This window comes from Diceros bicornis, chromosome X, assembly GCF_020826845.1.
Source record: "Diceros bicornis minor isolate mBicDic1 chromosome X, mDicBic1.mat.cur, whole genome shotgun sequence".
In the NCBI taxonomy this organism is placed as follows: domain Eukaryota; kingdom Metazoa; phylum Chordata; class Mammalia; order Perissodactyla; family Rhinocerotidae; genus Diceros; species Diceros bicornis.
In genome coordinates, this window is record NC_080781.1 from 49,978,426 (window position 1) to 50,050,514 (window position 72,089).

The 72,089-nt window shown below is 37.4% G+C and overlaps 1 protein-coding gene across 1 annotated transcript; it reads right to left on the minus strand.

Annotated features, from left to right (window-relative positions):
- Positions 1 to 37,281: 37,281 nt before the first annotated feature.
- Positions 37,282 to 44,729, minus strand: LOC131401051 (zinc finger X-linked protein ZXDB-like). Its single transcript, XM_058536000.1, has one exon. It carries the CDS (start codon positions 44,727 to 44,729, stop codon positions 41,979 to 41,981), a length of 2,751 nt encoding a protein of 916 aa, XP_058391983.1. The 3' UTR covers positions 37,282 to 41,978.
- Between the last annotated feature and the right edge of the window lie 27,360 nt (positions 44,730 to 72,089).

Here is a 72,089-nt window from a genome sequence, read left to right on the forward strand (position 1 = left end):
TTTGAGGCATATATTTTATAGTTCTTTCTTCTTGGTGAATTGATTGTTTGGCATTATATAAAGTCCTTCTTTATCTCTTCTAACAGTTTTATACTTAAAGACCATTTTGCCTGATATTAATGTAGCCAGTCCTACTTTCATTTGGTTACAATCTTCATGGAATATCTTTTGTAATCCTCTCATTTGCAACTTATGCGTATTCTTAGATCTAAAGTGAATCGCATGTATAATATATATATATTTGGATTCATTTAAAAATATGTTTATTTCAGTATATGTCTTTTGTTTGGGAATTTTAATCTATTTACATTTGAATAACTACTAAAAATAAAGTACGTACTATTGTCATTGTGTTATTTGTTTATGTATGTCATATAGCTTTTTGTCCCACGTGTCCACTCTTTATGCATTCCTTTGTGTTCAATTGAATTTTTGTAGTGACATATTTTAGTTTCTTTCTCACTTCCTCTTGTGTACATTCTAAAGATACTTTCTTTGTGTTTAATATGGGTATTATATATATAAGTTTCTAAGGTATAGCAGTCTATTTGTAAACTGTTAACAATTTAACGTTAATCACATACAAACTTTTACACTTTACAGCTGCTCCTCCACTTGATGTCCTTAATGTCACAAGTTACATGTTTATATATTGTGTACCCACTAACATAGATTTGTAATTATTTTATGTTTTTGCCTATTACATATTAAAAAATTAAAAAGTGGAGGTACAAATCAAAATTACAATAATATAGATATTTATATTTTTCCATATAGTCACCTTTACCATATGCCTTGAGCTACTGTCCAGCATCCTTTCATTTTAACTTGAAGGCCATCCTTTAATATTTCTTGTAGATCAGGTCTAGTGGTAATAAACTCCCTCAGCTTTTGTTTATCTGAGAGGGTCTTAATTTATCCTTCATTTTTGAAGAGCAGTTTCATTGGATATAGAAGTCTAATGTCACAAGTATTTTTTTTAAGCACTTTAAATATATTACCCCGTTACTTTCTGTCCTGCAATGTTTGTGCTGAGAAATCCATTGATATTTTTTAGAGAATCCCTTATACATCATGTTGCTTTTCTCTTGCTGCTTTGAGATTCTGTCTTTATCTTTGACTTTTGACAGTTTGATTATAATGTCTCAGTATGAATCATCTCTTTTTTTTTTGGTTTAGTATGAATCTCTTTGAGTTAATCTTCCTGGAGTTTGTTGAGCCTTTTTTATTTGTATATCTATGTGTTTCTTTTAATTAGAGAATTTTGGGGCCATTATTTCTGCAAATAAGCTATTTTCCCCCTTTTCTCTCTCTTTTCTTTCAAGGACTCCATAATGCATATATTGTTCTGTTTACTTGGGTCCCATAAGTCAATGTTGGGACCTTAAACTGCTCACTTTTCTTCATTTTTTTTTTTTTTGCATCTCATGCTTGATAAATTCAAATGACCTGTCTTCAAGTTTAGTGATTCTTTTTATTATTATCATCTTTTTGCTTTAATGTTATGCATCAATAGTAACTTAGACTTAACTATAGATTTTGCAGTTTATCTTGTTGTTGTTGTTGTTGCTGTTGTTCACCACTATTTCATGAATATCACAACAACCTAGATCTTTAATTCATTTTTCATTTTACTGGTGTACATGTTTAGGTAATTATATCAAGTAAGGCCTGAGAGTGGGTAAACTTTGGAACTATATCAATGTTCCCACTTTAACTAGAATGCTAATGTTTTCCTGGGTATAGGAAACTAAGTCCAACACAGTTTCTCTCTTAGTACTTTGATGATACTGCTTCACTGTCTTCTAAAAACCAATCTTACTGATGAGACTTGTGATGCCAGCCTAATTTTTCATATTTTGTGGATAGCCTGGTTTTCTGTTCTGAAAACTATTAAAGTTATCTATTTTTGTTTGGTGGGGCCTTTTTTTTCACTCACTTGTTCAGATACTACTCCGTCCTTCAATCCTCTGTTGTGGGATATTTTTTATTATTTATTTAATTATTTACTCTCTACCACTGTTCTCTGTTTCTTTGTTCTGAAACTCCAAGATGTGTGTTGAAATTTTTGGAGATTTCTTTTTTAAATTGAGATATAATTGACATATAACATTGTGTCAGTTTAAAGTTTACAACATAATGATTTCATAAATTTGTATATTCTAATGTGATTATCACTGCAGGGTTAACTAACACCTCTATCACATCACATTATTATTATTTCTTCTTTGCTGTAAGAAAATTTAAGATCTGGTCTCTTAGCGACCTTCAAATATATAATACAGTATTTCTGACTATAATTATTATACTGTGCATTAGATTTCCAGACTTTATTTATCTTCTAACTGCAAGTTTATATAGCATTTGTCCAATAGCACCCAAATTCTCCCATCCCCAAACACTGCTAACAACAATTTTACTCTGTTTCTACAAGTTCTGCTTTTTTAGATTCCACATATAAGTGATATCTTACAGCATTTGCCTTTTTCTGTTCAATTTATCTCATTTAGCATAATGCCCTCATGGTCCATCCACGTTGTTGCAAATGGCAAGTTTTCCTTCTTTATCATGAATGAATAAGATTCCATTGTATAAATACTCCACATATCTTTTTTTTAATAATTTTATTTATTTATTTTTCCCCCCAAAGCCCCAGTAGATAGTTGTATGTCATAGCGGCACATCCTTCTAGTTGCTATACGTGGGACACGACCTCAGCATGGCCAGAGAAGCAGTGCATCGGTGCATGCCCGGGATCCGAACCCAGGCCGCCAGCAGCAGAGCACGTGCACTTAACCGCTAAGCCACGAGGCCCGCCACATATCTTTATACATTCATCAATTTATGGACACTTAGATTGTTTCTGTATATTGGCTATCATGACTGATCAGTGCTGTAGAGGCAGCTTTGCACCACAGGGTACCATAGCCAGTTCTTGCCAGAGACCTGCTCCACCCAAAAGCAAGCTGACAACAGTCATGTGTCACACAGCTAGCCTCACTTGAAGCCGACACACCTACCAATGCAGAGGCAGCTGAGCACTACAGGGAGCTGCACTGGAGGCCTACAGCAATGGTGTGCCCACAGGCCTACCAACCAGCCACATTGGGGGCCTGACTCACTTGCCAGAAAAACTGCAGCAGTTGTGTGCTATCAGACCTCACAGCCAACCACGCCAGGGGGTTTCCCTGCCCAATAAAGTGCCTGTAGTACCACACACATCCAACCCTCATAACTAGCTGGCTAAGGGGCCAAGCCAGCCTAGCCTACTCCTGCACCTGCAGCAAGAGCAACCATGTTTCAAGAGAAGAGCACATGGGGACACAGGGGACACCTCTGGTGCATTTGGCATGAGTGGAAAGAGAGAAGCACACTGCTGGGCCCCATAAGGCATCTCTTACATAAGGCCAAATTTCCAAGATCACACAACATAGCCAATCTACCTAATACATAGAAGTAAGCACAGAAAAGTAGGCAAAATGAGGAGACAAAGGAATATATTCCAAATAAAGGAACAGGATAAATATTCAGAAAAAGAACTAAACAAAACAGAGATAAACAAACTGATAAAGAGTACAAATAGTCATAAGGATGCTCACTGATCTGGGAAGAATAATAGATAAACACAGTGAAAACTTCAACAAAGAATTAAAAAATATATAAAAGAACCATTCAGAGTTGAAGAACACAGTAACGAAAATGAAAAATTCACTAGAGGGAATCACCAGCAGAGTAGATGACACAGAAGAATGGATCAGCAATCTAGATGAAAGAGTAGGGGAAATCAACCAAGTGGAACAGAAAAAAGAAAAAAAATGAAGATGGTGTAAGGGAATTCTGGGACAACATCTAGCATACTAACATTTACATTATAGGTGTGCCAGAGGATAAGAGATAGACAAAAGGGCAGAGAATTTATCTGAAGAAATAATAGCTGAAAACTTCTCTAACCTGCAGAAGAAAGCAGACATGCAGGTACAGGAAGCACGGAGAGGACCAAACAAGATAAACCCAAAAAGGCCCACACCAAGACACATTATAATTGAAATGTCAAGAATTAAAAATAAAGAGAGAATCCTAAAATCTTCAAGAGAAAAGCAAAAAGCTGTATAAAAAAGAAACCCTCTAAGGCTACCAGCTGACTTTTCAGAAGAAAAGTTACAGGCTAGAAGGGAGTGCTATGATATACTCAAAGTGCTGAAAGGAAGAAACCTACACCAACAGTGCTCTAGTGCCAAGGTTATGATTCAGAATAGAAGGAGAGAGAGTTTTCCAAACAAGCAAAAACTAAAGCAGTTCATCACCACTAAACCTCTCTTACAAGAAATGTTAAAGGCACTTGTTAAAGTGGAAAAAAAAAGGTCAAAAATAGGAATAAGAAAATTATCAAAGAAAAATTATTACTGGTAAAGACAAATATACAGGAAGGTAGTGGACCAACCACCTGTAAAGCTAAGATGAAGGTGAAAAGACAAAAGTACTAAAATGATCTGCATCTATGATGATATGTTAAGGGAAACACAAAAATAAAAGAGGTAAAATATGATAGCAAAAACATAAACATGGGGGGAAGAGAGTAAAAGTGTAGGGCTTTTAATAAGAGGTCCAAGTTAAGAGACCATCAACTTAATATAGAATGCTATTAGCATAGGTTATTACATATGAACTTCATGGTAACCACAAACCAAAACCTATAATAAACACACAAAAATAAAAGAGAAAGGAACTGAAACATAACACTAAAGAAAGCCATCAAATTGCAAGGGAAGAAAGCAAGAGAAGAAATAGAAAAACACCCAGAAAAAAAGTAACAAAATGGCAATAAATACATACTTATCAATAGTTACTTTAAATGTCAATAGACTAAATGTTCCAATCAAAGAGACATAGCGTGGCTGAATGGATAAAAAGAAAAGACCCATATATATGATACATACAAGAGACACACTTCAGACCTAAAGACACTCAAAAACTGAAAGTTAAGGGATGGAAAACGTACTCCATGTAAATGGAAAGAAAAAGAAAGCTGGTGTAGCAATACTTATATCAGACAGAATAGATTTTAAACAAAACTGTAACAAGAAACAGAGAAAGGTATTACATAATGATGAAGGGGACAATCCAACAAGAGGATATTACACTTATAAATATCTATGCGCCTAACATATGGGCACCTAAATATGTAAAGAAAATATTAACAGACACAAAAGGAAAAATTTACAGTGACACAATAATACTATGGGACTTTAACACTCAACTTACATCAATGGATAGATTATACAGACAAAAGAACAATAAGGAAACATTGGCCTTACATGACACATTACAATAAATGAATTTAATAGATATATACAAATCATTCCATCCATATACTACAAAATAGACATTCTTTTCAAATGCACATGGAACATTATCCATGATAGATCACATATTAGGCCACAAAAAAGTCTCAATAAATTTATGAAGATTGAAATAATATCAAACATTTTTTTCCGACCACAATAGTATGAAACTAGAAAACAATAACAAGAAGAAAACTAGAAAACTCACAAATAGGTGGAGATTAAACAAAATGCTATTGAACAAAGATTGGGTCAATGAAGAAATCACAGGAGAAATCAAAATATACTTGGAGGCAAATAAAGATGAAAATGAGACACACCAAAATATATGGGATACAATAAAAGTGGTACTAAGAGGGAAGTTTATAGCAATACAGGCCTACCTTCAAAAACAAGGAAAATCTCAAGTAAACAATCTAACAATATACATAAAGAAACTAGAAAAAGAAGAACAAAGTCCAAAATCAGTACAAGTAAGGAAATAATAAAAATCAGAATGGAAATAAATTAGATATATACTAAAAAGAAAAGAGAAGAGATCAATGAAACTGAGAGCTGATTCTTTGAAAAGATAAACAAAATTGACAAAACTTGAGTTAGAATCACCAAGGAAAGAAAGAGAAGTCTCAAATAAATAAAATCAGAAATGAAAGTAGAAATTACAATGATACCACAGAAATACAAAAATTATAAGAGAATACTACAAAATGCTATGTGCCAACAAATTGGATAATCCAAAAGAAGTGGATAAATTCTTAGAATTATACACCTTCCAAAACTGAATCAAGAAGAAATAGAAAATATGAATAGACCAATAACTGGTAAGGAGTTAGAAACAGTAATCAAAAACCTCCCAAAAAACAAATATACAGAACCACATGGCCATCCCAGTGAATTCTGCCAAACATTTAATGAAGAATTAATGCTTATTTAATACCATCCTTCTCAAAATGTTCCAAAAAGTTGAAGAGGAGGTGATGCTTCCTTACTCATTCTATAAAGTCAACATTACCTTGATACCAAAGCTAGTCAAGGACAATATGCACAAAAAAATTACAGGCCAACATCACTGAAGAACATAGATTCAAAAATCCTCAACAAAATATTGGCAAACTGAACATAGCAATACATTAAACAGATCATACACCGTGATCAAGAGGGATTTATACCAGGGATGCAGGGATGATTTAACATCCACAAATCAATCAACACACCATTAACAGTGAATAATAAAAATCACATAATCATCTCAATAGATGCAGAAAATGCATTTGACATCTACTTATGATAAAAACTCTGAATAAATTGTGTATAGAAGGAAAGTACTTCAAGATAAGAAAGACCATATATGACAAACCCACAAGTAACATCACACTCAATGGTGAAAAACTGAAAGTTATCCCTCTAAGAAGAGGAACAAGACCAGGATGCCCACTTTCACCATTCTTATTTAACATAGTATTGCAAATCTTAGGCAGAGCAATTAGGCAAGAAAAAGAAACAAAAGGGATCAAAATTGGAAAGGAAGAAGTAAAATTGTCACTATTTGCAAAGCACATGATTATACATATAGAAAACACTAAAGAATCCACCAAAAAACTAGTTGAAATAAACAAACACAGTAAAGTTGCAGAGTACCAAATTAACATACGAAAATCAGTTGCATTTCTATACTGTAACAATGAAATAGCAGAAAGAGAAATCAACAATACAATCCTATTTACAATCACAACCAAAAGAATAAAATATCTAGGAATAAATTTAACCTGAGAGGTGAAAGACCTATACACTCAAAAATATAAAAAAATGTTGAAAGAAATCTAAGAAGACACAAAGAAATGGAAAGATATTCCATGCTCATGGATTGGAAGAATTGACATAGTTAAAATGTCCATACTTACTAAAGCAATCTACAGATCCAATGCAATTCCCATCAAAGTCCCAACAGCAGTTTTCATGGAAATAGAACAAATAATTCTAAAATTTAGGAGACCAGCTCGGTGGCGTAGTCGTTAAGTTTGTGTGTTCCGCTTCAGTGGCCTGGGGTTTGCCAGTTCGGATCCTGGGCACAGACCTACTTACTGCTCATCAAGCCATGCTGAGGTGGCATCCCATATAGAAGAGCTACAACTCTACAACTATGATATACAACTATGTACTGGGGCTTTGGGGAGAAAAAAAAAGAAAGAGAGGAAGATTGGCAACACACGTTAGCACAGGGCCAATCTTCCTCAAAAAAAAAAAAGAAGAAGCTCAAAGGAAGAAACTTATCTTGGAAAAAGAGAGTATCCTAAAATTTATAAGGAACAAGATGCCTGAGTAGCCAATGTAACCCTGAGAATAAAGAATAACCTGCAGATATTGCACCCCTTAATTTCAAAATATACTATAAACCTATAGTACTCCAAACACCATGGTACTGGCACAAAAACAGACACACAGGTCAACATAAGAGAATTGAGAGCCTAGAAATAAACCCATACATCTTGGAATAGCTAATTTTTGACACAGGAGCCGAGAACATACAACGGAGAAAGAAAAATCTCTTCAATAAGTGTGTTGGGAAAACTGGACAGCTACATACCAAAAAATGAAAGCAGACCATTGTCTTACAACATACACAAAAATTAACTCAAACTGGGATAAAGACTTGAATGTAGTAAGACTTGAAGCCATAAAACTCCTAGAAGAAAACATAGACTGCAAGCTCTTTGACATCAGTCGTAGCTTTATCTTTTTGACTATATCTCCTCAGCTAAAGGACACAAAATAAAAAAATAAGCAAATGAGACTAACTGAAAATCTTCTGCTGAATAAGGGAACCATCAACAAAACAAAAAGACAACCTACCATTTGGAAGAAGATATTTGCAAATCATATATCCGGTAGGGGGTTAATATAAAAATATCTAAAGAATTTATACAACTCAACAAGAAAAAAATAACCTGATTAAAAAACAATCAGAGGGGGGCCGGCCCGGTGGCGCAAGCGGTTAAGTGCGCGCGCTCCGCTGCGGCGGCCCGGGGTTCGCTGGTTCGGATCCCGGGCGCGCACCGACGCACTGCTTGGTAAGCCATGCTGTGGCGGTGTCCCATATAAAGTGGAGGAAGATAGGCACCGACGTTAGCCCAGGGCCGTCTTCCTCAGCGAAAAAAAGAGGAGGATTGGCGGATGTTAGCTCAGGGCTGATCTCCACACAAAAAAAAAAAAAAAAAAAAAAAATCAGAGGATCTAAATAGACATTTTTCTAAAGAAGATATACAGATGGCCAACAGGCACATGAAAAGATATTCAACATTACTAATTAGGGAATTGTAAGTTAAAACCAAAATGAGATATCACCTCACACCCATCAGAATGGCTATTATTAAAAGGGTAAGAAATAACAAGCATTGGAGAGGATGTGGAGAAAAGGGAACCCTTGTACACTGTCAATGGGAATGTAAATTGGTGCAGCCACTATGGAAAACAGTATGGAGATTCTTCAAAAAATTAAAAATAGAACTATCATATGATCTAGATATTGCACTTCTGGGTATTTATCCAAAGAACACAAAAGCACTAATTTTAAAAGATATATGCACCCTTATGTTCACTGCAGCATATTTACAACAGCCAAGACGTGGAAACAACCTAAGTGTCCACTGACAGATGAATGGCTAAAAAACATGTGGTATGTATATACGATGGAATACTCCTCACGTGTAAAAAAAGATGAAATCTTGCTATTTGCAACAACATGGATGGACCTCGAGGGTATCATGTTAAGCGAAATGTCAGATAGAGAAAAGCAAATACCATATGATTTCACTCATATGTGGAAGATTTAAAAAAAAAACAACAAACACATAGATACAGAAAACAGATTGGTGATTACCAGAGGGGAATGGAGTGGGGGAAATGTGAAAAGGAGTAAAGGGGAACATTTGTATGGTGACAGATAGAAACTAGAGTTTTAGTGTTGAAATCAATGTTGTATAGAGAAGTTTAAATATAATGATGTTGTTGGGGGAAGAGGGAGAATCTCCCTCTGCCCTTTTTCTTAAGGTTTTTATGGCTGGCCAAATAATTAACAAGACAGGTTAGCAGGAGAAAATAATATCAAGTTTAATAACATGTATACATGGGAGAAAGCAGGGACGCTGCGTTTTTCAACAGAATAGCAGAAATTTTCGTCTTAAATACCATGTTTAGCCAAAGACAAAGGAGGATGTTGGGGGTGGGGGGAGTCAGTTACAGGAGATTACCACTACAGTAAACAAGAGTAAGGTTATTATGCAGATTTAAGGCCTCACCTTCTACATTGATAAGTCTCTAGAAATGAGGCCATCCCCCCCTTCCCAAAACAGAGAGGGAGATACCTTTACAAATGGAGATTTCTCTTATAAATGTAAATGTTTGTCTGGCAACTCCTTGCAGGGCCATCCAGAGAATGTGGCCAGAGAGACATAAGATGGGCTTTTTGCTGCCTTTTCTATTGTAACATCTATTTTGCATTATATTACAGCCATCAGATAGAAGATCTGTTCTAGGAAGGAGCCACCATGTCAAATTCTTTAGGCAGTTAGTGGGGGAGCTCAAATGTCCCTCAGAGTAAACAATCAAGGTAAAGAGATATATTTTAGGATGGCCAAATCTTGATCTCCCACAATGTACACCCGAAATTTATATAATTTATAAACGAATGATACCTCAATAAAAAAAGGTAGTAGGATGACATATTTTAAGTGCTGAAAGAAAACGACTATCAAATAAGCCACTATCACTGTGAGGGGGAGAAAAAATAGTTGGGGCAAAAAGAATGACACCTACAAGGTCTGGTAGGAAAAGGTAGGGAGTAAGATTTTAGAGGGGGATAATTGGGCTTTGAAAACTTGCCATATATACGAGTGAAGTGGGAAAGTTGTGTGTACATTTAGCATATTAATCAGGGTTCCCCAGAGAAAGAGAACCAATAGAATGTGTGTGTGCAAATATATATATTTTTAAGGAATCCGCTCATGCAGTTCATGGAGTTAGGCAAGTCAAAATCTGCAGGATGAGTGCTATAGATTGAATGTTTGTGTCCCTCCACTGTGAAGGTATTTGTATGTGGAGCCTTTGGAAGGTGATTAGGTCATGAGGGTAGAGAGTTCATGAACAGGATTAGTGACCTTATAAAAGAGATCCCAGAGAGATCCTTGACCTTTCTATCATGTGAGGTCACAGTGAGAAGATAGCCATTTATGAACCTGGAAGCGGGCCCTCACCAGATACTGAATCTTCAGGCACTTTGATCTTAGACTTACCAGCCTCCAGAAGAGTGAGCAATACATTTCTGTTGTTTATAAGCCACCTAGTCTATGGTATTCTGTCATAGCATCCCAAATGAAGTAACAGAAATTGGTACCAAGAAGTAGGGTGCTGCTGTAAAAAAAATGCCTAAAAATGTGAAAGCGGTTTCAGAATGAGGTAATGGGTAGAGGCTGGAAGAGTTTTGAGATGTATGCTAGCAGAAGCCTACATTGCTGTGACTGGACCTTTAAAAGTGATTCTGGTGAGAGCTCAGAAAGAAAAGAGGAGAGCTGTAGCGGAAACTTCAATCTTCTTAGAGAATACTTAAGTAATCATGAACAGAATGTTGGTAGACATATGGATGGTAAAGGATATTCTGATAAGATCTCAGACAGAAATGAGGAACATGTTATTAGAAACTGAAGGAAAGGAGATCCTTGTTATAAAGTGGCAAAGAACCTGGCTGAATTGTGTTCACGTTCTTGTGTTTTATGGAAGGTAGAATTTGCAAGAGACTAAATTGAATATTTAGCTGAAGTGATTTCTAAGCAAAGTGTTGAAGGTGTGACTTAGCTCCTCCTGACTGCGTATAGCAAAATACAAAAGAGAAATGCCTTAAAGATGGAATTGTTAAGCAAAAAGAAGGAGAACTTGAAGATTTGGAAAATTCTCAGTCTATCCATATTTCGAAAAATGAGAGCACTAAGGATGTGGCCAAGCGAACATTTGATAAGATTAGGATGGACCTTGAGGTCATTATGCTAAAAGAAATTAGTCAGACAGGAAAGACAAATACTGTGTGATCTCACTTATATGTGAAATCTAAAAAAAAAAAAAAAAACCCATAGAAACAGAGAACAGATTGGTGTTTGCCAGAGGTGGGGGTTGGCAAAAATAGATGAAAGTGGTCAAAGTGTACAAATTTCCAGCTATCAGATGAATAAGTTCTGGGGGTGTAATGTACAGCATGGTGACTATAGTTAACTATACTATTGTATATTTGAATGTTGTTAAGAGAGTAGATTTTAAAAGTTCTCACCACACGCACCCAAAAATGTAACTATGACAGGTGATGACATATAAACTGTCGGGGGAAGAGGGAGACTCTCCCTCCACCCTTTTCCTTAAGATTCTTATGGCTGGCCAAATAATCAACAAGACAGGTTAGCAGGAGAAAATAATACCAAGTTTAATAACATGTATACATGGGAGAAACTCAGAAATGAGCAACTCGCCCCTCTGTCTAAGCTGCTTGCTTAAGTATTGCAGCTAAAGGCGAGGAACGTGTTGGGGGTGGGTAGTGGCCTGAGACTTCAGAGGGCAGGAGGACAATTCTTTTCAGGGTCATCTATAGATAATGTGGTCAGGGAGAGACAAAGTTTTTGATAAAAGAGGCCTGGTGCCTTTCCTATTATAACCTCTATCCTACATTATATTTACAGCCATCATGATAGAAGATCTGTTCCAGGAAGGAGCCACCATGTCAAATTCTTTAGGTAGTTAGTGGGGGAGGCCAAATGTCCCTCAGAGAAAACAATCAAGGCAAAGAGACATATATCAGGGTGGCCAAATCTTGATCTCCCACATAACTAACCTCATTTAACTAATATTAGTTAACTTTATGTGGTAATCATTTTGCAATATATACACATATAAAGTCATTATGTTGTACTTAAACTTACACAATGTTATATGTCAATTATATCTCACTAAAGCGAAAAAGACAAAATTAGCTTATAGAATAAATGGAATAACAGTACTTTTTCAACACACAAAGAAAAAGTGTAGCATTGTGTACTTTATGAAGTAAAAGATGTGCCTGGTTCATTATTATCTATGATGTCTGGAACTTAGAAGGGAATTAGTTGTTTTCTTAAGGTCTTGTATTATGGCTGTAGTATGTACAAAGACATGAGTGGCCTTGATTTATATTTTGTGTATCTATGAGATAAGAAATTCTCAGAGTTATTTACTCCAAAAAGGGAAACGTTGGATAAGGAATTCTTGTTGTCATTGGCTAGACTAGATAACCACTGGCTATGACCTAGGAGTCTAAAAATGTGCAAATGGAATTTATTGTCGGCCAGGTAATTCTCTAGTGCTAAGATGACTTCCTGACGTTCTGCCAGTTGTTTTTATGCTTTAGTTCTGCCCTTAATCAAGGAAATTCTGAAGACCAGGCTTCTGTCAACCCTGTGAGAATATATCCCAGGTCACTGCTGGTCCTACCATGATGAGAGAAAAAGAGGATCAGACCTAAAACTTTCCCACAGCCTAGAATCTAACCCAGCTAACCCACATTAAGTCCTCTTAAATAGACAATTACAAGTTTTATCCTATAAATATGTATGTAGAACACTGAAGTGAACATGTATGTCACAGGTATCAAATACATTATTTAAACATAAAAAGGTTTCAAACATTTGTGACTTCCTTCTTGTAAATCTCCAAATCAACTTCTCTTAATAAAACCAACATAAACTATATTCTTTTTCTACTCCTTTATGGGATATTCAAAGGGCAAATGTTACTTCTCTCAAAGATAAAGCTTCTATATGTCCAAAATGCTCACAAGGTGTTTCTTATCCATTTTGTTCAAATTATTTCTTTATCGTTTCTTTGCATGAGATGGCAGAGAACAGCCTTATACTTTCAAGATATGACATTTCAAGCATAAGGATGATTAGAGGCCACAATGCTTGCATCTGTGGGTGGTGGCATAAATTGAACATCACTCTTTATAAACAGTGGTTTGTGTTTTAATTTCATCTCATTTTATTGTTGCTAGTCTTGAGTCATGAGTTTATTGAAAATATTGCCAATTAAAAATATAGCTATGAGAATCTCCTTCCAGGGGGCTATGTTAAATATGTAAGAAATGAGTCTTGGCATTTCTACCAGCTGGTACACCATATTCTGATATAATTGAAAAACGTTAGTGATAGGAGTGAAACGTGATATATTAAGAGAATTCATTATTTTTTCTGGCCTATTATGTTCTTTCCAGCAAATGTAGAAGTCTTTAATATAACAGACTATTTATTTTTAATATTAAGGGTATTGTTTAATTCCAGATAATGCATGGAATTTGTAAGTAGACTGTTTGGAAGTAGACTTAAATCCTTGATTTAAGGATTTTTTATAACAGCTTTATTGAGATATAATTCACAAAATATGCAATTCAACCATTTAAAGTATAAGTTCAATGTTTTTTGATATATTCACATAGCTGTGCAACCATTATCACAAGCAATTTTAGAACATTTTCTTCACCTTAAAAAGGAACCCATACCCAATAGCATTCATTCTCCATTTCCACCAAACCCACTGAGCCCTAGCCAACCACTAATATACCTCCTGTCTCTCTGGATTTGCCTATTCTAGACATTTCATATAAAGGTAATCATACAATATTGTGGTCTTTTGTGGCTGGCTTCTTTCACTTAAGAAATCATTGCCTAATTCAAAGTCACAAAGATTTGCACCTGTGTTTTCTTCTAATGTTGCCAAGATTCATCCATGCCTTTTTATTGTTGTATAATATTCCATTGTATATTGGATATACCATATTTTGTTTATCCATTCATCAGTTGAGGGACATTTTGGTTATTTATACTTTTAGGCTATGATGACTAATGCTATGAACACTCACATATAACTTTTGGTATGGATATGTTTTCATTTTGCTTGGGTATATACCTAGGAGTATAATTGCTGGGTCATATGATAAGTCTATGATTAACATTCTGGAGAAATGCAATACTGTTTTCCAAAATGACTGCACCATTATATAATCCTACCAACAGTATATGAAGATTGTAATTTCTCCATACCCTTACCAATACGTGTTATTGACTGTACTTTTTATTTTAGCCATCCCAGTAGGTATGAAGTGGTATCTCATTATGGTTTTGATTTTCATTTTCCTGATGGCTAATGATGTTGAACATCTTTTCATGTGTCTATTGACTATGTATCTCTTTTGAAGAAATGTCTCTTCAGATCCTTTCTCCATTCTTAAGTTGGGTTATTTGTCTTTTTATTATTGAGGTGTAAGAGTTCTTAACATATTCAACATATGAATCCCTTATGAAATATATTATTTAGCAATGTTTTCTCCCATTTGTGGGTTGTCTTTTCACTTTATTGATGGTGTCCTTTGATACACAAAAGATTACATTTTTGATGAAGTATCATTTATTTTTTCTTTTGTTACTGTTTTATCATATGTAAGAAATCACTGCCTAATTCAAAGTCACAAAGATTTGCACCTGTGTTTTCTTCTAAAAATTTTATAGTTTTAACTCTGATATTTAGGTGTATGTTCCATTTTGAAATGTTTTTTGTGTGTTTGGTATGAGGAAATGATCCAACTTCATTATTTTGCATCTGGATATCCATTTATCTAAGCACCACTACTTAACAAAGACTATTTTTTCCCCATTAAGTTGTCTGTGCACCCTTGTCAAAAATGAATTGACTGTAAATGTAAAGGTTTATTTCTGAACCCTCAATTTTATTCCATTGATATATAGATGTCTATCTTGAGGCCAGTATCACACGGTCTTGCTTGCTGCAGCTTTGTGATAAGTTTTATAATCAGGAAGTCTGAGTTCTCCTATTTTCTTCTTTTTCAAGATTGCTTTTGCTCTTCTAAGTCCCTTGTATTTTTATATGAATTTTAGGATCATCTTGTCAATATACACAAAAATAGCAAGCTGGGGTTTTGATTTTTGTAGAAAGTACAAAAGCAACTCAATGGAGAAAGGATAGCCTTTTCAACAGATTGTGAACCTTGACCTAAACATGAAACTATAAAATGGTCAGGGGAAAAAAAATAAGTGGAAATATTCAGAATCTAGGCATAGGTGAGGCATTCTTTGACTTGACATCAAAAGCAAATACATAAAAGGAAAAATTGATAAATTAGACCTCATCAAAATCAAAAGCTTTTGCTATTTGAAAGACACTTTTAAGAGGGTGAAAAGACAAATCACAGATCGGGCAACAAACCACATATGTTTTAAAGAACTAATTATCCAGAATGTATACAAAATTCAACAGTAAATAAAACAAAATAATAATTAGAAAATGAGCAAAAGACACTAAGACACAGTTCAAAGAGGATGTACTGATGGCAAATATGCTCATGAAAATATTTTCCTTATCATCAGCCATTAGGGAAATACAAATACAAATACAAATTAAAATGGAATACCACTACACATCCATCAGAATGGCTAAAATAAAAAGTGACAACATCAAATGCTGACAGGGATGTAGAAAACTTGATCACGCATACATTGCTAATGGAGATGTAAAATGGTACAACCAATCTGGAAAACATTTTGGCAGTTTCTTATAAAACTAAGCAGGCAATTACAACACAACTCAGCAATTGAACTCTTGAGCATATATCCCAGAGAAATGAAAACTTATGTTCATACAAAAATTTGTAAATGAATGTGTATAGCAGTTTTATTCATAATAGCCAAAAACTGGAAACAACACATATGTCTTTCAGTGGGTGAAGGGTTAAACAAACTGTGGAGCGTCCATGTCCATGGAATACTACTTATCAATAACAAGGAATTATAGATTGTTACAAGCAACAAATTGGATCAATCTCTTGGAAACTATGCTGAGTGAAAAAAGACAATCCCAAAAATTTACATACTGTGTGTGGTTTAATTTATATAACATTCTTGAAATGACAAAATTATAGAAATGGAGGACAGATTAGTGGATTTTAGGGATTAAAGATCGGGGTGTGGGGAGCAATGGAGAATACTTATGGTGATGGAACTGTTCTGTATCTTAACTATGTTGGTTGATACATGGACCTACAAATCTCACAAGATTGCATAGAACTAAGTACACATACACACACTAATAAACTCATGTAAAACCAGGGAAATCTGAATAAGATTAGTGGATTGTATCAATGTCATATTGCAATATGTTGTCACTAGGGTAACTGATTGACAGTATATGGGAAATCTCTGTATTATTTCCTACAACTGTTTGTGAAATTGTAGCTTTGTGTATTTTGCAAAATTTGAGGTGTTTTCAGTTGTTATTTCTTCAAATACTCATTCAGCCTCACTCTCTTTCTTCCTCTGTCACTCTGACGATACGAACATTGGACCTTTTGTTATTGTTAGGCAGGTCCTTGAACTCTCTTCATGATTTTTTCATTATTTTCTCACTGGTATTCAGATAGTTATATTCTATTGATCTGTTCTCAAGTTAATTTATTCTATCCTCTGTTATCTCCACTATACCACTGAACCTATCCTGTGAGGTTTTTTAATTTATTTTATTTTTCAGTTATATAATTTACATTTGCTTCATTTTTTATAACTTCTATGTCTTTGTTGAGATTTCCATTTTCTCCATTTGTTTCAAGAGAATTAATAATTGCTCATTGAAGCATTTTTATGATTGCTGCTTTAAAATTTTTGTCAGATAATTCCAATATCTGATTCATCTAATTGTTTCTGTCACTTGATTGTCTTTTCTCATTCAAGCTGTAATTTTCTTTGTTTTGGGTATGATGGGTGATTTCAATGGTATTCTGGATATTTTGGCTGTTATGTTAGGAGTTTCTGAGTCTTATTTAAATGTTTTATTTGAGCAGGCAATCATTTTGTTTAGGTTTAACATGCAGTTCTTGGCATACTTTGTAGAGTGAGTTTTGAATAACAATTTAATAAGAACCTTTGGGGTGCTATTTTTGTCTTCTTGGTGTATCTGGTACCATTAGGGTTCCTACTAATCCCTCCTTGTACTTCTCGAGATGATGGAATGAGCTTCCCCAGTCTGGGCTGCCTTTTGCCTGTAGGCTTATGAAGGGCATCTCAGACTTATGGAACAATGATTCCATGTAGGCTGGGCCTAGCCACTTATTCTGTGGGAATGACCTCTGCTAGGGCTGCCTGGCCAGATGTCTCTATGTGGGGGAGGGGAGTCTCAGGTTTTGTGGAGGCAGAGAGAGCACTTCATGGGTAAGCTGCTTGTTGTGGAAGAATCCTCCTTACTCTTACAGTAAGGTCCCTGGGTGTCTCTAGGTAGGAAAAGTGGTTCTTTGGCCCATGGGGGCAAAGAGCTTTTCCAAGGTGGGTGTTTGTTATGTTGGATTCTCCTGTCCTGGTAGCACCCAGTATCTTTAGGTGGGGGAAGGAATTCTCAGGCCCAGTGGGGACAGAGAGTGCTAGTCACTTGTATTGGGATATCCTCTTGCTGGTACCTTCAGGCCACCCAGTGTGTCTGGGTGGGGGAAGGACTCAAGTTTATTTTTATAATTTTATATTATTTTTCTTTACCTACATATTTTTTAATTATACATTTGATCCTTCAGGGACTTTAGTTAGTGTTAGAAATTAGGTAATAATCTATTTTACAAATTTACAGATGCCTGTTCTTGAACATCACCATTTATTGAATACTTCTTTTCTCCATTAATCCAAACTGGCCAAGTATATTGTAAGCAAAATGTCAATAAATATTAAGTAGTATTTCTGGATGATGTCTTTCTTTTTTCAGTAATCTGGCTGTATATTTATGTTGCTGGTCCAAACTATTTAAAATACCATAGTTTTGTAACGTATGCTCATGTATATAATGATAACCACCTGCCTCACCCTGTTACGCTATGTTTTCAAGGTTTTCCTTTCTCATCTCTGTACTTCCTCAGTAAGGAACTGATGATAGCCTTTAACCACTCTGTGGTGGTTTTTGATCCTGAATACGACCTTCTGTTGGCTCCAAGATATACTTGTATGACATCTTCTAACATGGATGTTGGCAAGGACTTCCTCCTTGACCAAACTTTAGTAAGGCTCCTCTAAGACTTCTTTTCAACTAGGCCTCATTCTTGGCCCCGTTTCTTGGCCTGTTGAGCCCAGTTTTAGCAAAAATTCTGCTAAGCTGGTTTATTGAGACTCTCCTCACCCTTGATATCTAATAAAGTTCTTCTTAGTAATTTTCCATCCATCCCCTCACACTACACATTGGCTATAAATCCCCACTTGTCTCTGTTGTTGTGTTTGGAGTTGAGCTCAACTTCTCCCCCTACTGAAATAGTCGTGACTCTTCTTCCTTGCTGTTTTTAACAAGTGTCAGAAAAATTTATCTTCTACAATGTCAACATCTCACTTCAGAGAACTATTCCTTAACCATAGGTGACTTGGACTTAGTCTTTGTTTCTTAGGTTCAGAAACAGCTCTATGTTGCTTAAGCTCTTGTTTGCAGCCTTGTTTCCGTTTTCTATCAGGTTACAGCTCTTTCTGGGAGGGATCAGATTTATCTTTTGAAAAGAAGGAATAGGAGGGAAGATTTAATTGACATAGTAAAAACAATCACTTTCTGCATGAAGTCTGAACTGAAAATACATCACTGTTGCAAAGAAGCACAGATATCATGAACAGTCCTATGGTCCAGACTGGTCCACACCAGTCCATGACATTTTCAGATCCTTATTATGTGTGCCATTTTTGTCAATGAAAAATATTATCCTTGATTTTACTTAATGAAAACGGTGAATACAAATCCTGTTGAGTGTTTTTTTAACTAAATATAGTCTTATCACTGTTTTATTCTCTAAGCCTTGTAATTAATAAATTTTAAAATTTCTCCTAAATACTAAACTATAGACACTATTGAGTAAACCAATAAATTATGACTCTAAAACAATATTTTTATTTGAAATAAATCCATTTTTTCCTGAGTTTTAAGTAAAATTAACTCGATAAAGAGGCTCTAAATTTTGAACTTCAAGGAGAATTGTACCTGATTATGTTAAACCTATTTTATATTTTCTGACTCCTAGTATTTAAAAATGTAGAATATCAAAGGTACTTTACGAATTAAGCATAGCAGTAGAGTAGTAGCAGTCAACAGACATAGAAGAGATATTAAAACAATATATTGCACTCTACCAATGCAAATTGAATTTGGATTATTCTAATGCTTAATTGTTTCCAGATATGTCTGTTTTTGAAGATTTTATTAACTGATTAAGACCAGCAATTTATCATGCAGAATACTACAATGAAGGAATCAATGCAACCTTCAAATAACCCTAATTTATAAATAAGAGGTATAATCTTACTTCTTAGGACACTTTTTCAAATGCAGTCAGTAATCTAGTGCTTTATTTTCGCTAAAGCATCACCCTCCTCACACACCTCCCCCAACTCAGTTCATTCCTCAATCTCAGTTCTCCACCCTCAGTAATCTTTATTCTGTCTTCCTGTCAGTGCTGAAACAGCTTGAAATGGATAGGGATGTGGGCCTTTAGGGACTGATGGTCAGGGCAGAGAGTTTATAGAAAGGATTTTAATTAAAGTCACGGCCAAGCAACCCTGGTCATTGCAGTGTTTGTGATAATGTGACGCAGAGTCAGAGAATCATGAAACAATACAGCAATGAAGATCTCTAACGGTTGCTGGAGGTTGGAAGTTAGCAATAAGCAAAAGGCAAGGCAAGTACAGCTCTCAGCATCAAGAACCAGAAATGAAAAAGAGATGAGGTAGTAAAGTAGCATTCAGCAGAGGAATATGTCATCATCAAGGAGATTTAACCACTGTAGGAGTTTTCAGAAGATTCAAGCTTCTTGTCAGTTATATGATTATCGTGTGTCAGTGACTAATCACCACATGAATGCCTGGAACTGGGATTGGGAACCAGAATTAGACTGAGGTCTGAAGTTAATGGATAAGAGAGTAGCAGTAGCTCCTGATAGTTCAATTCTAATATTTTCCACAACAAACTCATCTTTTCAAAAGCTTCACCTTCCAGTTCTGTCTGGTTACCTCCATACCTCTCTGTAGTCATGATCAGTCACTCTGATCATCTGCATAACTAATTTATTTGGCTGCCCCAGTGTCATTTAAAATGTGACATGCCACAAACTGAATCTACCCTTCCCTTTCTAAATAAACTTCGTTCTCTTCAATACTTCTCTTGAAACTGGGATCCATTTTCAACACAACCTTCTTAAACAGTTCTTGTATCAATTAAGTCACCAAGTGAAGTCTTGCCAACATCAAAACTTCAGATCCTACTTCATATCCCTCTCTTTTTGTTAATTTCCATTGTCCCCTTCAAGGCTGTTGTGGCCTTATTAGAGGTTTTCAAATTCCAGTCTGAGGTCATGCTACCCTTGGAAGCTTTGCCGAAAATTCAGATTCTTAGGCCCCAACCCTGAACCTGACTCATAATTCCTAGGGAATAGGACCAAGAAATATATACTCTAAACCCCCTGGTTAATTCCAATGATCAGTCAGTCTTGCAATTACTGATCTCAATATCTGCTGATATTTACTATAAGGTGCAATTTCATGGTGGATAGAACTAGGAAAGAGGCAATTAGGATGGAACGGACTAGATAGAAGTATTTTTGGAGGAGAGGAAGATGAAGGAGCAAGGCGTGATGATCAGATTCCTGCTTTGATCAATTGGGTATATGATACCCAGATATCAACTGGGTACCATTCACTGAGACAGAAAATATAGAGAGAGTATAAGGGGTAGATATGTGGTATGAAATGATATTTTCACTTTTTGGATTTGAGTTTGAGATGCCTATGGCACCAATTAGTAGCCCCAATGCATGAAACAGGAAACATTGACGTTGACAGGAATGGGACTTAGTCTAATGTCAAATAATTTTGAAGAGTTGAAAATGTAATACTAACACCAGTCATTTTATTAAAACAGGAGTAAGTAGATAATGGTAAACATAACATTTGATTATAGTGGCGCCTAGAAGAAAAATATCTTAAGGCAATCGTAATGTCTTTCTTGACTTATTCGTTTATTTATTCAATAAGAATTTATCAAAATTCCCTCTCTTATTCCCTCAACAAATTTTGAAAGATTACTAATATAGTGTTTTCAGAATATACTTTGGAGAGCAAAAGTAGAAGCATGTGGTCAGTTCAAGGCAATTTATCATAATCCAGATAAGAGAGAAACGGCTCAGAGCAGTGGAGGTGGTAAAGGTGGTCAAATATTGGTTATAATTTCAATGTAGAAATAATAGGATTTTCTGATGGATCATATGTGAAAGACCAAGATAAGAGACAAGTGAAAGATGACTTCAAGGTTTTGGACCTTCATTTCTTGAAGTTTTGAGTTTTCATCAATTGAGATGGGGAAAGTCGAAGGTGGAGCAAGTTTGGGGGAAGAGGAGATTAGGTATTATGTTTAAAAAATGTTGAATTCAAGATGTTTAATAGACATCCAGATGACAATGTTAAGTAGGAAGTTAGATATATAAGATTGGGTTTCAAGGGATATATCTAGGTCTAGATATGAATTTGAAAGTCTTTTGCTGTGATTTAAAGCCATAAGACTGAATGTGGTCACTAAGTGAGTGTACAATAGTAAGGAAAAAGAGTCAAGGACATATCCCTGAAGCCATCTAACATTAAAGTTAATGCTGATGAGGAGGAAACAACAAAGGAAACAACAAAGGAGATAAGAGGTCAGGTGCCATTTATGATGAAGAGTAATAGGCCATAAAAATTATGATTTGTTAAAGCTTAACATTCCCCTATTTAAAGTAAACATATATATTCTTAATTTTAAATGATCTGTTAAGGCATTGGTTTCTGAAAGGTATTGTATAACCTTTTTAATAATTTTGAATTTCTATATATTTTGGAAGAAATATTCAGAATTTTCTGGAGTCTGTGTATTAGGGACAGGGCATTTTATGAGTATAGCATGTCTGTAAAGTCTAAGAAATATTTTCAGAATAATTATCTATATACAAACTTGAAATAAGCATACAAAGAGGATGAAATGTTCCTTAATCAATAAGTCAATTTGATGGCAATAATGCATTTTTGAAATTTAGAAATAAGATCAAGTTAGAGCTAACAGAGAAAGGCAGAAAAGTCACTTTTTTTGAAGTAGTCCGTCTGTAAAAATTATCTTAATCAGATGCTGCATACATATACACTGTGAACATTTGCATGTATGTTAGAGTGTTTGTTTACAACATTATCCAACATGTAATAGAATTATCAATTTAAATAAGAAAACATCCTGGTCAGAAGCGAATGGCGGTATGATGGACTGTATCTGGTGCCATAGTTTTCTTTTATTTTCATGAGATAATTTTGAGTCTTGAAAAAACTGATAAGTATACAAATTACTTCATGAAGTTATTTAGTTAGGAGTTAAGAAAAAATCATGGTATTGGTCATGAATCTAAAAATAGCATAGGGAATTAGAAAGGAAGTAATATCTGTATTAAATTTTAAAAAAGTTCACTCTGTGCTGATGAGTTTGAAAGGGACAGAGGTCTATTCAAAAACTGAACTTTCTGATGGGATAAAATAAATCTTCAAACTCAGGGATGGAACATGTATCCCTGAAAATGAAATTATGTTGTGAATTTTCCTTAAGAAGAGAGAAATTCTCCTTATGATTTGGGTTGTCTAAAAGTGAATGCACACCCCATGAGCTGGCTGGAAAGTCTAGAAGGAGAAGAAATTTAATCTTGTATTGGTTCTGTCCATCCACTATAGTGGGCTTCTGAGATGTTGTTTGACACTACTAATGATCAATCTGCTTTCTAGTATATTAATTATATTATATAATATATTATAAAAGTATTATAAATTACTTTGCGTGTTCTAGAATTTTATATAAATGAATCATATAGAATACTCTTTTTTCATGGCCTCTTTCATTCAGAATAATGATTTTGAGATTTATCCCTGTTGTTGCATATACCAATAGTTTATTCCTTAAAATAATGGAAAGGTATAGTGAAGTAAACTAAAGTAGAAGGAACTAATAAAAAAATATAAAATAAATAAAATTTAAAACATAAAACAGTAGAATTAATAATCTTATTATTAATCCATCATATAACAGGTAAGGATAAAAAGCTATAAAAAATTTAAGATCTCTACATTAAAATCTACAAGACAGGCAGATCAGTGGTTGCCTGGGAATGGGGGTGGAGGAAGGAATAGATTACAAAGAGGTACAAGAAAACTTTTTGGTCTGGAGGAAGTGATTGTTATACTGATTGTAGTGATGGTTTCAAAGGTGTATATCTATGTCAAAACAGATCAAATTGTACACATTAAATATGTGCAGCTTTGTGTCCTTCAATTATCCTCCAATAAGATTAAAACAAATAAATGTAAATATATATATATATATTGCTCTTCACTAGTCCTTAAGCTGATGGCTTTTCAGTCACTTACATTGTAAAGCTCATTCTCTAGTAAATTTTTCAATAAGTGATAATAGGAGCAAAATTCTGATATATTTTATGTTCATAATAATTGTTTACTGCCTTTATACTTGGGGATAAATTTAGGTACATATAAAATACATGGCTTAAACTTTGCTTCCTAGGTATCTTAAATATGTTACTTAACTGTTTTCTGACATAAAGTGTTGCTATTATAAAGGATAACACTAATCTGATTTTCTTTCCTTCATTAGTGACTTGGACTTTTTTACTAGATGCACAAAACATTTTTTTTTACTGTTCAAAATAAAATAATTTTACTAGAATATATATTAATATTGGCCTTTCTGATTCAATTCCCCAGATATGTGGTGTGACTACATAATATATGATTAAATTTTATTTTATTATATAAAGGCTTTTCTGAATAATAATTTTAGTGTTGGATTGAGAGAAATGTGTTAATGTCTCCTATTATAATTGTTTCTGCTTAGTGGCTCTATTATGTTGGCTTTTTTTCTGAAGCACTGTCTGTAGTTTTGAATTTGAATAGAAAATATCAGGATAAAATCAAGATGCTCTGAATTTTCCCAGCTATGTCCTCTGTAAAAGCTTAGAAATAATGACTAACCCAATAGTAGACCAGATGTGATCTCTAAATACCAATTCCCAACATAAAGAACCCAGTATTCTTGGAGAAATGACTGATTCTAGGACTAGGCAGGAAACATACAAGATGAGTTTGGGACATCTTGCCGTACAAGAAATTAAGGAAGTTATAAAAGAACACATAGTCTTGTAAAAAGAAGTAAAGAGCCAAATTAAAAGAGCACCCAGTGGACAAAGCTGTGTGATATTGGGCTGTGTGATATGAGATGTTATTAACATCTCATACCCTCAGTGTAAACATCTTCTACAGCAGTGTTTCTCAAACTGTACCTTTCATGAGAATCACCAGGGTGCTTGTTTAAAACATAGATTCTCAGGCTCTATCTCAGACATCATGAATTAGGAACTCTAGAGGTAGGGCCTTGGAATAATTATTTTTAGTAAGTGCCCCTGGGCAATTTAGATAATCAGCAAAGTTTTGGAAACACTGCCTTAGAGAAACAGAACTACTGTTTGAAAGAATTTGAGTTCAGGTGCATGGAATGAGCTAAGATGTTTTCTTTTGTTAAATAGTATTTTTTTTAGAGGAGTCTTAGGTTTACAGAAAAATTGAGTAGTAGAGAGAGAATCCATATATCCTGCAACCATTTTCCCTTATTGTTAACATCTTACATTAGTATGGTATATTTGTTACAATTAATGAACCAATACTGATATATTATTATTAGATAAGTCCATAGTTTATTCAGATTTCCTTAGTTTTTATTTTTATTTTTTTTTAATTTTTTGTTTATTGCAGTAACATTGGTTTATAACATTGTATAAATTTCAGGCCTGTTCCCATTTCAGGATCCCATTCTAGATAACACATTATATTTAGCAGTCATGTTTCCTTAGGCTGTTCTTGACTATGACAATTTCCCATATTTTTCTTGTTTTTGATGATGTTGACAGTTTTGAGGAGTACTGATCAGGTATTTTGTAGACTGTCCATCAATTGGGATTTCACATTTTTCTCATAATCATATTATGGGTTTGGGGGAGAAAGATAACAGAAGTAAAATGCCATTTTCAACACACCATATCAAAGGTGCATACTATCAACATGACTTAGGTCTGCGGTATCAATCTTCATCAGCTGGATGTGGAAGTGTTTGTTAGGCTTCTTCATTGTAAAGTTGCCCTTTTTTTTCTTCCCTTTTCCATATTCTTTGGAAGGAAGTCACTCTGCACAGCCCACACTAAAGGGTGAGAAGTTGTGTTCCCCCACCTTGAGGGCAGAGTATCTACATAAAATATTTGGAATTCTTCTGCACAAGATATTTGTCTTTTCTCCCACATTTATTTATTTATTCATTCATTAAATCACTTATTTCTATCACTATGGACTCATGGATATTTACTTTATACTTTTTATTTTGTTGCTCAAATTGTTCCAGGTTTTGGCCCTTAGGAGCTTTGTCATTTGGCTACACTGTCCCTTTGACATGCCTCGATCAATGTGGGATTTGTTGTTATTCTTGATGTTCACTCCCTTACTTTCTGAAATTATAAGATTCTCCAGGCTCGGCTTGTATATTTCCCATCTCAATCTTAGGATTAGTCATTTCTTCAAGGATTCCTAGCTCCATTTATTGAAGAATGGTATTAGAAACCAAGATCTGGGCAGTAGGTGCGTTCATTACTACTGGAGTGTTGTTGCTTTTAGGCCTGCTCAGCTGACATCATTTCTCCCTTAAACTTTTGGTTGAATTCTCCAGTGAAACCATCTGGTAGTAGTGCTTTCTATTTTTGAATGTTATTAATTATTGATTAAATTTCTTTAATAGATATAGGCCTATTCAGATTATCTATTTCTCTTTTTGTGAGTTTTGATAGTTTTGTCTTTCAAAGAATTGGTCTGTTTCATCTAAGTTATAAAATTTGTAGGCGTAGAGTTGTTTATAGTATTCCTTATTATCCTTTTCATGTCCCTGGAAACAGTAGTGATGACCCCTCCTTTATTTCTAATACTGGTAATTTATGCCTTCTCTATTTTTCTTGGTTAGCCTGGCTAATTTTTTATCAATTTTATTGATCTTTTCAAAGAATCAGTGTTCGGGTTCATTGATTTTTGCCTATTGCTTTCCAGTTTTCAATTTCATTGGTTCCTGCTCCAATTTCAATTATTTTCTTCTGCATGCATTAGGCTAAAATTGGTGTTGTTTGTCTAGTTTACTAAGGTAGAAGCTTAGATTATTGATTTTATATCATTCTTCTTTTCCAATATATGTATTTAATGTTATAAATTTCCCTCAATGCATTGCTTTCACTGCATCCCACGAATTTTTATAAGTTGTATTTTCATGTTCATTTTGTCTGAAATAATTTATAATTTATCTTGAAACTCTTTCTTTGACCCATGTGCTGCTTAATCTCCATATATTTGGGGATTTTTCTAGCTATCCTTCTGTTAATGATCTCTAGTTTCATTCCATTGTGATCTGAGAACATAGGTTGTATGATTTCTCTTCTTTTACATTTGCTAGTGTTTGACAGCTTAGAATGTCATCTATCTTGGTGAATATTCCATGTGAGCTTGAGAAGAATGTCTATTCTTCTATTGATGGATGCAATATTCTATAAATGTCAATTAGACGAAGTGGATTGATAATTTTGGTCGGGTCAACTTTATCCTTCAGACTATAATAGTGGATTTGTCTATTTCTCCTTTCAGTTTTACCTTCTTTTGCTCCATGTCATTTTTGATTTTTTTTTTCCCTGAGGAAGCTTCGTCCTGAGCTAACATCCATGACAATCTTCCTCTACTTTTTAGTATGTGGGCTGCCAGCACAGCATGGCTGCTAACAGAGTGGTGTAGGTCCATGCCGAGAACCAAACCCGGGCTGCCAAAGCGAAGTGCACTGAACTTAACCACTAGGCCACCGGGGCTGGCCCGAGCTTCATGTATTTTGATTCTGTTGTTAAGTACATATGCATTTAGGATTGTTATGTCTTAGATAATTGACCCCTTTATCATTAGGTAGTGCCTCTCTTTATCTCTGATAATTTTCCTTGCTCTGAAGTCTGCTTCATCTGAAATTAATACAGCTACCCTAGCTTTTTAAAAAATAATGTTAGCATGATGTATCTTTCTCCATTGCTTTACTTTAAACCTATCTGAATCTTTGTATTTAAAGTGGATTTCCTGTCAACAAATACTGTTGGGTCTGTTGTTTTATTTATTTTTTAATATATATCCATTAAAACAATCTAAGTCTTTTGTGTATTTAGACCATTCCCATATAGAGCAATTATTGTTATAGTTGGATTAACATCTTGCATGTTTGTTAACTGTTTTCTACGCTTTGCAATTGCTCTTCATTTCTTTATTTCTCCCCCTACATTTCTTTCTTTTCTAGTTTTATCTGACCATTTTTATGATTCTATTTTATCACTTCTCTTAGAATATCAATTATACCTCTTTTTAAAATTATTGGAGTCTGCTTCTGGTGCTTGCTTTTTATCTTCAAACTGTTTTTCTCTTGCCTTTTTGAATGATTTGTAATTTTTTGTTGAATGCGAGACATGATTTATCAGGTAATAGGAACTGAGGAAAACGTCTTTATTGTGAGGTTTTACATTAATCTGGCCTTGAGTTGGGCTGTGCTTAATGTCTGCTGTTGCTGTATGTGGCAAAGATTTCAAATTCCTCTAGCGTCCTTTTTTTTCTGTCTTTCCTGTTGACCTTTGGCTTCTCTAAGAACTTCTCCTTAGATAGAGTCTGCATCTTCAAGCTCTTTCAGCTGTAATCCTGTTTTTATACTGGAGCCCTATTGATATTGTAGGTAAGGTGTAAGGGAGATGAAGCCTTCTATAATCTTATAAATTTAGTGGGTCTTTTAGTGGGTGTGTGTCCCTGGACTATGACCTTTTCAAGTGTTTCTTAGCATCCCCCACCCTCAGGTGAGACAGGAAGCCTAGTGGGCATTAGAGTTGAGTAAATGTTTGCCCCTAGGTGAGATAAGTCTCTGAAAAAGTCTTTTCCCCTGGAAAGTAGGCCTTTCTTATAGAAAGGCTTCATGCATGTTTCAAAATGTTTCTTCTTCCCATTTCTCTACTATTTGCATAAGGGGAATTTTCTTGATTCTTCACTATGAGAACCTGGTGGGGTTTCTGGAGGTAAAATCCACAAATATATGAGAGCCTCAAAATACTGCGGTCCCCAGGAGTTTCTCACTCTCAAGCTAGTCCACGCTTAGCCTCCAGCAATTTGTCATATTACTAAGTCTCTCTACCAGTTTTTTGCTTCAACAGCTTCTGTTGCAGGTAAGCAGATCTTGGATGTGATTTTCTGTATTCACCTGCCTCTCCACATGTCAGGGAGGTAGTTTGCCCTATGAACTTAATTCTTTGATGGGTCCAAGGAAAGGAATTGATATTCAGGTTGTTCAGATTTTTCTTGTCATAAGGATGGGAGAGAGAATTTCAAATCTTTTTACGTGTTGGAGTTAAAACCAGAAGTCTACTATTTTCTTTTAAAGTTAGTGGATTTATTAACTTCTGGTTGATGAGAGATGGGGAATAAACAATTATTAAACAATGATCCTAGATACACACAGGCATTAACCTTTAGAATAAATGAAATTGAAACATTTCAAATATTGGTATTTCTTGTCTTTTCTTCAATATTTCCTATAGAATCTCTTCCAAATTATGCTGGTTTGTTCTAAATATGGCACACATCATTCACACACAAACATAAACACACACAGAACACACACAGACTTTCTTACATGTATTTCTTACCTTCTTAATCCTCTTATAAAAGTGCTAAGAAATTTAAAAAAAGAATTATATAGCATATATGACAAAGGCCAATTACAAATTTGATATATCTCTACATTTTATTTTACAGCATTATTTGAGAGATTTCAAAGCCTTCAAAGAGTTAGCTTTATTTTGTGAAAATCTTCATGTTCCTACTTAACACATTTTAATAAAATGTTGCAGAACGTTTTTATAGAGGAAATCCAATGTTTTACAAAAAGGTAGTTTTAATTTAGGAGAATTAAATAATCTATTCTGTTTTAAAAAGATTATTCTAATTGCCCAGGGAGTAGGTAGGGTACTAATATATTTCCTGTAGGTAATATTCATTCAATATTCAGACAGGAACTCTCTGAGGCAATGGGCTTATAGTTGTGAAGAAGACTAAAACAATCCTTCCTTTCAGGAAGCTTATGCTTTAGTGAATACTACAGACAATTCTATGACATAGTGTGATAAGAGCGATAGTATCATGGTATATTAGTCATGGAGATATATACATATATATCCAGAAGTAAAAGAAGTTCATTCCAAGAAATGAAAGAAGTTCAGTGTAGCAAGATTATATTCATAGGGCAAGAAGTAGAAGCTGGAGACATAAGAAATTTGTATCTTATTCCAAGACTAACAGGAAGAAACTGAAGGGGATTTGGAAAAGCAGTGACAAAAGCAGATTTATTCTTCAGAAAGATTCTAACCACTTTGTGAAAATATGAAAATAGTACATTGACTCAAGGATGTAGTATTAAGCATGAAGAGGTGGGGACACTTTTCAGGAATGGTTATGGCATTTAAGTGACAGAACATGGTGATAACTGACTGTGAGTATAGATGGAGAGGGATTCAGGCAATGGTGATGTCCAGATTTTTGGCTTGGTCAACTGGGAGACATAATGAAGATACCTTTCAATGAAAGAAATAATATTTGAATAGGACACATTCATTTTGCACATGCTGAGTTTGAGGTGTCTGTGGGGCATCTGAGCTTAGATAAATGACACTGGAAAGGCAAAACAAAATGTATTAATTCAAATAATGCAGGAAAATCAAGTTGATAAAAAGGGTTTAGAATTACAGAAAAATCTGGGAAAACTGTATACAGATATTCTCAATAAATATCATAGAATCATTCCATTATTTCAGTATTGCTACTTATTCAAGCTCATTTGAACAGAGCCTAGAAATCTTTTCAGTTAATCTGACAAATAAAGTTAAATATACTTCAGCTTTAAATTTTTATTCTTTTATTCTTTGTACGTTTGTACATACCATCATATTTGTTTTTGTAATATTCCAGGACACAAAGTAGAAACTATTGAGTTTAGTTACTCTCTGAAATTTGTATAGTACAGATGATAGAAATGGAGCCTATTCTAAAGAATTAATATATGTTACAATGCTAATGTTTGAAAAGTAGAAAATATTTAACAAATGCAATATATTTTTAACTGGTAAAGAGAATATATGCAAAATAATGCATTGGACATTAGTGGATAATAATTAAATAGATGGAAGTTTAGTACACATTGATCTTTCATTTAAATGAAATTTGGTTAATTCAGCAGGCATTTATTCTTGGCTAAAATCTAAGACACTAAGCATGTCTACTTAATTCATCTTTAACTAGGCCCCTGGGAAAGCACAGAATGCTACAATCTTCTAACACAAAAGAAATAGGTTAAATATTAATTTGAATACTTGAAAACAGGAAAACAGTTATGCTTCTTTTGTTTATTTCTAAAACAATCATCCTGAAATATTCCCTAAGACTAAAGTAGAACATAGAATATAGAAGAGCCAGGTGTCCTGGCCATACATTACAAGATTATACAGAGTAGGTAAAAATGGAGTTTTTACTGAACATGCTTTAGTTAATAATGTTTTACATAATAATTTTATTTGAATCTACCACTTGGAACACATTTGTAAAGAATGTTCTTCTTGTTGCATTTAAACAAGAAGCACTGCTATTTCCGGAAATTAAAAACATCACAATAAAAATCAGGTCTTCTCATTTTAAGGAATCTATGTATTGTTAGAGAGACAAAGAGAATGATTTTGCCAGAATCTTTCCTCATAACTTCAAGACCACATATTCCTTAAATGTAATGCAGCTTATAAAAATTTCAAGCAAAAAGGAACTTACATACATATTATTTAATATCATCTACAGGTTTAGAGAAGACTTACTTTATTAAACATAATGTTTAACATAAATTCCTTTCTATAAAGAAAGGAAAACAGAACTAGAAATATTCATAAAATGTATCAATAGTGTATCCAAATTATTTTCACAAAATATGAATTGGATATCTAAATACATTAGCAGTCAGATATATTCAGAAAAAAGGCAAAGTATCCATTGTTATTCAGCATTTAACCAAAACATTAGACATATTCTAATCAAAACACAAAATAAACACAATTTCACAAATGGTCTTGGAGATAAAGGATTTGAATTAAAGAAGAAAAACAAATTGTGAAAAAAGAGTTAATATTGATATGTGTCAAGAATAAATAGTACACTGTAATAGGATAAAAGAGGTTTTAGAGTTATTCATATTTGTACAAATCTCTACACAGAAAACTATATATCTATCTATACACACACACATACACACACACACATGCATATATATATATATCTCAAGGGAAATTAAAAAAACACTTAAATGGAAGGAATATACTATGTTCATGAATTAGAAGACTCAGTATTGAATCCCAAATAAAGTCCAAGCACTTTTGCTGTGAAAATTGGCAAGCTGATTCTAAGTGTATACGAAAAAGCAAAGGGCCTATAATGGTCAAGATAAACTTAAAGAAGAACAAAGCTGGGAAATTTACACTACCAAATATCAAGACTTATTATAAAACTAAAGTAGTACTGGTGCAAGGACAGACAGATGGAACCAAACAGCACAGAAACAGACTCAAACACATATGGACACTTGATACGTGACAAAATGAACACTGCAAAACAATGATGACAGGGTAGTGTCTTTAATCAATGGGGCATTTGCAAAAATTAATTCAAGGTAGATTGTGGATAGAAATGTGAAAGGAAAAACAAGTTTCTAGAAAGTAGTAACATAGTAGAATATCTTCATAATCTTGAGGTATGCAACAGTGATTTTTTTGTTGTTTGTTTTGTGAGGAAGATCAGCCCTGAGCTAATATCTGTGCTAATCCTCCTCTCTTTTGCTGAGGAAGACCGGCTCTGAGCTAACATCTATTGCCAATCCTCCTCCTTTTTTTTTTCCCCAAAGCCCCAGTAGATAGTTGTATGTTATAGTTGCACATCCTTCTAGTTGTTGTATGTGGGACGTGGCCTCAGCATGGCTGGAGAAGTGGTGTGTCGGTGTGTGCCCAGGATCCGAACCCAGGCCGCCAGTAGCGGAGCGCACGCACTCAACCACCAAGCCATGGAGCCGGCCCTGCAACAGTGTTTTTAAAGACAAAAAGCACAAACCAAAAGAGAAAACATTGAAAACTGGACCTGGTTAAAGTTAAAACTTTTATTCATCAAAAAACATTATTTATAAGAGGGAAAGGTGTGAGATAATATCTTTGTCATATATCTAACCAAAAAGTTTATTTATCCTGAATATATAAAGAACTCTTAAAAATCAATAAGAAAAAAAAGACAAAACTTTCACTCACTGAAATAAGCACAAGACCGAAATAGGCACATTCAAAAGAACATATCCAAATGTCCAATAAACATGAAAAGGTTTTCAAGCTCATTAGTCATCAGAGAAATGCAAATTTAAAACCACAATAAAGTACTACTAGACAACCAATCAGAATGGCTAAAATTAATAAAAGATGAAAATACCCATGGTTGGCAAGGACATGAAGCAAATAGAACTCTTACACACTACATTTATAAACCATTTCGGAAAACCAACAGTAACTAATTAATTCGAAACATATGCTATCATATGACTCTAGCATTCTACTCCTAGGTATTTAATCAACAGAAATCTATATGCAATCGCACTGAAATATATACACAAGAATAGCACTATTTGCAGTAGCCCAAATCTAGAAACAATGCAAATGGCCATCGACTTTTGAATGCATATCATGTGATTCCATATAGAAATTCAAATGAGTTAACTGCTACACTCAATAAAATGAATAAATCTTACAAACATAATGTTGAGGAAATGAAGCCAGTCATAAAATAATATTTACTATATAATTTTATATACATTTATAAAATCAGCAAAACTGATAACATTAGAAGTCAGGATAGTGGTTATCATTGCAGAAGAGTGGGGACTTTGAAAGGGAGAGGATACAAAAGGGGTAGCTAAGGAGCTGGTAGAGTTCTATTTCTTGGGCAAGGTGGTGGTTACACAGTTCTGTCTTTCATATTGGTGAAAATTCATCAAGGTATACACTCATATTTGTGTACTTTTTGCACGTATGTTGTACTTCAAAAAATATGTAAATATAAATTCTATAAATGAAAAAACTGTGAAATGCTATGTGGTTGCTTGAAACAAAATAAAAAAATAATTAAAACATAATATAGTTTCAAAAATGCTTACATATAAGCATTCATCTGACTGTGTATTAAAAAGAATAATCAACAAATCCCAAATAAGTAAAAACTTTAAATGTTAGTAATTTCAATGATCTGATTCAAATATCCGCTGTAAGTGGAAAAGAAAAACTCCTCTACAGAATATTTCTTGTGGAAAGCACCATCTACTCAGAGTGTCAAGTAAAATAATAAGCTCTAATTTGACTACATTTTGGCATTTCATATGGTGGCCTAAATTAAAGAAACTACTCTCTTCACTGGTTACTATGGATTCTGGGTGATTCTCTATGTAGCTAGTAGTAGAGAGACAATCATTAACTACTGTAATAATGTCTATTTGATAGCTTTATATTGCTAACTGTAACTGGAAAATACAGAAAATATTCAAAAAGTGCTACTGAAATTTCTATCCAGATGTGGTTGATCAAAGATTTTTAAGAAAGTAGAAAAACATGTGACCCTATCGTAAAAATGTTCCTTATTTTTTTAACCATAGTGCATTCTTTTTTCAACCTTTGGGAAGAATTTTCAATGCTCTTTACTACTGTCTTACTATGGATATATGAATGGAAAGTTAATTCAATATTAGCCACAAATCCACGTTACATTTTACATTTGTGAAATATTTTTGTTGTTGTTGCAGAAGAATCTATTATGAATCATAGTCAGAATCACCTCCCAAATAAAATATAATGAAATATTATTATATTTAAGGATAGTGTATATTTTATATTTGGGTTTCAAAGTTTAAGTTCTATAAAGTGACCTTTGTAAAAATAAAATATAATACCAGCTAGTCAACATTTTAAGGTCCCAATTAATGACAATGTTTTACATGGAGTTTTAAAAAATGGGCTTCTATATGTTCATACAATATGGAAGATCATATTCATTGGCAAACTTGATAAATATAAATGGATAATTTTAAATAATAGAATCAAATAGGATTTTTCCTATGAAATTGATCTTAGCACAGAATTTACTTAATATTTTACTCCTCAACTTTTTCGAAGAACTCTATCACTGATCTATGAATGGGGAGAAGCCTGCCTCACTTTCTCCATTTTCAAAGTAGCCGATATTCCAAGGCTATCATTCTAAATATTCCTTTTTGTGTGTGTGAGGAAGATTGGCCCTGGGCTAACCTCACTGCCCATCTTCCTCTACTTTATATGTGACACTGCCACAGCATAGCTGGACAAGTGGTGCATCAGTCCATGCCCGGGATCCGAACCTATGAACCCCGGGCTGCCAAAGCCAAGTGCATGACCTTAACTACTACACCACCAGGCAAGCCCCCTAAATATTTATCTTAAAAGAGCTCTAATTTTCGGGCCGGCCTGGTGGTGTAGTGTTTAAGTTCGCACGCTCCATTTCAGCGGCCCAGGGTTCGCAGGTTTGGATCCTAGGCACAGACCTACATGCTGCTCATCAAGCCATGCTGTGGCGGCGTCCCACATACAAAACAGAGGAAGATGGGCACAGATATTAGCTCAGGGCCAATCTTCCTCAGCAAAAAGAGGAAGATTGGCAATGGATGTTAGCTCATGGCCAATCTTTGTCACCAAAAAAAAATAAATAAATAAAGAGCTCTAAGTGTTATTGCTTCCAACATCCAAAGATTGAGACATACTCAAATAGATGTGGGAAAATATGCCCCCCTACACAAAAAAAACTTATTGAGTCAAAACAGTTTTTAAGTGGAGATAAGGTATTAAATGTTGACATTTGCTTTTTCACTATCATAAATCTGATTGAATTATTGTTAAAATTATAACAAAATAATTAATAATTAGCACGAGGAAGCTACAACATATGTGAATTTGAGGGAAAAATGCTAAATTTTGTTAGAAATAGCAAGTACTAAGGTTTGACTCTAGTAGGTGTTAACTTTCTGATGCAGGCACTTTTGACAGGAAAGGACTCACTGTGGCATCACTAAAGTTGGAACTAGCCTGGAATAAACTGCTGCTGCTCCATTTGCTGGAATTTCCACTAGGGTTCTCTATTCTGGCCAATTTCCAAGCACACATGTGGCCAGCTTCCCTCTGTCATGTGAGCTAAATCTCGCCCTGAAGTTATTTTCCCATTTTATATTGTAAACAGATGATGTAATCTATGTAGAAATAGAAGTATATTGATGTACACCTGAAATTTTTACAATGTTATAAACCAATGTTACTGCAATAAACAAAAAATTAAAAATAAATAAATAAATAAATAAAAAGAAGGAGATTAGTCTTGTTTAAAATAAATAGCATTCTTTTGCAATTATGCTATAAGGAGAATGTCTGAGATTTCAAAGTGTGTTTGTTTTTGTTACCTTTTGTGATTGTTTTGTATCTTGGACACTTAAAATTGCTTATCATTAAAGAAAGTTCTATTTTGCTATTCTAGAACAGACTGATAGTGTTAAGCTACCGTTCTTTTACCTAGAAATAAAAACACAAGCTTGTTTACCTGACCCCTCCCTGCCACAGAGCATTGGTGAACTTTTAGCTTCCTCCCGGTTAAAATCTAATTCTCAGCCTCAAATGTTACATGAAATTAATTACTGTCTCCTTCCTTCCAACTAGTTTGTCTACATGATGAAGTTACCTTCAAAATAACGTCCAGGGCGGCCCCGTGCCTTGGCGGTTAAGTGCGTGCACTCCGCTACTGGCGGCCTGGGTTCGGATCCCGGGCGCACACCGAGGCAATGCTTTTCCCGCCATGCTGAGGCTGCGTCCTACAAGTTTTCATGCTATCACTTGTCTCATGATTTTCTCTAGTGACAGAAGTGATTCTGGCTAAGGAGCCCCAAGTCAAACTCACACAGATCCAATACACAGAACCAGGGATACTGGATTTGACAATCTTATTCCTGCCTGCTCTAACTGAGACAAATGCAGGTAATACTCACTCCAATAAAGTTTTCACAAAGAACTGCTTAAATTAAAGGCAAAACTTCACCAAACGATGGCGAAGTCTTGTGATAACATATAGATTATTTTACCTTTAACATAATAAAATAGTCACTGAATCTTGAAAGCAGTAGTACAAAAGACACTCGATGAACAACAGAGACTGCACAGCTCATTTTGATGCAGAGTAGTGTGGAGAGGTAATGTAATATCCAGATTGGTGTTGTCCAATAGAAATATAACAAGAGCAATATGTGTAATTTTTAAGAATTTTTAATTGTGATAATATGTGTAATTTTAAATTTTCTATAGCCACATTAAAAAAGTAAAAAGAAACTGGTAAAATTAATTTTAATATTATATTTTAAGTAAATATATTTAAAAGAAAATGTTCTCACACACAAAAAAAGGATAAATATGTGAAGTGATGGATGTGTTAATTATCTAGATGGTGGGAATCCTTTCACAATTATATATTAAATCACTATGATGCACATTTTAAATATCTTACAGTTTTCTCAATTATACCTCAATAAGCTGAAAAAATATTCAAATATTATTCAGTGTGTAATCAATATAAAAATACTAATGAAATATTTAAAATTTTTGTACTAAGCCTTCAAAATCTGGTATTTTATGGGATACCTCAATTTGGATGGTAAATTTTGATTGGTTAAAGTGAAATTTAATCCTACTAAAACAATAAAGTGGTGTTTAACAGAAAAATATTTGTTTTAAATTTAAATGTAAATTAACCTAATTTAATTAAAAATTCAGTCTCTCAGTAATACTAGCCACATTTCAAGGGCCTCCATAGCCACATATGACTAGTAGTTACCATATTGGTCAGTGCAGATCTAGATCATTCAAGACAAGATGAGGAGGCCTCTAGCAATTCAAAGGGAAGTAAAAGAATTGTAACTGTAGGTAGTTCTGAGCATGCCTGAGGGAACCAAGAAAAAGGTAGTGTCCTTCAGTTCTCATCTAGAAAGTGGATAAACAAAAATATGGATAGCTTATGCAGGGATAACTATGATTTATCAATTATCATTTAACGAAACATCATCTTTACACAATCATTTCTGAAAAGGACTTTTCCTTACTTCTCTCATTCTGTTAGTAAAAATACTATTATTACAGTGGTCAAGGAAACCTGAATTATCATTCCTGATTTCTCTCTCAGTTTCTCTATGATGATATCGATCTATCTTCCTAATAAGGCACTAATACTCCTTCCTCAATTTGAAAACATCTTCAATATCTGATCCTTCCTTTTCTTTCCCATTGACACCATTCTAGTCCAGGCTTCATGCTTCATCATATCACACCTGAATTACTACAAAAGATTTCTAATTTTCCTATTCCATTCTCCCATCTAATCCACATTGTACACTTCCATTACATTAACCTTTCTAAGACATCATTTTCATCATCTGACTCCTCTGTTAATACATATTCACTGGGTCTCAACTGTGTCCAGAATAAACTCCTCATTATTCTTACTGTTTTTTCACCTCTCAGTCATTTTTGTACCAAATTAAACTTTTTCTGTTTTTGTTCTCCAATTGTTCAATATATGTTTTTCTATATCCTCCCATCAACTGTGCTCTCCTTAAAGGTCAGAGATGCATATTACTCTTCTCATAGAACCCTCAATATGTTATGTTGTAATTTGCACAATGATGCTTAATAAATATTTAATTTGAAATAAATACAGTGGAAAGTCCAGGTAACAAATTGCATTCTCATATATTCCTGGATAAGAACATAAAAAGTTTAGGTCACAGAGATAAATAAACTTAATCTATCCATGTTTCACTCCTGCTACTCAAGCATTGAGTTATATTAATTATACTAATTGGTAAAAATGCCAACGGCAATATATTTTTAACTTATGATCAACAGAGCCCCTAGAAACAGACTTATTTCAAAGCCCTCATGTTATTGTTTTCAACTGTCAAGATTTCTTAATAAACCAATGACTCAGGGGAAGCAGAAAGGAAATAGGATTAAGTTAAAACATGTACCATTATTTAAAAGGAGTGATGGCAACTTCATGCCACCACCAACAGAAATTAAACTTCTTACCTTGAAAGTATAAAAGGGTTCACCATTTTTCTAGAAAACGATGCTGAAATATAACTCATTTGAACATATTTGTCCAATGAAACTGTTGGCCCACGGACAAATAAAAGCTTTTATTTTTGAGAAAAGTGACATTTGTCCTTTGAACATTCCAACAGTGAGTAGGAAAAAATATATTTTATGATTTTGTATTGGGAGGAAGTTGATTTAAGGAATTAAAAAATGAAGTCACAGTATTAAATTCTTTTCATATTTAGATGATTTATTTGATGTTCGCTACTTGTGTGTTCATTTCAATCCTCGACACATGTATCTGCCAGACACTTTTTAAGATCTATTTAAGAGGTCTTAATGAATGACAATATTTTTGAAATGTGCTTTACGAATACAAATATTTTCAAAGCAAAGAAAGAAAACCGTTGAATGAGTAAACACAATGAAATGCTGAGCATTTCTCTGATTTACAAAAGTATGCCTACTTTTTGTTTTTCACTAAATGAATACAACCACTTTAAAAAATATGTGTGTGTGTATGCATGTGTGTATACCCACAAACAGTACAGAAACATTTCAAAGTGGCAAATTTTTAGTACACTGCCAAAGTGCTACAATTAACTGTCATCCATAGACATTCACACGCAAACACTACTGGACTAGTACACTAGAGCAAATAAGAGTATTAGCAGAACTCCTTGGCAAAAACTTTTAAAAAATGGAAATAATGAAACACATATCCACTTCTCATCTGAACAATATAGAAAATAATCTCTTTTATCATCTGAGTCATATATATACACAGCATTAGCTAAGCTCATAAAATAACTTCTTACTGTACACACAGAACTGCAGTGTACACTCAGCAGATGTTATCATTGGAAGAAAATGGGCCATGAGGAGAAAGTCTGCGGAATAGTAGCAGGGTAGATATCTCCTTTAAAAAACAAAAAAAGAAAGGCATGGGAAGGACTAGAATGCACATGCAAGGGAGAGTGGGAAGAAAGTAAGCAGAAAGTAACAGAAACCAATTAAGGGGAAAAGAGAAGCTAGTTATGACACAGGAATGAATTATGAAACTTGGATGGATGGGAAGGGAGAGGTAAAAGAACCTTTCTCCTTTATTTTAAGCTATATATAGAACTGTCACTAGCCAAGGCCCATTTGGAATGTGAGTTGGCTAAATTGTCATATGAGTTACAGCATAGATTTTGCCAAAACTACCACACAGGGTTGATCTGAATGAGAAGTAAGACACCAGTTGTGAAGATGTTCCAAAAAATCAAAATGCTACACCCATACAAGACACACAGTTTACACAATATTCAGATTCGATCCTTCCTTCCAACTCGGGGAAAGTGCAAACAGCGAGCTCTCCAGACCACAGAGATGAGCAAACCTTCTCTGCTCCATTATCAGAGTTTCATGCAACAGCAGGCTCCACAGTCACAGTGCGGTCTGACTTCAGAAGAAGAACAAAGACAGTGAGAAATTGATCTAATGGAGAAGGATGCAGATATACCTGAAAGCAATGTCACCACTCCTGACATTTCCCCATAGAAATTTCTGGGGGGGAAATTATTCAGTGGAAGGAATAAAGACATTCCCTATACTGCTTCACCCAACTCTACAAACCTTACTGTCTGAATAGGATTAAATTATCCCAATTTCTCCCTTACAGCAGGAAGGACTGAGAGGGTAAAAGAGATTATATAAATTCATCAAAATATGCCAAAGCACATAATATTTTTTCTTACATATTAAAAACTAGAAAAGAAGAATACTCTGAGGTGTGTTAGCTATGTGTGTGGACAGCTATGACCATTTGACAGCTAGGAGACAAGCTTAGTGAAACTAATTTACTCAATGCCACTTATCCAACACAAATTTGATCCTGGGCCTGTTTCATGTCAAATCCTGGCTGGCAATTTCTACAACAACAAAGCCTCCCATCATCAAAAGAGGTCAGTAACATAAACAATGAGATAGCCAACACATTTTTTTTCTTGTTATTTCTATCATTATTTAAGAAAATATTTTGGCATAGAATAATACTTCTATTCAACTTTTATAAATGCCTTAAACAGCATTTCTTCCTCTGCTAATAGTAACTCTACAAGAATAGTTCATGATATCCAAAGCACAGGTAATCATGAATTAATGCACTGATCATCAGCAGCTCCAAATATCACAAAAAGAGAGAAAACTAGACATTATGTGCCGCCTTATAAAAAAACACAAGAGACGACCTATGAAACATTCCTGCCCCAAAAATCATTTTCCAATCTGATCAAGTTTCTAGATCCAACTATCAAAGTAAGCAAACAGAGGGTAGAGGAAATTAACACCAAAGTGATGTAATCACCAAAACTTTAAGACTGTGGCAAATGCTACACATGAAACAACCTCATTTCTTCATAAACAAAATTGCAAGGAAAGAAAGAGACAAAGGGGAAACATACAGTATATTAAAAAGACTTAAGAGACTTACTGAGATGCTAATTGTCAAAAATATTAAAACAAGTAGCATTCATGAGACAATTGGAAGTTGGAACCCTGACTGGATATTTATTAACAATTATTGTTAACTTTAAGTATGATAATTGAATTGTAGTGTTTTCCCAAAAGAGCTCATTCTTTATAGAACCATATGTTGAATACTTATGGTTGAAATGATGTGGTATCTGGAATTTTTTCCAAAATAATACTGGAAAAGGGTTACAGTGGAGATTACATAAACAAGATTCTTTGTGAACTGATAATAGTTGAAGTTGGGTGCCAAGTGCATGGATGTTCGTTACATCATTATGTGTATTTTATGCATATTTGGAAAAAAAGCACATGTAACACCATCACTGAAAAATGCCCTAATTTTTTCCAAGGAAAGAAGCATACTATCAAGAAATCACAGAGCTGAAAACACCTTAGAAACAATCTGCTCAAACCACCTCATTTTATAAATAAGGAAATTAAGGCTCAGATAGGTGAAGTGACTTGCTCAGGGTCACACAACTTGTCAGTTCCAGACTCAAGATCAGAATTTAAATCTCCAAACTTGTAGCCCAGGGCTCTGTTCTTTTTCAAACCTATAAGTCATGACTGCATTTAAACGTTTAGTCCAGAATATCCTTACAATTGAGTGTAATTAGCAAAAGTAAGCCATGTGGCGGGGAATGAATAGAGTTAGTTCATACCAAAAAGGAGCTGCCAGTCACTGTGATAAGATCTGTTTCTTTCTGAGAACCATGGTTTCCTGCTGCATTGGAGAATCCAAACTGGGTTTCTTCCTCCTGTCCAAAGAAGTCAGAGTCAGGATGTATGTTCCATTCTGCTTTGGTTGGCGTCAGCAGATCTGAGACACTGTTTTCACAAAGGGTGCTTGAAGGAGTCAGAGCATCTGTGTCCACTGTTAGCTTACTGCTGGGGGTCAAAGTTTGGGGGTCTTGACTCGAGTTTTTCATAGCCAAAGAGCTCAGAGATCCCAACGGCCCAGCACTTAGACTTGAGACATCATCCATTTCTAAGGGGCTCTGCTGAAAACCGGCGGCTGTCGTTCCAAAAAAGAGAGAGGTATCCAGACTTTGAGGAAGGTCACTGGTGGCCATCAAGGCCCGAGGGTCCACAGTCTGCCCTAAGGAATTATTATTAGCGGGAAGGTTCCCTGCCAGAGTTGAGCTCACGGAAGCCACATCAATAGTCAAGATTCCAGAGTTCACCAATGCCGTGTCTAGCACCGCAGCAGAACTATTGCCAGGCACGTCAGAGAAGAGAGGCACTAGCTCTGCATCGCTGAGATCCCTCTGTCCCTGGCTGGCAAGTTCACTGCTGGGCGTAAGAGAATTTGCAGCTTCTAACTGAGCTAAGAGATCCTGGCCTAGGTTGTGCCTTTTGGCCATGTGGGTCTTCATGCTGTGCTTGGATGTGAAGAGTTTATTACAAGTGGAGACTGGGCAACGGCTTTTCCAAGTGTCCACATCCTGCAAGTGCTTCTTGGAGTGAATGTAGAGGCTACTTCGAGCAGAGAACCTGGCACAGCAGCCTTCCACGGGGCACACAAACGGCTTTGTTCCCAGGTGGGTTATGCTGTGGCCTTTCAGATGCTCGGCCCTCGTGAAAGATTTCCCACAGCCTTCCACAGGACACATGAACCTCCGGTCATCGTCGTGCTTCCTTTTGTGCCTTAAGAGTTTGGACATACTGGTGAAGTTCCAGCCACAGCCGTCAAAATCACAAAGGAAAGGTCTCTCGCCGGTGTGGCTCCGCAGGTGAATTTTCAGCCGACAAGCTTTGTCGTACTGTTTGCTGCAGCCAGGAAAGGAGCAGGAAAAGAGTTCCTGTTCCCTGAAGTGGGCACGGTTATGGGAAAACAGGGCACTCACTGTGATAAATGTCTTCTTGCAGCCAGAAAACGCGCACTGGTAGGGCCTCTCCGGCTCGAAGTGGCTGCGCTGGTGTGCGCTGAGCTTGGCCTGCGTGGGGAAGCTCTCCTCGCACACCTCGCATTTGAACGCGTTCTCCTGTTCATGGCCCTTCATGTGCGCCTTGAGGTTATACACGGTGGTGAAGCTCTTGCCACAGCCCTCCACCGGGCAGCCAAATGGCCGGAGTTTGTCGTGCGACTGCAGGTGCCTCTTGAGTTTGTACGACGTGGTGAAGGTCCAGCCGCAGCCGCCCAGGGGGCACTTGAAGGGCCGCTGGCCCTGGCTGCTGCTGTGCGTCAGCAGGTGCACCTTCAGCTGGTGCTTCTTGGCGAAGGTTTGTCCGCACTGTGCCTCGGGACACAGGTACAGCACCACGCCCGGGCCCGGGCCCAGCGGCCCGCGGGGACTCTCAGCGGCGGCCGGCCCCTCTGCCTCCTCCTCGGGCGGCGGGACGGGCGCAGGTTCGGCCGGCTCGGCCAGCAGGAGGTCGGGCGGCAGCTCGGGGCAGTCGCCGGGCTGCGCGGCGTGCGGGACCTCTGCTTGCGGGGCGATCAGACCCCCCGGCTGCGGGGCAGGCGCGACCCCAGGCTCCCAGGCTGGCGGCGGGGGCGTGGCCAGGGTGAGGACGCCGTTCTCGAAGCGCAACAGCAGGTTTTGGTTGTGGATAGTGACGGTGCCCGCGAAGGCCGCGGCGGGGCCCAGGCCTGGGGCAGGGATCGGGGCAGGGGCCTGGGCCGGGGCCCGGGCAGGGGCGGGGACTGCAGACAGGCAACGGGAGCCCAGCGCAGGGTGGCCCGTGGGGTTCGCGCTGCTCTCGCCCCCCTGGAGCCGTGAGCCCTGCTCGGCCTCCTCCCTCCATACAGGCCCTGAGGCCTGGCCGGCACCCGCGGTCTCCACGTCGCCACCCACCGGGTCCAGCAGCACCAGGAAGAAGTCGCCGCCGCCGCCGCCGCCGCCGCCGCCGCCGCCGCCGCCGCCAGCGTGATCGGGCCTCGGCGCCAACGGGCCCGGGCCAGGGCCCCGTGAGGCCGCGCGGGCCTCCTGGCGCCGCCGCCCGGGCCCGCCATCTTGCGGGCCCCGGAGCAGCAGGAGGCGGTGCGCGGGGGCCTGGCCAGCCCGCGGGTCAAGACCTTCGTGGACCCGGCCGCCGCCCGCGGAGCTGCCAGCGCCGCCGCCCTGTCGCGTCCCGCGAGCCGGGAGCAGCCTCGGGATTTCCATCTCCGCGTCGGTGAGGCTCCGCTGGAACCAGAGCCGCGGAGGAGGCGCAACCCCGCCCCCTGCCGCGGGCCCGAACACGTTCCTGAAAGGGAAGAAAAAAATGTGCAATGCGCAGAAACTGGCCCTATCAGATATTAAAACGTGTTTAACGCCACAGTGATTTAAATATTCTGGTACTGGGTCTCTGGGACAGAATAGAAAGCCCAGAGGCAGAGCCTGGTATGCAGAAGTAAGTTCCACAGTTAATATTAGTAGGAAATCGAAGAGGTCTTCCCAGGTAATGGGGAAATGACAGTTCATTCGGTAAATGGTGCTGGAATAAATGGTGCTACTTAAATCTGTACCTCACTGTATATACCAAAATAAACACACCCCCCAGCCCCTCCCAGTGCTAAGCATGGTGCTTAGCACTTTTCATGTGTTAAAAATTGTTTATTGGCTGGCTGGCTGGATTGATAGATGAGAGAAAATTCCCGAGAGAATACACTACGTGTCAACATTAAACTCCCATAGTGCTAGCGATTCCTCTTGAATACGATGTCCTTCGCCCCCTCCCCGCTGTTCCGCCAGACAACGTCCATACCCAGAACTGTCGTGAACAAGGTCCTCAGGAAAATTTGTCACGGAGTTAAATTTTTTGTCCTGCCGATGCAGAGATTAGAATGAATAAGAGGTGAGGCCAAAACAGATTAGCACTGTTCAGCCTAGAAATGCAAAGCCTGGAGGATGAAACAATTTATATTGAAATCTGGAAAACCCAACCCTCTCCTGGGTTGTACAGTGCACAACCTAAACCAACTCTTTGCCCTTCCACCATTGCTTGTGCCATGGTAAATTTCATGTCCAATCTCACAAGACAATGAGGACATTCCTCAGCTTACTCTAGATTTTCCAGCACATGGAGGTCTCTGGACAGGAGTACCAGTTAAATGTGATAAGGTTAAACCCTAAATCACTGAGCTGGACTCTCCCAAGAAAAATGCACAGATGACCATGTCCAATACCCCGGTGTGCCTGCTTGCACTTAAGTATGGTGGCCCGGTCTCGCTGTAATGGATTTGGCCAGTGATAGCTAGTGATCTTATTAATGATGATGATGATCCTCCAATTTGTCTGTCATCAGTGACTTGGGAATTGATATAAATATAGGGTGAAATATCTAGCAAGAGAAGGGTTTAGAGTGATGACTAGATTATGGGGTACCTATAGTTTAAATAATCCCTGCTTTCCCCCTCTTTTAATGATAATGGACACTTGCTGATCTTTTGATTAGAAGATCAAGTTTTTCATCCATGACAATTAAAACCTCATTAGAATTTCTACGTCACACATTTTTGTTTCTATTATGTTTTTTGGAGGAAGTGTTTCTCATGTCTGAGATACAGAGGAGTGCATAAAACATATCTGCCAGGTTTAGAGAATTTATAAAGGCAAACACACATGTAACCAGGACCAACGTCAAGCAATAGACCCCAGCCAGCCTTCCAAAATACAGCCGCTGTATTCCTGGCAATCACCACCCACACCCTCCTCTATGGATATAGTCATTATCCTGACTTTGTGATAATCATTTCAGTGCTTTTATTTATAGCTTTACCACTTTTGTACACATCCCTAAACAATATAGTTTATATGAAGTTACATAAATGGAATCATACTGCATGCTTCCTTTTATGGCTTGCCTCCTTCACTCTGTATCATATTTATTTGAGAGACTCATCCATGTTGTTCATAGTAGCTGTAGATCGTTTGTCTCCATTGTTGACTAGCATTCCAGTGTATGATTCTAGCAAAGTGATTATGATATGATTATACCATTCTACAGTGGATGGACACTGGGGTTGTTTCTACTTTTTGACTATCATTATGAACAATGCTGTAATGAACATTCTTGCACATTTCTCATGGGACACATGTGTAAAAGTCTCTTGGGTATACATCCAAGAGCAGAATCACTGGGCCATAGGATATGCGTATCTTCAGCTTTTCTAGATGATGCCAAATTGTTTTCTGTAGTGGTTGTACCAATTTACAATCCCACCAGTGGCATAGAGAGTTCCTGCTGCTATACATCTTCACCTACACCAAGTATTGCCAGAATTGAATTTCTTTTTTTTTTGCTATTACTAATAAGCTTTTGCACATTCTCATGTGTATGAGCCTTTTGGATTTTCTCCTCTGTGAAAGGCCTGTTCAAGTTCAACTCTTTCACCCATTTTTCTATTCTATTTTCCATATTGCACTTACTGATTTAATGAGTCCTTTATGTGTTTTAAATACGAGGCTTTTGGTGGTTATATGTGTGGCCAAAATATTCCCTTGCTCTGTTGTTTCTGTGGCAGAATATTCACTTGCTTTATGCTGTCCTTTGTGAACAGAGGATTTTAATTATAACATAGTCAAACGTATCTTTCTTTTCCTTACAGTTAGTGCTTTTCTGTTTTAGGAAACCTATCCCTGCCCTGGGGCCATGAAAATATTCTCTATATTGTCTTCTAAAATATTTATGGCTTTGCCTTTCACAGTTAGGTCTTCATCCACCTGCAAGTGATGTCTGTTTATGATGTTGAGTAGAGTTCCATTTTTTTTTTATGTGCATATCAGATTGTCTCAGTGAACCACTTATTGAGAAGTCTGCCCTTTGCCAACTGATTTGTAGTGCCATATGGGTCCTAAATCAAGTGTCTACCTATGGATGGTCTGGTTTTTATACTCTCTATTAAGTACCATGGCCCTATTTATCTGTCTATTTGAAATTCCACATATCAATATTAATTACTACAGATCTGTAGTCAATCCTGATATTGGATAAGGCCAGACAATTCTACCTTGCTCTTCAAAAGTGTCTTGGTTATTTTTGGCCTGTTTCAGTTCCATCTAAATTATCAATTCATCAGAAAGAGTCCAACCAAAAGCTTGTTAGAGGTTCTAATTAGGACTGTGTTGAATTTTTAGATTTGACTTCTTTTCAAGATTGAATGTATGATTCATGTATATGGTGCATCTCTAATTTTAATAAGAACTTTTATATTGTGTTCCAATAATATTTTACATTTTTCCCATAAGAGGACATTTTATCCTAGGTACTTCATATATTGCAAGTACTATCTTTAAAATTTTTATTTTCTAAATTTGTTGCCAGTAAATAGAATGCAGTTGGCGTTTGTATGTTGATTTAGAAACGTCTAAACTCTTTTGATTCTAACAATTTTTCTGTAAATATCTGTAGAATTTAATGTACACAATCACATCATCTGCAAATGATGCCAGTCTTATGTCTTCCTTTCCAAGCATTTTGTTCCTTTTTTTTCCCCTTACTGCTCTCTCTGGGTGATAGTGGACATCCTTACTATAGTATCTTGGGGCTGAGGGAGAGTACCCAAGGAAAGACAAACTTGGAATGGGGGCCTCTCCCCAAGGCTGGAGTTCACACTTCATTGGAGAAGGTATAGGAGAACTTAACTGGATGGTAGAGAAATTTGCTGGTTTGCCGGTGCCAGAGCTGGTCTACAGAACCAGAGCTGGTCTACAGTTGCAGGGTAAGCAGGAAGCAACCCTCTGGAGCACATGAGTGTGGACTAGCCACAGCTGATGGCCAATGTGTGGGTGTGTAGTAGGAGTAGGGGTCCTGGTGGAGTTGGAGGCCTGGAGCTAACAATGCCCTGTACACAGGATCAGGAGGGACTTGGTGTTCGGAAGGCTGCAGCGTTGGGAGAATTACAACAGCTAAACCTGGTGTTGATGAGGTGGGGTGGGAGAGCAAGCAAGCAGACAGAATCAGTGGGCAGGTGGCTTGGAGCACAGGATGTCCCCATGAAGAGGGCCACAGAACGCTGATCACCAGGCCACACCGGGATTGCACGTTCGACGAGGACAGTTGTTCTGGCTCATGCCTGAGGCAGAGCACCCAGGATATCCTCACACCCACAGCTCTGAGAACCAGAAATCACAGGAGAGCCACTTCCTCCTTCAGTGTCCCTGCAGCGTCTTCTACTGAGAAAGCATAGCATCGTGCTCACTTGAAAGGAGGGATGCTTAAAGGAATTCATCCATTATCGGAGAGCATATATTGAAGGGTGAATTTAGAGCGTGGAGGCAATACATTGATAATTGGCTTCATATCCTTTATCTGTCTAGGGGAATCTCTTCTATTCTTAGTTTGCATGAATAGTAGGCACCCCACCTGCCAGGGTTATTATTGTTAGCTCACCCCAGGAGGAGTATCTATTATCCTGTTGTTTCTCCAGCAAATTAATGATTAAAGCAGCTGACCGGCCATTTCAGGAGTTTTAATAGACTGCTGAGGATTTTTGGTGGAGCCAGGGTTCCCTGGCCTGAATTGAGTTTTGCTGCAAAACCCAGCGTTTTGCACAAAGGGGTGTCATGCGTTCAGGGCAGAGAGCTTGTGAGCTCTGCATTCTAGCCCTACGCAGGGCTTGCCTGCTTCACCTGCAAGGAGAGCCTTGGTGTGTGGTGAGATTATCTCTCCCACCATAAGTGTGAGTAGCACATGTTCTCCTCAGGAAGAGATTTATTTATACCTTAAATGCTGCTCTGCATTCCTGGTAGCTGCACCTGAGCTCAATAGGGAGAGAAGATGCTTGGATTTCATTTAAACTCATGCCCAACAGAGCCCTGTCCACGGAGGAGCATGGCAGAAGATTTCTGTGTTAGTGTTACAAAGTGTATATATTTACCAATGTTGGCAATTCGATTGCTTTAATTGCACTTTTCTCGATTTGCTTTAGGCTCCAAAATGGACAAAAGCTGATGGGAGAAAATGGCACTTTTTTTTTTTTTGCCATTCTTAAGTGGCAAACAATCCATTCTTTAGTGATTGAACTGGCAACTTATATTGAGAAGGAAACTTGTCCACTAACAGGAAGAGCAGCTCTCTAGGCCTGGCACTTGGGAAGCTGTCACTGCTGAGCATCTAAGCAGGCACTCTCACTTCATAGAAATCACTGAGAGCCAGCTGTTGTGGAGACACACACCTCCAATCTGTGGTTTCTGAAGGTGGGCTATGTAGCTGAGGTGTGTCTCCCTGCAGGAGGAAGGGGAATTTGAGAGCTCCCCATGAGGCGGGGGCTAGGAGGGACCCGCCAAGGGTCATATCCTCCCATTGACAACTGGAGTAACCCCTGCTCTGTTATTCCTGAACTCCAGCGAAAGAGCAAAAGGGGAGAAAGGAGAAGGTGTCGACAGCACAAAAGTTCAGTCTTACTCTCTGTGTCTCTCACCCCAACCTACCATGCTCTGGCAGAGGATGCAGAATGAGAGCCAAGGTTTAGTAGTTCCTGAAAATTCAAGTAGTTGTTTCTCCCCGGTCCAACTGAGGGAAGAGGGGATGGGGCCGGGGTAAAATCTGTATTTATGCCTGGGGACCAGTTGCACTTTGGGTGAACTTTGACAACTACTGCACCACAGAAACCTTCCCCACGCCCTGCACCCACTCTCAGAATGTAATGCAGCTTGTGAAGATGCAAGATGCCCTGGCTATGTTATATCAAGTTCCAGTTTTCCCTCAAAACTTATATGGGTGTGAGGCTTTTCTTTCCCTCTCCATTTCTCCTTACTACAAACACCCCAAACCACACTCAGGGATTGCGTGGCCGTGTCAAGACTTTGCCCAGGCCCTGACTCCTTGCCATTTGCAAGCTTGGCACCTTCTGACTTCCTCACAGGAATCTGATCGCAAGAAACAGATTTGTCGGGACAATCCTCTCCCTAGAGAGGACACTCTGAACAGCATCTCTCTGAGACTAGAAAAAGCATCAGAGACTGATGGCCTGAGCCCTCCTCTGGAAAATTCCGCACTGTCTGCCAGCAGAGCACATGGCTGGGAAGGACTGTCTCGGTTATCTGCTCAGCAGGGTACTTTGCAGGATCTGACCTTCTACCCTCCAGATCCGTGGGAGGTCAACCCTCTTCGTGTCCTGAAGACAGTTTAACTTCTCAGAAAGATACATGCTACATTTCACTCGCCTTTTATCCATGTGATCTGGTGAGGAGAGAAACCACTACCTATCCACATTTATTTTCAACTTCTGTCCATTTCACTGGTGTCCTCACCTCGCTCCTGCCTCCTCTAGGAATATGGTCCCCAAGACCCCAAGCCACAGTTAGACTGTCTCACCTGGGTCTGGCTTTGGCTCTGAGTTCTCTGTGAGGTTAACTGTGGATTCAGACTCAATGCAGAAGGCAGGGCCTGGAGTGAAAAGAGGTTCACAAGCCAGATGGCTACTTTGGCCAGAAGAAAACCTTTTTCCTGCAGCCTGCTCGGCCGGGGAGTTATTGGTTTTCACATCATTTATCCCACACATGCAGATGCAAGGTCCCTGCTTCGAAGCCCAGAGGACTCATATGGTCATTTTTCTTCCTCAGCATCTCCCCAAATCTCCAGAATCAGGCTGATGAGAGCTCTTAGCTCCCAACCACCAGCAGCGTTTTGCCTAAGCCTGTCTTGCACGTGACTTACTTACCTTTCCAAGAAAAAGCACTTCTCCGAAGGTTTATTGTGGGCTGGTATGCAACCTCAGAGTGGGATCTTGAAGGATGAAGAGGTACTTGGAAAAGGAAGAACTGTGGACAGGAATTGGTTGGAATTTTTTCGTAATGGAACAATCTAACCCAGTTAGCATGTTTGAGTACTTGACTCATCAAGTGGTATTTGCAATAGATGCTCATCACTTATTCATTTTCCCAACAGCAGGTACCTAGTCCAGAGTGTTCCTTAAATATCAGACTTCTGACACATAATTGTGCCCCCAAGTGGCTCACATCAGAATCAGAGAGGCTCTTGGATCAAACTGAAAAGCAGGACCTTGCTTGAGATGTTCATTACTAACAGTGAAGAAAAAAAGTACACATATAGCACATGAAGAAATAGTTGGAAAATATGACCCAGAATGCAAAAAGCAATGGCACATTAAAATAAACAAAGAAAAAAAAGGCCTTGAAGATTTTGATTTATTATTCACTTTAAAGAAAAGCTAATTGGCTGATAAATTGTATAGATTTTATCTCTGCCTCTGTCAGTCAGATTAATCAGAGTGGCTAAGTGGCATACTGCTTTATAAGTGAGTTAAAGATGGCCTGTGTATATTGACCCCTATGTTGTTTACTTCTTCACAGCTGGCTAGGACCATTAGCTCAAAGCCCACCAGCACCAAACTCAAAGTTTCATGCATGCAATTGCTTTAAATACAGCCCAAATAAGCATGTTTTCAGCCATTTAGAGCTTGGCTTCTTTGTATATTTCACAAAACTGCACCCAACATATGCTAGCCATAGTTAAGACAAAGTGAGGGGCTATAAAACACCACTGCTTGCCTTCAGAGCTCTCTGACCCAGAGATTCCTCCTCTAGCTGCTGAGCCATATCACACAAACAAGTAAGCCCCTCTCATATTTCCCTCTCCCCCAAGGGTTGTCTTGTCCTCTTTCTTTTCTGGGTTGTGGCTGCAAGCTTCCCAAATTTGAGGAAAGACATGAATCTACATACCAAAGAGCTCATTGTACTCCAAGGAGGATAAACTCAAAGATATTCACACTGAGACACATTAAAATGAAAATGTTGAAAGCCAAAGGCAAAGAGAGATTCCTGTAAGCAGCTAGAGATAAGCAATTCATCGTGTACAATATATTTTCAATAAACATGTCAGTGGATTTCTCAGCAGAAAACTTGGTGGCCAGGAGTCAGTGGAATGATATATTCAAAGTGCTGAAAGAAGGGGGAAAAAACCTGTCAACTGAGAATTCTGTATCTAGGAAAATTGTCCTTCAAAGATGTGGGAGAAATGAAGATATTCCCAAATAACCAAAAGCTGAGGGAATCATTAAAACTAACACTAGACCCACTCTACAAGAAATGCTACAAGGAGTCCTTCAGATTGATATCGAAGGACCCCAGACAATAACATATAGACATACAAAGATAAAGAGATAAAGCCTGGTAAAGGCTGAAAAAAACAGTATTTTTGTAATTTTTGTTTGTAAATTCACTTTTTATTTTCTACAAGATTTGAAAGACAAATGTATAAAAATAAGTACGAATCTATGTTAGTGGGTTCACAATATATAGAGATGAAATTTGTAATATCAACAACATAAGTGGGGGAAGGATGGAGGTGTAAAAGTAGTAGAGCTTCTTTTTTGCAACTGAAATTAAGTTGGGCTCAATTAAAAATAGATTGTTTTAACTTTAGGATGTTATATAATTTCTATAACAACCAGAAAGTAAATATCTATAGAACGTACACAAACGGAAATGTGAAGGGAATCAAAACGTGTCAGAATGAAAAACCAATTAAACAAAGGGAGGCAGCAATAGTGGCAACAAAGGACAAAAAAGCTACAAGACATACAGAAAACAACTATCAAAATGGCAAAAGTAAATCCTTTCCTATCAGTAAATACTTTAATTATAAATGGATTAAACTCCCCAATCAAATGGCAAAGATTGTTGGAACGGATTAAAAAAAAAGACCAAAAAACATGATCTTACAATATGCTGTCTATAAGAGAAGCACTTCAGATCTAAGGGCACACGTTGGTTGAAACTGAAAGGATGAAAAGATGTATTCCACACAAATTGTAACCAAAGGAGAGCTGGGGTGGCCATACTAATATCAGAGAAAATAGACATTACTGTAAAACTGTTACAAGAGAAAAAGAAGGAAGTTGTATATTGATAAAAGGGTCAATTCACCAAGAAGGTATAACAATTATAGAAATACATGAATAAAATGCCAGAACTCCAAAGTATACAAAGCAAACATTGAAAGAATTGAAGAGTGAAATAGTTTTACAAAAATGGTTGGGAACTTCAATACCTCACTTTCAGTAATGGATGGAACAACCAGACAAAAAATCAATGAGGAAATAGGAGACTTCAACAACACTATAAGTCAGTTGGACTCAACAGATGTATAGAGAACACTGCACTCAACAATAGCAAAATACACATTTTTCTCAAGTGCACGTGGCTCATTCTCCAGGATAGACCATATGTTATGCCACAACACAATCTTAATAAATTTGAAAAATTTTAAATCATACAAAGCATTTTTCCAACCACAATTGAATGAAAATAAAAATCAATAGCAGAAGGAAAACTGGAAAATTCACAAATATGTGGAAATTAAACAACACACTTTTAAACAGTCAATGGTCAAGGAAGAAATCAAAATGGAATTTAGAAAATATGTTTAGACAAATGACAAAGCCACAACATACCAAAACTTATGGGATGCAGTGAAAACAGTGCTGTGAGGGATATTTATAGTGAAAAACACTTACTTTAAAAAAGAAGAAAGATCTCTAATCAACAAACTAATTTTATAACTTAAGGAACTAAGAAACAAAGAACAAACTAAACCCAAACCTAGCAGAAGAAATGAAATAATAATGATTAGGTCAGATATGAATAAAAAAGAGAATAGAAAGATAACAGAAAATCAATGAAACTGAAAGTTGACTCTTTGAAAACATAACAAAATTGACAAATTTTTAGCTAGATTGAAAAACAGAGAAGACTCAAATTACTAAAATCAGAAATGAAAGTGGGGCATCACATTGATTTTACATAAATACAAAGAGTGTAGAGAGTGGTGTTAAGAACAACAAATAATATGCCAAGACATTGTAGAACCTAGATGAAATGGACAAAATCTTAGAAATAAACAGCCTATGAACACTACTGAATCATGAAGAAATAAAAAGTCTGAACAAATCTATAATGAGTAAGGAGATTGAATCGATCAAAAAGGAGATTGAGTAATCAAAAATCTCCCAACAAAGAGAAGCCCTGGACCAGAGGGCATCACTGTGAATTTCCCCAAACATGTAAAGAATAATTAACGTGAATCTTTCTCAAACTATTCCAAATAATTGAAGAGGAGGGAACACTTTTTAATTCATTCTATGATGCCAACATTACCCCAATACAAAGAAACTACAAGAAAAGAAAACTATAGACCAATACCCCGGATGGATATTGATGCAAAAATGCTCAACAAAATACTAGCAATCAGAATTTAAAAGGATATTAAAAGGACTATACACTATGACCAAGTGTGATTTATTCCTGCAATGAAAGATGGTTCAACATGTGAAAATCAATCAATGGAATACACCACTGTAACGGAATGAAGCGAAAAACCAACATGATCATCTCAATTGATGAAGGAAACATTTGACAAAATTCACCAAGTTTTCATGATAAAAAACCCTCAATACATTAGGAATAGAAGGGAACTTCCTCAACATAATAAAAACCATATATGAGAAACTCATAGTTAACATCATACTCATTTGTGAAAAAATGAAAGCTTTCTCTCTAAGATCAAGAACAAGAGAACTATCCCACTTTTACCACTTCTAATAAACATAGTCCTGTAAGTTCTAGCCAGAGCATTTAGGCAAGTAAAAGACAGAAAGCATCGAAATTGGAGAGGAAGATATAAAGTTATCTCTTTTTTCGGTTGACATAATCTAGAAATGTAGAAAACCCTAAAGATTGCACACACAAGATTTAGAGCTAATATCTTAATTCACCAAAGTTGCAGGATACAAAGTCGACACAAAAAATCAGATGTGATTCTGTACACTAACAATGAATGATTTGCAAGGGAGATTAAGAAAACAATTTCATTTACAACAGCTTCAAAACAAATAAAATACCTAAGAATACACTTAACCAAGGAGATGAAAGACACGCACACTGAAAACTACAAAACGTTGCTGAAAGAAATTAAAGACATAAATCCATGGAAAGGCATCTTGTGTTTATGGATTGGAAGACTTAATATTGTTACGATGTCAATACTACCCAAAGCGATCTTCAGATTCAATGATATCCCTAACAAATTCCAACAATGTCTTTTGTGGAAATAGAAACATCCATTCTAAAATTTGTATAGATTGTCAATGGATCCCAAATAGCCAAAAGAAACTTCAAAAAGAAAAGAAAGTTGGAGGACTCACGCTTCCTGATTTCAAAACTTACTCCAAAGCCGCAGTAATCAAAACTCGTAGTATTTGCATAAAGGCGGATATATAGACCAACAGATTAGAATAGAGAGCTCAGAAATAAAACTTCGCAGACATGGTCAAATAATTTTTTACAAGAGTGGCAACATCATTCAAGGGGGAAAAGGCAGTGTTTTCAACAAATTATGCTGGGAAAATTAATATCTACATACAAAAGAGTGAAGTTAAACTCTTTCTTTACACTCAAAATAGATTAACGACCTATTAGAGCTAAAAGTATTAGAAAAAGAACACAGATAAGAGGAAAACTGGTGATGTAGGAGAATCCAGCCTCCCCGTCCCCCCACAAAGAACAACAATTGGACAGCTAGCCACAAAGAAAAGCAGCTCTGGGAGGCTTGTAGAGTCCATTAAGCAAGGTATAGCAATACAGTGGAACAAAAACCTGACAATAATCATGTAAGAAGAGAAGGAAGACAACTTTATTTTGCCTACATTATCCCATTCCCCAAGCCAGCATTGTTCAGCACCAAGAAGGAACTTCCCAGCTAGAAAGAGTTCCTCTTGCCTGAAAAGGAAGAGCAGGGTAAGCCACCAGCTTCTCCAGCCCTTTGGGGCACTGCACATAGGTCCCACTTCAGTTTCACCCGACCCAGACCAGCAAAAACGAGACATATAGAGCAGGCTAGGAACAAGAAAGAAAAGCAGGGGCTACTATTAGCAGACACACAGCGTGAACAATCATTGTTCACAGAGACATGCCTTGCAGACAAACTAAGCAGATTCCACCACTGAGGAAGCCAACAGCCAGCACAGCCACTGCAGACCCCCAGAAATTTCACCAGCTTTTGCCCCACAGGTATTCACGTTCATTGACACCAGCCACCTGAGTCCTACCTAATCCCCTCTACCTCCACGCCCAAAGGAACCAAAGAACTGCACTGGCAGCCAGCTCAGGCCTCTGTAGCTGCACTAGTGTAAAATACCAGCCACCTGAATCCCTCCCAACCCACACTGGAGACCATGAGCCACATCAGCAGCCAGCTCAGAGCTCTGCAGCTGTGTGAATAAAGGAGGCCAGCCACCTGAGTCTCACCTCTGCTTCCTCTGCCCCTGCCCCTGCCAGAGCCCAGGAACTGATGGGCAGCCATCTCTGGCCTTTGTGGTGGTACTAAGATGCCAGCCACCTGAGTACCTCCCTGTCCTTGCTGGAGCCTGGGAGCCACTTTGGCAGCCAGCTTGGGGCTCTGTGGCTGCACAAGTGCAAAATGCCAGCCTAAATCCCCTCAGCTGAACCCCGCTGCTGTGCCCACACTTGGGGCTAGTTGTGGACCTGCACACCACCAGCCAGGTGCCTGGTTGTTGGCCTCCACCAAAGCACACGATCCTAGTAGGAGAGTGTGTAACCACAGAAGAGCACACGAATATCTAGGGCCCCTGCAGCTGCTTGTGGGCCAGGATCAGGCCGTGCCTCCTGTCACTGCCTGGCACCACCACACCCACCTGTAACTAGCCCCTCCAGCTGTGCACCTGCACATCCCTGGCCTGAAACCCATCACCAGCCTCCACTGCAGTGTGCACACCCAGGGGGAGAGCATACAATGGGAGAGGATGTCTACAATCAGGTCCTCTGCAGCTTCCAGTGAGCCTGTAGTTGGCCCCAGGCCTCGCTACCTTCCCTGGCCCCTATCACTATGTGTGTGCATGCAACAGGCCCCTGACGCTACACAGACATCTGAAGCTGGCACCCACAGCTGAGTGTGTGCACACCACTGGCTCTGGCCACCACTGCTGCCTGCCCTGGTCTCTCATGCTGTATCTGGAGGTGCCACTGAGGAATTCAACAGTGCTTGCAGCCACTGCAGACCCCCTAAAGTACTCACAAAGGACCACACAGTTGTCAATGCTGTGGACCCCAGTGGCCTGAACTGAACATACATCATGCCACCCAGAGCAGGTGCCACCACACACCCCTGCACTTGGCACCCTGCACCAATAGCCCCATAGTCACAGCATGACCCAGCATGCCCCCACTCACAGTTGAAATATTTCCCTTACTGAACTCAGTCCATGAAATCTGGATGAGATGACTACTTCTTCAAATGCACAGACACCTACTGAAGGCTACAGGGATTATGAAGAATTAGGGAAACATGACTCCACCAAAGGGATACAGTAAACCTCTAGTAACTGGCCCCCAAAAAGGGGAGATCCATGAATTTGGCAACCAAAAATTCAAAATAATTCATCTAAACATACTCAGTGAGCTTGAAGAGAACACAGATAAATAATAACAGGAAAACAATATGAGAGCAAAATGAGAAGTTCAACAAAGAGACAGAAAACTTAAAAACGTACCAAACAGAAATTCTGGTACTGAAAATACAATGACTGAACTAAAAATATGCAACGGAGAGCTTCAATAGCAGACTGAAACAAGTAGAAAAGAGAATAAGTGAACTAGAAGACAGAAACATCGAAATGATCTAACCAGAGGAGAAAATTCAAAGAATGAAAAGGAATGAAGAAAGCTTATGGGGCTTATGGGACTTATCAGACACCATTAAGGGACATAATGTACACATCATTGGAGTCCCATAAATGGAAGAGAAGGAGAAAGGGGTAGAAATCTTATTTAAAGTAATAATGACTGAAAACTTCCCAAACCTGGGAGAGATTTGGACATCCAAGTTCATGAAGCTAATAGGTAACTCCAAAATTTTAATCTAAAGTGATATTCTCTAAGATACATAATAATAAACCTATATAAAAGGCAAAGCGAGAATTTCGAAAGCAGCAAGAGAAAAATAATTCTCGCATACAAGGGAGGCCCCATAAGATTATCAGTGGATTTCTGTGCAGAGCCCTTGCAGGCCAGGAGAGAATGGGATATAATAAAAGTGCCAAAAGAAAGAAACTGACAACCAAGAATACTTTACCCGGCAAAGTTGTCCTTCAGCAATGAAGGAGAGATAAAGACTTTCCCTTATAAATAAAAGCTGAAGGAATTCATCACCACTAAACCTGCCTTACAAGAAATGCTGAAAGCAGCTCGTCAAGCTGAAACAGAAAGATACTAATTAGTAACATGAAAACATATGCAAATATACAACGTATTGGTAAGATAGGCCTATGCTCAGAATCAGAATACCCTAATACTGTAATACGGTGAAGTGTTAACTACTTAACTGTAGTGTAAAGGTTAAAAGACAAACATATTAAAAATAGATATAGCTTTAACAATTTGTTAATGGATACACAATATAAAAAGAAGTAAATCCTGACATCAAAAACATAAAAGGGAGGGAGTAAAGAATAGAGTTTTACTATGCAATCGAAGCTAAACTGTTATCAGTATAAAATAGACTGTTATATGTATAAGATGTTTTATGTAAGCTTCATGGGAACCATAATGTGAAAACCTACCTTAGATTTACATAGCATAAGAGAAGGGAATCGAAGCATACCACTATGGAAAATCATCAATTTGCATGGGAAGGCAGCAAGAGAGAAAGAACGGAACCATAGAACTACAAAACAGAAAGAAAACAATAAGGACGGCACTAGTAAATCCTTACGTATCAATAATTAATCTAAATGTAAATGGATTGAATTCTCCAGTCAAAGCCACAGACTGGCTGGTTGCATAAAAAAAAGAAGACTCAAATATGTGCCGCCTGCAAGAGACTCACCTGAGCTTTATGGAGACACATAAGTACAAAGTGCAAGTATGACAAAAGATATCCCAAGTAAGTGGAACAAAAAGAGCAAGGGTAACTATACTTATATTAGACAAATAGACTTTAAGTCAAAAGGGTAACAAGGGACAAAGATGATCACTATATAATAAGAGGGTCAATTCATCAAGATATAATAAGCATAAATATATATGAACCTAACATCAGAGCAGCTAAAATATATTAAGCAAATACTAATAGATCTGAAGGGGCTATCAAAGAGAGAACAACACACAAGAGGCTCTTGCAGTTACCTTGCTTGAAACCAACAGTGGCACCAGAAACAGGCGGAAAGTTGCTTGGATTCCACGTTTCTGACACCAAATATGTCAACTTAAAAAGAAGAGGCAACTGCAAAACAAAAGGAAAGCTTTTATTCAGAGTCTTAGAATTGCAATCTGGGGAACACGGGTTCCAGCAGCAGCCAGAAAAGTATCCCCGTGAGGAGTAAAAGTCAGGAGTTTTTATTAGCAACAAGGAGAGCCCAGAACAATCACCTCAGTTGTTCGTTAGGGACAGTCAATTTATGTTACAGTTCGTTAGCTTACTCAAGGACATCGTGTTATTACCAGAAAAAGTTTATTTTTGCACAGTCCTTCAGAAAATTCTTTCTCAGCAAATAACTACTTATAATGTTGATTACCTTTTCATATACTTAATTGCCATCCATTTATCTTGTTTGGTAAAGTGTTCAAATATTTGCCCATTATAATTGTGTTATTTGTTTACTTGTTGATTTTTAAGAGTTCTTTATATATTCTAATTACAAGACCTTTGATGTTTATATATTTTGCAGAAATTTTCTCCCATTGTGTGTCTTACCTTTCATTTTCCTAACAGTATCTTTAGTAGAACAAATTATTTTAATTTGGATGAAATCCAATTACTTCATACTTTTGGCAACCTTTTTAAGACACGTTTGCCAAATTCAAATTCACTTGGATTTTGTCCTATCCTTTCTTCTAGAAATGTTATAATGTTAGCCCTTACATTAATTCTAATGTCAATTTCTAGTTAGTTTTTGTATATGATGTAAAGTAAGGATTGATGCTCATTTCTTTTAACTCATGGCTATCCAATTGTTCCAGCACCAGTTCCTGATAACTCTACCCTTTCTCCACTGAATTAGCTTTGCACCTTTGTTGACAATCAATTGACTGTATCCATGTAGGTCTATTTCTAGATTCTTTCTTCTGCTAAATTGATCTATGTGCTTATCTTTATGCCAATGCCACAGTTTCTTGAACAATGTAGCTTTATAATAAGAAGTCTTGGAACCGGACAGTAAGTCCTACAGCATTGTTTTTCATTTTCAAAATACTTTTGGATATTCTAAATCCTATGAATTTCCATATAAATCTTAGAATTAGCTTGTTATTGTTGAGAAATAACTCTTTATAGGTGTCATATTTCTACTTGAATTCTGATAAAGGCATTAACAGCTTTTGTTCCTTACTATTTTTCAGAGCTATTTGTATAACAAACAGCCTTGGAAGAAAATGGAGATAGTGTTTCCCTCTGGGACAGAGGACATATTTGTTTGCTGTTCAGGATCGTAAAGAAAGTATTTCCCTCTGAGGAGGTTTGCTAAAAGTCCTTTTAAAATATTGGAGTTTCCTACATTGTAATGCAAATCCACTATGTGCATATGATGCACCTGCAGTGCTTCCCATCACCAGTGTGAGACTTTTGGACTGAAGAGAACCAGTGCAAAGAAGTTCATGCTGCCTACTGTGGCATAAGTAATAAACCACCGTTTATATTTGACCCAGGAGTCTTGTATCTTCTTCCAGCATCTATGAATCTCTGTCAGACCAAATGATCAGCTTACAAGTAGAGTAAAATCTCTGACATTTCACAGTTGTTGACACACAGTTTCCTAAAGGGGTACTGTCCAAAGGTGACTCTAACAACATCTCCAAATCCTAACTGTAGTGAACGGACAAAATCAATGTATGTTTATATGTCCTGCATTCAAAGAGTTACCAGCCAATTTTGGGGGATATTGCCCTTACTTGACATAGGGGATTTTTTTAATCCATTAGGAAAACCAATATTTGCTGGAGCTTTTATGTCCTTCATGTTCCCAGTGAGCACGTAGAATATTTCTATTTCATACATTGTTTCCTTTTCACTGGCTCGTATTTTGTTATGGGGCCCCAGACCCCACAAAAGAGCTTTTGTGTTGTTTTTGTTTTTACACAAAAGAAACCTGTTCCACACAGCTGTTTGTTGTACTTTTCAGGGCCACTGGTCCTGAGAATTCACAATTTAAAGGAAAAAGACAAATTATTATGCTGGATATGAATTGTTTTATCATCATTCAATAATCCCCTATCTTGGGCTCTAAATATGTGTAGTTTTGTAAGTATTTATTCATGTATTTAGAGTAGTTATGTAGATTCAAATATATACCACAACACCAAAGTTATTCTAACAATTACATATGTATCCAAAATAAACATAGATAAACTTATATAATTTTTCACATGTACTTCCACTAACTTTTATAGGCCAGACACTTCATTTAATATTATTTCCCTTACTTCCTCTATTAGCTCTCCCATGATGTCATTGTGATATTTCAGAAATGCTTCAAAAAAAGATTTGCTACATGCTGGTGGACTTATTATTTGATTTTTGACAAATCATGGTCCTTTTATTAGTCTTTAGAATGACAACATTAAATTTAAAACACCTTCAATGAAGTGGAGTTTTCAGAGTCTAGAAAAATTTTATTTAAAAACTTAATGGAGGCTGCTGGCCTGGGGATCACGCCAGTCTGTGATAATTGGGAATTCCTGTAATATAAGAGTGAACAGGGAGACTTTGGAAGATGTTGGCATAGGAGGATCCTGAGCTTGCCTTCTTCCACGGACACAACAAACCTACAACTACTTTTGGAACAATTCCTTCTGAGAGATGTCTGGAAACTGGAGGAAAAGTACCTCCACAAAAAGGGACAATACAGAAAGAGATGGAAGAAGCAGAGATACAGTCCTGCTGAGGAAAAAATCACACCCTAGCCGTGGTGATTCATAGTCAGGAGAGATCTCAAACCTATTGAGCTTTTCCTGGAGGAGCGGGGGATTCAAGCTCCACATTAGGCACCCCTACCGTTAGATCCAGCACAAGACAGATGAGACTCCAAAACACCTGGCTTTGAAAACTAAAAGGGAATACACCCAGGAAAATGATAGAACTTTGGGGAAAGGAAAACCTGCTCATAAAGCACCCATGCACAGACTTACTCAATCAAGACATCAGCACAAAAACACAAGATATAAAAGTGCATAGTTCATTGGTAAAAGAGACTCACTAACCTCAGAGTGCATTGGGAGAGGCAGGTGGAAATTGGCCGCCCCCTTCACCAGAAACTGAGACATTGGCAGCAGCCATTTGTGTGACCTAGTTCAGCCATGCTGGCAGGTGCCATTTTGGAATTCTTCCTCTAGCCTGTTAGTACAGGAGCATGCCCTGCACACTAGAGCACCCAAAGCAATCAAGCACAGCCAGGAAGTGCAGGCAGCCCACCACAGGGAACTGCCCTGCCCAAAAGCAAGCCTACAGCAAACATGTGCCAGCAGGCCTTGCAACCAGCCACACATAACATCTGCCCGAACCATCAATGTACTTGAAACAGACAGGTGTTGCCATGCCAAGGGCCTGCTCTGCCAACCAGCACACCTGAGGCAGTTGCACACCCCCATCCCACACAGCTGGCTGGCACCAGGGGCCTCACCCCCCACCAGCATAACCAAGGTAGTTGTGCACTGCTAGGCCACATAGCCATCCCACATTGGAGACCTGCTCCACACAAAAGCAAGCAAGCAATAGCCACATGCCACACAGCCAGCCATAATGGGGGCCTGGTGCACCTACCAGCATGCTCAAGGCAGTGGTGCACCACTGGGATACACAGACAGCCCATGCTAGAGGCCTGCCTCATCCACCAGTGAGCTAGTAACAGCCACATGCTGGGCAGCTAGCCTCACTGAGGTCCTGCCTCACCTACCAGCATACTCAAGGCAGCTGAGCACTGCTGGGCTTTGTAACCAGCCACACCAAGGGCTTGCAGCAGTTGTATGCCCTCAGGCCTAGCAACCAGCCACACCAGTGGCCTGCTCTTCCCACCAGTGAGCTCACAGCAGTTGTGCACCACTGGACCCTGCAACCAGCCACATTAGGGGCCTGACCTGCTCAGCAGGGAACCCGCAATAGTTGTGCAATATCAGGCTTCACAGTTAGCCATGCCAGGGACTTGCTCTTCCCAATAACATGCCTGGAGTGGCTACACGGGTTGGGCCTTGCAACCAGCCAGCCCAGGGGCCAGCCCAGCCTACTCTCACCCACAGCCTCACCACAACATAAAGGTATATGCAGCCCACACAGGGAATACCCCTGGAGAATTTGGCGCAGGTGACAAGTGTAGAGCACGCTGCTGGAACCCATAACACATCTGTTACATAAGGCCACGTTTCCAAGATTGGGAGATGTAGCTGATCTACCTAATATATAGAAATAAACACGGTGAAGTAGGCAAAATGAGGAGACAAAGGAATATATTCCAAATAAAAGAACATGACAAATCATCAGAAAAGGAACTAAACAAAACAGATAAACATTCTACTTGATAAAGTGTACAAACTAATGGTGATAAAAATGATCACTGAACTTGGGAGAAGAATAGATGAACACAGTGAGAACTTCAACAAAGAATTAGAAAATGCAAAAAGAAATAATCAGAGCTGAAGAATACAATAATTGAAATAAAAAATTAATTGGAGGGAATTAACAGCAAAGTAGATGACAGAGAAGAATGGATCAGTGATCTGGATGAAAGAGTAAAGGAAATCACCCAAGCTGAACAGAAAAAAGAATAAAGAATTAAAAATGATGAGGACAGTTTAAGGGACCTCTGGGACAACATGAAGTGTACTAACATTTGCATTATAGATGTCCAGAAGAAGAGAGAGACAAAGGGACAGAGAACTTATTTGAAGAGATAATAGCTGAAAACTTCCCTAACCTAGGGAAGGAAACAGACATCTAGGTTCAGGTAGCACAGAGAGTACCAAACAAGATGAACCCAAAGAGGCACACCAAGATACATTATAATTAAGATGTCAAGTATTAAAGATAAAGAGAAAATCTTAAAAGCTGCAAGAGAAAAGCAACAAGTTACATACAAAGGAAACCCCAAAAGGCTACCACCTGACTTTTTAGTAGAAACCTAACAGGCTAGAAGGGAGTGACACAATATATTCAAAGTGCTGAAAGGAAAGAAAACCTACAACCAAGAATACCCTCCCCTGCAAAGTTATCATTCAGAATGGAAGGAGAGATAAAGAGTTTTCCAGATAAGGAAAAACTAAAGGAATTCATCACCACTAAACTGGCCTTACAAGAAATGTTAAAGGGACTTCTTTAAGTGGAAAAAATATCACTGGTAAAGGCAAATATAAGGTAAAGATAGTGGATCAATCACCTATAAAGCTAGTATGAAGATTAAAAGACAAAAATACTAAAATCATCTATATCTATAATAAGAGGGTAAGAGATACACAAAATAAAAGAAGTAAAATATGGTATCAAAAACATAAAATTTTAGGGGTGGTAAAAGTGTAGGGTGTTTAGTATGAGGTCAAACTTAAGAGACTATCAACTTAATATAGATTACTATATACATAGGCTATTATATATGAACCTCATGGTAACCGCAAACAAAAAACCTACAATAAATATACAAAAAATAAAGAGTAAGCAACCCAAACATCACTAAAAAAGTCTTCAAATCACAAGGGAAGAGAGCAATAGAAGAATAAAGGAACAGAGAATAATTATAAAAGCATCCAGGAAAAAAGTAACAAAATGGCAGTTGTACATACCTGTTAATAATTACTTTAAATGTAAATGGATTTATACTCCAATTAAAAGGCATAGAGTGGCTGAATGGATTCAATAAAAGATTCATATATATGCTGCATACAAGAGACACACTTCAGATCCAAAAACACTCACAGAGTGAAAATGAAGGGATGGAAAAAGATATTCCATGCAAATGGAAACAAAAAGAAAGCTAGTGTAGTATTACTTTTATCAGAAAAAATAGACTTTAAAACAAAAACTGCAACAAGAGACAAGGGCATTACATAATGATAAAGAGAACAATCCAAAAAGAGGATATAACACTTGTAAATATCTATGCACCAAACATAGGAGGACCTAAATACATAAAGCAAATATTTACACACATAAAAGGAGAAATTGACAGTGACACAATAATAGGAGTGGACTTTAACACTCCACTTACATCAATGGGTAGATCATCCACGCAGAATATCAATAAGGAAATATTGGCCTTATATGACACATTAGAAAAGATGAACCTAATAGATATATAAGGAACATTCCATCAAAAAACTGCAGAATACACATTCTTTTCAAATATGCATGGAGCATTCTCCATGATAGATGACATATTAGGGCACAAAACAAGTCTCAAGAAATTTAAAGAAGATTGAAATGATATCAAGCATCTTTTCTGACCACAACAGTATGAAAGTAGAAATCAATTACAAGACGAAAACTGGAAAAGTCACATATATGTGAAGACTAAACAAAATTCTACTGAACAGCTATTGAGTCAATGAAGAAATCAAGAAATACCTGGAGACAAATGAAAGTATGATAAACCAAAATATATGGGATATAGCAAAAGTAGTACTAAGAGGGAAGTTCATAGCAATACAGGCCTACCTTAAGAAATAAGAAAAATCTGAAATAAACAACCAAACATTACACCTAAAGGAACTAGGAAAAGAAGAATAAATGAAGCCTAAAATCAGTAGAAGGAAGGAAGTAATAAAAATCAGAGTGAAAATAAAGAAAATAGAGACTAAAAAGACACTAGAAAAGATCAATGAAACTGAGAGTTGCTTCTTTGAAAAGATAAATGAAATTGACAAACGTTTAGCTAGACTCACCAAGAAAAAGAGAAGGCTCAAATAATTAAAATCAGAAATGAAAGAGGAAAAATTACAACAGACAACTCAGAAATACAAAAGATTATGGAGAATACTATGAAAAGCTATACACCAACAAATTGGATAACCTGGAATAAATGGATAAATTCTTAGAATTATACAACCTTCCAAAACTGAATACAGAAGAAATGGAGGTTCTGAATAGACTGATCTCTAGCAGGGAGATTGAAACAGTAATCAAAAACCTCCCAAAATCAAAAGTCCAGGAACAGACAGCTTCCCCAGTGAATTCTACCAAATATTCAAAGAAAATTTAATACCTATCCTTCTCAAACTCTTCCCAAAAATTGAAGAGGAGGGGATGCTGCCTATCTCATTCTATGAGGTCAACATTTTCTGATGCCAAAGCCAGACAAGGATAACACAAAAAAGGAAAATTACAGACCCATATCACTGATGAACATAGATGCAAAAATCATCAGCAAAATATTAGCAAATCTAATACAGCAATACATTAAAAGGGTCATGCACCATGATCCAATGGGATTTATTCCACGGATGCAAAGATAGTTCAAACTCCACTAATCAATCAATGTGATACACCACATTAACAAAATGAAGAATAAAAATCACACGATCATCTTCATAGATGCAGAGAGTGTATTCAACAAGATACAGCATCCATTTATGATAAAAAATCTGAATAAAATGGGTATATAAGGAATGTGCCTCAACATAATAAAGGCCATATATCAAAAACCCACAGCTAATATCATACTCAATGGTGAGAAACTAAAATCTATCCCTCTAAGAACAGGAACCAGACAAGGATGCCCACTTTCACCACTCTTATTCAACATAGTATTGCAAGTCCTAGCTGGAGAAATTAGGCAAGAAAAATAAATAAAAAGGGTTGGAAAGGAAGAAGTAAAACTGTCACTATTTGCAAGTGACATGATTTTATATATACAAAACTCTAAAGAATCCCCCCAAAAACTATTAGAAATAATAAACAGAGTAGAGTTGCAGGGCACAAAATCAATATAAAAATCAGTTGTGTTTCTATACACTGACAATGAAATAACAACAGAGAAATCAAGAATACAATCCCATTTACAATCTCAACAAAAAGAATAAAATACCTAGGAATAAAGTTAACCAAGGAGGGGAAAGACCTATACACTGAAAAGTATAAAACATTGTTGAAAGAAATCAAAGAAGACACAAAGAAATGGAAAGATATACCATGCTCATAGATTCGAAAAATTAACTTAGTTAAAATGTTCATATTACCTAACGCAATCTACAGATTCACTGCAATACCTATCAGAATTCCAATGACATTTTTCATATACATAGGACAAAGAATCCTAATCAACAACAAAAGACCCCCAATAGCCAAAGCAATCCTGAGAAGAAAGGACAAAGCTGGGGGCATCACCTTCCCTGATCTCGAAATATACTACAAAGTTGTAGTTATCAAGAGAACATAGTACTGGCAGAAAAAGAGAAACAGAGATCAATGGAACAGAATGGAGAGCCCAGAAATAAACCCACACATCTATGGACAGCTAATTTTCAACAAAGGAACCAAGAACATACAATGGAGAAAGGAAAATCTCTTCAATAAATGGTGTTTGGAAAACTGACAGCCACATGCAGAAGAGTGAATGTACAACACTGTCTTACACCACACACAAAAATTAACTCCAAACAGATTAAAGACTTGAATATAAGACCTGAAACCATTAAACTTCTAGAAGAAAACCTAGGCAGTATGCTCCTGACATCAGTCTTAGGGGTATCTTTTCGGATATGTCTCCTCGGGCAAGAGAAACAAAAGAAAAAATAAACAAACATGAGCTACATCAAACTAAAAAGCTTCTTCATTGCAAAAGAAACCATCAACAAAGTGAAAATACAACATACTGATTGGGAGAAGGTGTTTCCAAATCATATATTCAGTAAGGGGTTAATAGGCAAATATATAAACAACTCATACAACTCAACAATAAAAAAAAAACAACAATTTGATGTAAAAATGGGCAAATGATCTGAAAAGACATTATTCCAAAGAAGATATACAGATGGCCAGCAGGCACATGAAAAGATGTTCAACATCACTAATTTTTAGGGAAATGCAAATCAATACCACAATGAGATATCACCACATACCCATCAGAATGGCCACTATTAAAAGGACAAAAAACAAGTTTCAGAGAGGATGTGGAGAAAAGGGAGCCCTCTTACACTACTGGTGGTATTGTAAACTGGTACAACCACTATGGAAGATAGTATGGAGTTTCCTCAAAACATTAAAAATAGAAATACCATATGATCCAGCTATTCCACTTCTGTGTACTTATCCAAAGAACACAAAAACTCTAATTCAAAAAGATATAATCACCCTTATGTTTATTGCAGCATTATTCACAATAGCCAAGACTTGTAAACAACCTAAGTGCCCATAAATGTTGATGAATGGATAAAGAAAATGTAGTGTGTGTATATATATATATATGTAATGGAATACTACTCAGCCAGAAAATAAAGATGAAATCTTGACATTTGGAACAACATGGATGGACCTTGAGGGTATTATGCTAATCAAAATAAGTCAGATGGAGAAAGCCAAATACTGTATGATTACACTCATATGTGGAAGATAAAAACAATCAACAACAAAAAAGCACATACATACAGAGAATAGACTGGTGGTTACCAAAAAGGAAGGGAGGGTTGGGAGAGGGTGAAATGGGTAAAGGGGCACAATTGTGTGGTGATGGATGGCAACTAGACTTTTGGTGGTGAACATGATATAGTCTATATAGAAGTCAAAATACAATGATGTACACCTGAAATTTATATAATGTTATAAACCAGTGTAAAAAAAAATAGAATTGCACTGCAAATACTGTTTTGCAACCTACTGTGTGTTCACCTAATAATATATTTTGGAAATCTTTTCATGTCATTAAATAGCATTTTCATGAAATCAAAAAGAAGAGTGAACAGATGAGTTATAGGACTTCAGAGAATAAAAAGAAACCTTTGTCTAAGAAAGCTTCATAAATTAATATTTGAGCTGATATTTGGAGAATTGAGGAGAGGGTATGGCCATATTTGCAGAGTTAAGAAATTTCAAATTGTAAATAGGAACCAATGAAAAATCCAGTTTGTGTGGCAAATTTTAAGCATACAGGATTTAACATAGGGAATTAAGGGCTTACAAAATGTATGGAAGGGGTGGAGGAGTGGGCCTTAAGCTGGTCTTGCATGAAAAACTCCAAGAGCATTACAGAATTGATTCACCAGAATCTTCTCAGGCTTCCTCTAAGATTGCTATGGCCACTACTAAGTTTAGGAATGCCCCAAGGGAACTGGTATCCAGGGATCAGAAAGCTTTACCTGCTGCTGTCACAGTATACTCTGGGCACCCAGCAACCCGAAGAGGGAACCAACCGTGGAATGATTTTCAGGAACATCTCACATCCTTACAACTTTGCCAGTAGAAGCAGTTGGTCTCTGGCTCACTTTTAGCATTCTAAATATCATGCAAGTATGTCTAATTGGTGGAATCTAATTTGTATCCAGAACCTTAGCTGAAATAGAGATGAGGAAATATTTACATTGCAAAAATTGGCAAATACACATCAGAGCTTCCCTCTCCCCTCCCCCAAGAAAACTGTATTTTAAACATTTATTAGCACATCACTGGTGCATTGACTCAGTCCACAGTATCTTCCATATTTTGCAGAGTATATGTAATATGTATGAAAAGTATAAAATAAGAGTTTTATCAGATTATAACATTAGAATTTTCATGATTTTTTTAAACGGTTTTTTTATTTATGTATTTTTTTGTGAGGAAGATCAGCCCTGAGCTAACATCCATGCTAATCCTCTTCTTTTTGCTGAGGAAGAGCGGCTCTGAGCTAACATCTGTTGCCAATCCTCCTCCTTTTTTTTTTTTTCTCCAAAGCCCCAGTAGATAGTTGTATGTCATAGTTGCACATCCTTCTAGTTGCTGTATGTGGAACGCGGCCTCAGCATGGCTGGAGAAGCAGTGTGTCGGTGCACGCCCAGGATCCGAACCCTGGCCGCCAGTAGCGGAGCGCGTGCACTTAACCTCTAAGCCATGGGGCTGGCCCCATGAAAGATTTGATGTTGACATACAAATCTATTCCTTTAGTTATTATTTTGTAAATATTCTTACAAATGAAAGCACAGGACTTCATAGTGATACGGGCTCAAGACAAGATTGACATAGGGAAACCATATTGTAGAAAAGAAACTCTATTGCAACTTTGAATGACCTCTGACTAACCCAGCTGATATGCACCCTCTAGGATATCTAACTGCCATGTAGATTTTACGACCCCTGCTTGTGCATGTACCTCTCAGCTGCAATAAGATGATAACTTTGTTCTCTTGAGTTCCTTAGGAATGTGATGACCCCCGAACAGAGAGTCTATGCTGATAGCCATCATCAGTGAATACTGAAAGATCTGGTGCAGTGACTCCTAGTCTTTAACACCAGAAGATCAACATTCCTAACACCCTCCCCTATATACCACCGGCCAGTATAACTGCTATAAGATTTTGTGCCCCCATAAGATGTTTTTTTTTTGGACATGAGTCATCCATCTTCTCTTTTGCTAGTAAGCTGTAATAAAGCTCTTTTATCCTACCATCTTGCCTCTTGACTGTTGGCATGTCATGTCTTGCAGTGGGCAGATGAACCATCTTTTGGAGTGTTAACGATTTGGAACCCTAGATGGGACTATAAGTCCTGCTGATGGCCAGCCAACCTCAGATGCACAACCTGTTGGGTAAGTCTCTAGTGTCTGCTGAGGCTCTCTTTGTCTTAGGGAACTGCCCTTCCTGCTTTCTCATACTGATGTGAGCTGCCTCCTAATGCTAATTGTGATAGGAAGAGAAACTGCTACATGTGGTGAGTCGATGGGCTCAATCTGGAATAGGATAAGTCACCTTGAGGATGCTCATGAACTTCCTTCCCCTCCATCTGGGGTCCTTCCATATATGGCAGGGCCAACTGGAGTCCAATAGGACCGTCTGGGCATGCACTCAGAGTGGGAACAGTTGTAGGGCTTTATACCCTAAATCTGGGAACTAGTTCACTGGTGTCTGGTTTTTCTGTGTCTGTGTCTGTGTCAGTAAACAGCTTCAAATTGGCTGTTTTGGGACTGAGTTTCTTGGTGATTGTAACAAATTCTCTTTAGAAATTACCTTGTTTGTTATGGCCACCTTGGGAAAAACCCCTAAAATGGAGATAACTGTAAACAGCTGGCAAGATAAACCAAGATAATTTAAAGTTACAGTGGCCACTTGCGGTTCCTTTTGAGCTTTTGAGCCAAGAAGCAAAGAAATCTTTAAAGAGTCAAAGGCTCCATCCCTGGGAGCTCTCCTCTGGTTTCCAGTCCTGATCACCATGGTGACTCCAAGTGGGGTACCCTCTCTTGGCAGTTCTGGTTTCTGGTTTCTATTAATCTGTTTGGGTGCCTGGAGTGATTCCAGGTTGACCCGTGGGTCAGTCCTTTGACCAACAAGGCTGCAGCTTCTGGTTTTGAAGAGCCCATGCTCCACCCCTGGGAGCTCTCCTCTGGCTCTGGTTTCAGAGAGTCCATGCTCCACCCCTGGAATCTCTTCTTTGGTTTTGGGGCACCTGGAGTGATTCCTGGTTGGCCCTGGGTCATTTGACTGAAATCTGGAACTCTTTTTTGTCTCCTGTCAAGAACCTGTAGTGTATTTTAGGTGCCTATTGAGTCAGTTATGAGGACAGGAGATCTGTAATTTATTCTGTAAACTGTCCTACCAGGGTTGTGTGTCCCAGCATGGGAAATGTTGTTTGTGTGACCCTTATCTTGATAATCCTTGGAAAGAGGCCATGAGGGCAAGACCTGATCCCCTCTTTCCCTTCTTTGT

Excerpts from the sequence above, each read along its gene's own strand:
- LOC131401051 (XM_058536000.1), bottom strand. The coding sequence starts at position 44,729 with ATGAACTGTCATTTCCCCATTACCTGGGAAGACCTCTTCGATTTCCTA.